The sequence below is a fragment of the Mesoplodon mirus genome (assembly GCF_964341445.2).
Source record: "Mesoplodon mirus genome assembly, chromosome: 18".
Taxonomy (NCBI): Eukaryota; Metazoa; Chordata; class Mammalia; order Artiodactyla; family Ziphiidae; genus Mesoplodon; species Mesoplodon mirus.
Window position 1 is genome coordinate 64,570,887 of NC_138994.1, and position 72,089 is coordinate 64,642,975.

The window sequence follows — 72,089 nt, forward strand, 5'->3', positions numbered from 1 at the left end:
TGAAACTGAATGAAAATGCCTCAAGAGCCCCAGTGACCCAAGCAGTGGGTCTGTCTGTGAACCTTTCTCCTTGCAGTACCAGAAACAGCACCATGTTTATTCATTCAACATATGTTTGTGCAGCTCCTACCATGTTCCTGGTAAGCCAGTGAGACATGGCCTCAGCCTTCACAGAGACAGACATTCAATAAGTAATTACACTGCAAAAGGTGCTATACAAGAGAAGAAGTGGACTTTTAAGGGAGAATAACGTTATCGGAGGGTCAAGGGAGCCCCTCCTGAGGAAGTGACATATGAGTTCAGGATGAGTGGGGCCAAGCCAGGCCAAGATGCAAGAGGATAGTTTTACACGGCGGGAGCAGCATGTGCAAAGGTCCTGAGGTCGAGAAAGCTCGATGCGCAGTGGTGGTACTTCTCACGCTTTAATGTGCACCTGGGGGTGTTAGAAAGGCAGATTCTAGGATGGGGCTGAGCCCCTGAATCTCCAGCCAGCTCCCAGGTGCTGCTGCTGCTGGCCCGAGGCTGTGGCTCTCACTTAGGGTAGCACAGTGTAAGAGGAACTGAGAGAGCTTGGGAGCTGTGACAGAGCGTGGTGAGCAAGGATGAGGGTGAGGAGATGGGGCGGGAGGAGTAGGCAGGGACCACATCCTGCAGGAGCTTGGGAGCCACCTTCTAGGTGTAAGCAGGAGAGCCACACACTCTGATTCGGCTCACCTGCCTGAGCCTCAGTTTCCACGTCTGTAAAATGGCGATGCATAAACCTCCCTGGCAGGGCTCTTGGGAAGATTGGAGATAATATATGATAGGCACCACCATTCAGCAAATGGCATGTTTTTCCTGATTCCTATTCCAAAGTCCTGAATTTAGGAAAAGCTTGCAACATGCTACCTTCTGCACAAAGTTCAAGGACCTGAGACTGTCAGTACCTCTTTTATCTTGATATGCCACTCCGCTTGGAGAAGGCTCCCTTGTCTTAAGTAAGCCAGTAGGATCTGGGGTTAGACTGGCAAATGTAAGCCAAAAAAAAAAAAAAAGTGAATATTTTCTTTTTGAAAGAAAATATTGAAAAAAATGAGCTGGATTCGTCTGCTAGGGTCTGTGCTGACCTTTCCTCCCTGTCTGTCTGTCTGTCTCTGTTGTTTCTACTCAACAACAGGATGTCCTCTGTCTCCCCCTCCTCTGGCTGCAAACAACCCCGGAGCCGCTCTGTCTGCAGCGCTGTGTTCTGTTTAAAGGAACAGACACCCACTTCTCACAGAAGAACCGTTAGGTAAACAATAATATATTTTTTTAAGCCCAGAAAGTGGTTCAACATACTGAGCGTGGAGTGACTGTCTCTAGCATTCCCCAGCTAGTTTCAGGACGAAGGTCTCCAGAGGAAGGATGCTTCTTTTCTTTTCTTTTCTTTTCTTTTCTTTCTTTTCTTTTCTTCTCTTCTCTTCTCCTCTCTCCTTCTTCTTTCCTTCCTTTCTCTTCCCTTCCCTTCTCTTGGCTTCTCTTTTGAGTAAGAGGGGACAACAGGTTGGGAGGGGCAGGGAGGCCCGAGACCTGCAGATAGGAGCCTTGTCTTGGCCTAAAGAACCGAGGAGGCTGCTCTTGGGCACCCCTGGCCTGCGTGGCAGGAGAGAGTGGCTTTTGCCCTGATGCATCTTGTTCCCTCAACACCCCTCCCACTTGCTGAGCACTTCCAGCCCTGTGTGGAGGCCTTCTAGGCGTGACCTCACTGCACGCTCCTCAGGACACCTGGAGGTATGCATTATCACCCCCACTTCACAGATGAGGAAAATGAGGGCCAGAGGATGAAGTAATTTGCCCAAGGTCATGCAGAGCAAAGTTCAGGTCAGGACTCAAAGCCAAGACTCCAAAGTTCGTTTCTGAACCAACCCCTAACTTTGACTTCCTGGGTCCCAGCTTTCTGAATGACTTGAACTCATCCCATAGCCTTGCAAGAGTGGAAAAAACCCGTTTTCTAGATTTGGAGGGCAGGATCTGGAGGAATGAGCTGCTCCAGCCTTTGGGGGTGGTGGTGGTCAGGAATAAGGCTGAGGTTCCCGGGGTCCTGACTCCAATACCCAACACTGGTAGTTTCAGTGAAAGAAAAGTCCAAAGAACAAGATGTGGTCAGCATCTCCATTTCCTCACGTGGATGCTCCAGAGACACAGCGAACTCTTCCCTCCTGCCACCCTCCACCTTTCAGCACTGTCTCCACAGCTGAGATCCCTGGAAGCCTACATCTGCACACCTAGGTTCCCATCTGCCTGTAACAAGAGAGAAATAATTACTGGAAAAATAAAGCCACAGAACGCGTTCTCAAACCAAGCAGAAAGAAAATGTTTTTGGCTTCTTCAAAATATAGTGACTATTCCCTGATGGGGACAAGTCAACTGGGAGGGCCGGTTTGGACAGGCAGGGGACATGGAGGGCCACTGGCTTTGGGCAAAGGCAGACCTGGATTTGAGATGAACTCACTGGTGTGGGTCCCTGAGAAATTCCTTCCTGGTTATTACGATCCTGTTTGTTTATCTGCCACACCTGCACCACAGGGTTGACCTGGGGCAGAAGAGGTTATGGAAGGCTTCTCTGTGCCCAGTCCTTTCCTTCTATTCCCACAGCAACCCGCAGCTGGGCAGCGTGATTATTTTTGCAATGCAGAAAGGGAGGCCCAGAGAAGTCCACCAGGTTGCCTGGGGTTGGCTGGCTTCAAAGGGAACGTGTTTAACCAAACCGCTAAGCTATACGGGGTATGTGAGTAGAATCAATCTGGACTCCGTTGATTTGATTCATTTCCTTGATTGCTTGACCCCGAGGGGCAAAGAGTACATTAAAGATGGAAGCCCTGACTGCCCCCCTTTGGGAGGTCATAGCCAAGGATTCTAGCGCTTTGGTGAAGTCAGGGAGGTTTGGTGCTTTGCCACACCCCTGTGCTGTGAGACCTGAGGTGAAATTTGGTCATCAGAATGGGGCTGAAAGTTGTCATTTTTATCAATTAATTCCTCCCTAAGAGGACAGGGGACAACCAGGTCTTCCCCTGGTATGGACGAAGGGGGGACCAAAGAACAGAGCAGGGGGCAGTGTTCACGCCAGAACAGCTGGTGAGCAGGTGAGCAGGGGGTGCTGACTACGGGCGGGAGGTGTGCCCGGCGTTCCCCAGCCCTTTGTTTCTTCCAGCGGAACCACGATGCTGCCGAGGGTGTGATGACCGCTTCCCCTCCGGGTCCTCTCTTTGCCCTTCTCTCTAGGCCTGGGAGGCTGGGCTCCTACAGGCAGCATTGCCTGGGCTTGTTTGGGATACTAGCAGGACATCAGAGGCCGGGAAGAGAGAGGCCGCGGTATTTCCTCCCCTCCCCTCCCCGCTGCAGCTCAGTGTCCCTCAGTGGCTCCCAGTGGGGGCCCCTTCTGTGTCTCCAGCTCTTACCCTGGGCCTCAGCCCCAGGAGAGGTAGCAGCCTCCTTCCTTCTTCCTTCACTAAGGTGTCTTCACATCTCCCTACCGAGTGTGCCTCCTGCCCCCTGCAGCCCCCGGAGTGGATGCTGCCAAGGGCCTCTTTGCCCATTTCGCAGAGAAGGAGCCTGAGGCCCAGGATAACAGGTCTTGCCAAGGCCACAGGGCTTGTGAGCGGCAGAGGGAGGATCTGAACGCGAGTCTTCCCAAATCCACCGCCCCAGAGAGGAGGCCAAGCAGGAGGGACTTGGCGGGACCTGCATGGGGATCCCCTGTGTTTGAACCGACACCAAGTCCTGCTGCCTGACACCGTTGCGGTCGATGCTCGTGGCACTAAACGCTTTTCACATTTGCAAAGGGTTTTCCTCTTGCTACTCTGCCCCCCGACCCTCTCTCTCTCTTCCTGGTGGACGACCTGGGAGATGGCTGGGTCCTACTCCCCCCACCCACTTTCCAGATGGGGACACTGAGGCTCTGGGAAATGCAGGTCTGTCCTGGGGGGGGGCAGCAAGTGACTTGGGGGTGTTGCTGTTCTGGGGCCTTCGCTCCAATGGGGCCAGTAACATCTGTTCCATGAGCCACCAGCCAAGATGAACAATGATACAGGCAAGGAAGACCGAAAAGCTTTGACAGGGACAAGGAGGTGGGAAAGAGGGAGGAGTGGGAAAATCAGCATTTTGGGGAACAAATGTAATGATAATATAGCAGACCCTCGGTTGCCTCACTGCATCTGCTTGACCCGTGTATACCATCACGCCCATTGTCCAGATGAGAAAACAGATGCTTGAAGGGGTCAAGTCCCTTGGGACTGGCATATAGTCAGTGCTGAATAAACATGTGTCGACTGACTAGATTAGGTAACTTTACCCAGCTAATCAGTAGTGGAGCTGGAATGGAATTTGTCTGTCTGACCCCAAAGCCCTGTGTATGTGCCAGCAACACTGTCTATGCCAGACAGAAATAAAAAAAGATATGGGATGGAAGACAGAAAAGCCAGAGGGAGCCACAAGCTGCTAGACCAGAGGCTCTAGGGAAGGTGCTAGAGCACTGCCAGTTAAGATTGGGGGTTTCAGGTCCGGGCTGTCTGTGGGTTCAAATCTCCACCTCTCTACTTACTTGTTCTGTGATATTGGGCAAGTTGCTTCCGTTTTCTGTGCCTTGTTTCTCCACGTGTAAATGAAGATAAAAGTAGTACCTATGCTTGCCTTGTTATCCACTCTGCACCTTTCCCCTGCTCTGCGTCCAGGAGTGGCCACCCTTGCAGGCTGTGTTTGCAGGGCTCCTGCGACATCTGCTTTCCAGCTGGGTTCCACCAGTGGGAGGCACTGGCAGGAGGTCGGTGGGCGGGGTTGGAGAGAAGCTAGAGTATTTCTTCCCCTCTCTCTGCCTGGAGTCTTGTCTCTGCAAGCACCTCTTTCTCCTTCATGGCTTTTGCTCCTGCTGGAAAGAGCCACTGTGCTTCCAGCTTCTGAATGACCCCAGAAGCCACAACATCCGCTCTCTTTGTCTGCCCAGCTCTGGCTGGGGATGGAGCAGTGGGTGCAGCAACAGACTACACCTAGCCCTCCCTGGCAGAAGAGATTTCCACATTGGTTTGTAAATGTTCCTGCATGATTTGACTCTTCTATAAATAAACAGTGAGCACATACACTTTTATTAACAGAAAGAAAAACCCTAAAAGATTTCCACTTTTAAAATGCATGAGTGAAAAATAAGAAATTATGGACAAGCCTGCTTTCAGGTTTCTCAGCCAGGACAGTAGGGGGGGAAATACGTTGCTACTAAAGGCAAGGGCAAAGTTGAAGACTTTCTTTTTTTTCCAGAAAGGAGAGTCCTAATCAAGCGTTTGTGCTGAGCCCGGAGTGCCCACTGCGGGAGAAAGGACACACAGAGAGACGGGGCGCTTCTTGGTGGGACAGGGACTTAGGGAGGCGGGGGTGGGTAGAATCTTGGCATGGGGGGTGGGATTAGTCCTGAACAGGTGGCGAGCGCCCCTTCCATCCTGCAGGAATGGCAGCGCACATGTACAAAGCCTGTAGGTGGGGCGGCAGGAAGGCGAGGGCGTCCTTTCCTGACGGCCTCTATTTTTTCTACAAATTAGGAGGCGAGGTCAGCTTCCCAGGCCGGGGGCTGCAGGGGCCTGGGAGAGGTTTGGGAAGCACCATGGAGGATCAGAGAAGGGCCGGTGGGGAGAAGTGGAGCGATGGTTGATCTCTGCTGTGGCCTTTGCTTGGGCGCCTGCCCACGCAGCTGGAGGTTTTCTCTAGTGGAATTCTGGTGTCCAGAGCTGGGGATGGAGGCTCCGCTACAAAGCTGTGAGGCTTTCTGGGTTCAGTGTGACTGAGGAGCAAGGTGGCGAGGGGTTGGCCGTGACAGCCAGAGAGTGGGTTAAACAAGGACTCATGGCCTCAGGTAGGAAGGGATGGAAATCAGCGCGGGAGGGAGAGGTCTTAATGAGAATCAAAAGTGGGCATCAGGCTTCCCTGGTGGCGCAGTGGTTGAGAGTCTGCCTGCCGATGCAGGGGACACGGGTTCGTGCCCCGGTCCGGGAAGATCCCACATGCCGCGGAGCGGCTGGGCCCGTGAGCCGTGGCCGCTAAGCCTGCGCGTCCGGAGCCTGTGCTCCGCAGTGGGAGAGGCCACAACAGTGAGAGGCCCGCCTACCGCAAACAAACAAACAAACAAAGTGGGCATCGTAGGAGTGAATGAACAAGAGGAAGGAGTCTGCCATGGCCGGGGATGAGATGTTGATGGTGGGACTGCAGGGGTGGGCACTGGAGTGGCCACTGGGTTGAGGTCAGGGTGGTAGGTGGGTCTCCCCATGGTGGGTGCAACTTGGGATGGAGAGGGAAGGGTGGGAGCTGGGAGCACTCGGTGAACCAGTGTGGAGGAGGGCCTGGGTGGTGGGGAGATCGAAGCAGCAAGGAGAGATGGGGGGCTCAGGACAGCAAGGAGGAGACTTTTTTGTTCAAGTCAGGAAGAGCAAGAAAAAATGAAGTCTGGAAAGTGAATTTATAGGAAAAAGAGCCGTCCTGGGTCCCGGGATGTCAGAGGTGAGCCTGGAGACCATTAGGTACAATTCATGGTGGGGGAAATTGAGGCTGGGAGAGGTGACCTGAGATGCTCTGGCTAATCAGCAGCAGGAAAGACGTTGCCCTAACACTAGGCAAGTGCTTCTTCACTGTACTGAGATTATGGACCCACGAGCCTTTAGTGCTAAAAGCCATCTTAGAAATCATCTTTCATTTAAAGCTGAGTAGGCGGAAAACTGGGAAAATTAAGGGAAGTTTAGTAGAGCTGAGACCAAACCCAGGTTTCCTGACTCTTGGGTTATTGCATGGGATAGAAAAGAAAGTGTGTTAGAGAGGGAACAAGAAGGGTAGAGTGTGTGGATGTGTGTGTGTGTGTGTGTGTGTGTGTGCTTGGGGGGTGTGTACAAGCGTGTGTGCACGCGTGAAGTCACATTCACATGTCTGTATTCATAAGAAAGATGAACCAAGATAGTGTTTCTCTTTCAGAAGAAAAGCATGCTGCTGCTCTTGTAAAGGGTGACAGTCAATGCTTTTCTTTGCCAGGAGGGGAGATGGGAGAAATAAGTCACCGGTTCTGTATCTCCTGATTCCAGTGGATGCACACTGGGCAGGCAGTGACCTGGGCTCCCAGTGCGCTTTGTGCCCTCGCTGTGCACTGGAGCTGCCTGGACTGGGGCCATCCTGCTCTAACCAGTAAGCTTGCAGGCCCAGACTCTCCGTTGCTCATATTAGCACCAACATACCTACACTGGGCATATTTGATGAGTCAGGGCTAGTATGAGTTTGCTCAGGCAGCCCTAATAAAATACCACAGATTGGAGGGTTTATAAAATAGAAATTTATTTTTCCCCAGTTCTGGAGGCTAGAAGTTCAAGAACATTGTGTTGGAAGGGTCAGTTTCTTCTGAAGCCTCATCTCTCTCTGGCTTGTAGACAGCCATCTTCTCCCTGTGTTTCCCCGTGGTCTTTCCTCTGTGTGTTTCTGTGTCCTAATCTCTTCTTATAAAGAGACAAGTCACGTTGGATTAGGACCCATTTTAAAGACCTCATTTTAACATAATCTCCTCTTTTTAAAGACCCTATCTCCAAATACAGTCATATTCTGAGGTACTAGGGGTTAGGACTTCAACATTCAATTTTGAGGGACAGGGACTTCCCTGATGGCGCAGTGGTTAAGAATCGACCTGCCAATGCAGGGGACATGGGTTTGCGCCCTGGTTCAGAAAGATCCCACATGCTGCAGAGAAACTAAGCCCGTGTGCCACAACGACTGAGCCTGCAGGCCACAACTACTGAGCCCGCTTGCCTAGAGCCCGTGCTCTGCAACAAGAGAAGCCATCGCAATGAGAAGCCCGCACAACACAATGAAGAGTAGCCCCCGCTCGCCGCAACTAGAGAAAGCCTGCACCCAGCAGTGAAGTCCCAATGCAGTCACAAATAAATAAATAAATTTATAAAAAAAAATTTTTTTTGAGGGACAAAATTCAGCTCAAAACGGAACTATTTTGGTTGCAAGGCCTAGAACCCTACTCAAGTGAACCATGTAAAAAGAGGGTTTATTGATAAGGATTAGGCTATCTCATGAGAATTGTAAACTGGAAAGCAACTCCTCCCATCTCTTCCCTCTCTGGGGTGGTGGTTTTAAACCATGGTCACAAATTCTTTGACTCCCCCCCACCTCCCATAGAGTGGTGGGTCTATATCCCCGCCCCTTGAACCTGGGTGGGCTTATGACTGCTTCAACCAATAGAGTATGACAGAAATGTTGCTATGTGACTTTAAGGCTGGGTCCTAAAAGGCCACACAGCTTCTGGCTTGTTCACTGAAACACTCACTAGAGGAGACCTGACTCTCTTGTAAGAAGTTTAATGACTCTGAAACGCCATGCTGGAGAGACCACAGGTAGGCACTCTGGTTTATAGCCCCAGCTGAGCCTGGCTTCCAGCTGTCCCTGCCAAGGTGCCAGACACAGGAGTGAAACCATCTCTGATACGCCTACGCCAGCCCAAGTGCTAGCAGATTACCGCACAGCAACTTCTGCCTATATCAGGCAGAACGGAAGAATCACCCAGCTGAGCACTGCCTGAATTTCTAATCCACAAATTCATGCTATATAATAAAATGGTTGTCATTTTGAGCCACCAAATTTTGCAGTAGTTTGACATGCAGAAATAAGTAAGTAGAAACACCAGAAGTCTGCTTCTTTCTTCTTTTTCCCTTCCTGTTGGTTTTTCCTGTCTACTCATATTTCCTGCTCCTGCATAAATTTAACCTGCACGTGGCCGTGACTTGCTGTGGTCCCAAGTTATCCAAGCAAGTTCCTGCCTTAGCCCCCGCATCTCTCTGATTAGAGTCTCCGTATTTGTCAAAATACTTGAGAATCTTATCAGCCAATGCTAGGGGCAGGGCCATGTGTTATGGGGAATGGGTCATGTCTCCTGGAAGTTGGGGCCCAGCAGACCCAGAACCTTATCTATGCAGTGTCCACTTCAATGGAAAAGGGTCCTGTGATCATCCAGTTTATTCTCCTATCCCACCAGGAATTCTTTTGTTGATATCAGAAAGATAAAATCCCCATAGCCTCTTTTTAATACCTCCTGGATCAGTTCATCATGTGAGGTAGCCCACTTGCCATGGATCACTTCTGCTTGTTTAAGATTTCTACAGGTGGAGCTGAAATATGTTTTCCCCTGTCTTTTAGTCTCTGGTTTTCATCCTGTCCTCAGCAGACATGTAGAGTAGTGAATTTCTCTTTTAGCAGACAATATTTGAAATTCTTGAACCCCTCATTTTAAGGCTTAATCTCTTCACAGCAAACCTGGGACTCAGGTGTAATGACCAGAATGGGTGATCAGAGAGGGGGGAGGGGGAGGGGAGCTGATTTTTCTCAACTGCAAGTTCTTTTTGATCCTATATTTTGTTCGTTACTGATTTTCACAAGAGAGCATGTCTGGCTTGGCCTTCCCTTTCTGTATTAGTTTTGTAGGGCTGCCATAGCAAATTACCACAAGCTGGATGGCTTAAAACAACAGAAATGTATTCTCTAATAGTTCTGGAGGTCAGAAGTCCAAAATCAAGGTGTTGTCAGGGTAGGTTCCTTCTGGATGCTCAGAGGGAGAATCTGGTCCACGCTTCTCTCCTAGCTTATGGTGGTCTCCAGCAATCCTTGGTGTTTTTTGGCTTGTAGATGCATCACTCAATCTCTACCCCTGTCTTCACATGATGTTCTTTCTTGTGTCTTCTCTGTCTACATCCAAATTTCCCTTTTCTTTTAAGGGTAGCAGTCATTGAATTAGTGTCTACCCTAATCCAGTATGACCTCATCTTAACTAATTACATATGAAAAGAACTTTTTTTCCCCCAAATAAGGTCATATTATGCGATTCCAGATGAACGTGAATTTTGGTGGCCACTATTCGACCCTGTACTCTTTCCTCCCTCCCTTCTTCCATTTCTCTCTCCTTCCTTCTTTTTTCTCCTCCATACATATCTCCCCGCTGGAAGCATAAAGATGAGTGCCCAGTGTTGTCGGAGGGGTCATTGTTTTTGCACTGTGCTTGGTGCAGCACCATGTGTAATTCAGGTGGAGGTCAGAAAACCTTCAGAAGGCAGGGACCATGTGACTGCTTGTAGATGAGTTGAAAATCATTCAGTGTTAATATCTGGATTAGATGTTTTAGCAGCTGTTGCTCAAGAAGAAGGAAAGAAAGAAGAGGGGGAGGATAAGAAAAAGAAAAATACAGTTTGTGAACTGCAATAATTTTTGCACCTTGCCTGCCTGACTTTGGGGAGCTCAACTTGAGATGAGAGTTTTTCCTCTTCAGGAATAAAGATGAGTCAAGCAGCAATCATGCTTCCTTTTGTCTGAGATTCTCTCAATACCACACTCAGTGTCAAAGCCATTGTTGGATCCTTCTAGACTTTTGCTGGCCAATTACGTAGCCACTAGCCACAGTGAAATGAGAATGTGCTCCAAGTACAAAATACACACCGGATTTCTAGTACTTAGTGTGAAAACAAAAAATGTAAAATATCCCATTAATAATTTTTACCTTGATTATATGTTGAAATGATAATATTTTGGATATGTTGGGTTACATAAAGTACAGGCATACCTCAGAGATATTGTGGGTTCAGTTCCAGACCACTGCAATAAAACTAATATTGCAAAAAAGCAAGTCACATGAAGTTTTTGGTTTCCCAGTGCACGTAAAAGTTATGTTTACACTATACTATAATCTATTAAGTGTGCAAAAGCATTATGTCTAAAAAGACAATGTACACTTCCAAAACTATGTTGAATAATAGTGGTGAGAGTGGGCAACGTTGTCTTGTTCCTGATCTTAGAGGAAATGGTTTCAGTTTTTCACCATTGAGAACGATGTTGGCTGTGGGTTTGTCATATATGGCCTTTATTATATTGAGGTAAGTTCCTTCTAAGCCTACTTTCTGGAGAGTTTTTATCATAAATGGGTGTTGAATTTTGTCAAAAGCTTTCTCTGCATCTATTGAGATGGTCATATGGTTTTTCTTCTTCAATTTGTTAATATGGTGTATCACGTCGATTGATTTGCATATATTGAAGAATCCTTGCATTCCTGGAATAAACCCCACTTGATCATGGTGTATGATCCTTTTAATGTGCTGTTGGATTCTGTTTGCTAGTATTTTGTTGAGGATTTTTGCATCTATGTTCATCAGTGATATTGACCTGTAGTTTTCTTTTTTTTTGTGACATCTTTGTCTGATTTTGGTATCAGGGTGATGGTGGCCTCATAGAATGAGTTTGGGAGTGTTCCTCCCTCTGCTACATTTTGGAAGAGTTTGAGAGGATAGGTGTTAGCTTTTCTCTAAATGTTTGATAGAATTCACCTGTGAAGCCATCTGGTCCTGAGCTCTTGTTTGTTGGAAGATTATTTTTTTTGGCTGTGTTGGGGCTTCGTTGCTGTGAGGCGAGCAGGGGCTACTCTTCATTGCTGTGTGCAGGCTTCTCATTGCGGTGGCTTTTCTTGTTGCAGAGCATGGGCTCTAGGCACGCAGGCTTTGGTAGTTGCAGCATGCAGGCTCAGTAGTTGTGGCTCACAGCCTCAGTAGCTGTGGCATGTGAGCTCAGTAGTTGTGGTGCATGGGCTTAGTTGCTCTGCAGCATGTGGGATCTTCTTGGACCAGGGATCAAACCTGTGTTCCCTGCATTGGCAGGCAGATTCTTAACCACTGTGCAACCAGGGAAGCCCTGTTGGAAGATTTTTAATCACAGTTTCAATTTCAGTGCTTCTGATTGGTCTGTTCATATTTTCTATTTCTTCTTGGTTCAGTGTCGGCAGGTTGTGCATTTCTAAGCATTTGTCCATTTCTTCCAGGTTGTCCATTTTATTGCATATAGTTGCTTGTAGTAATCTCTCATGATCCTTTATATTTCTGCAGTGTCAGTTGTTACTTCTCCTTCTTCATTTCTAATTCTGTTGATTTGAGTCATCTCCCTTTTTTTCTTGATGAGTCTGACTAATGGTTTATCAATTTTGTTTATCTTCTCAAGAAACCAGCTTTTAATATTACTGATCTTTGCTATTGTTTCCTTCATTTCTTTTTCATTTATTTCTGATCTGACCTTTTGATTCCTTTTCTTCTGCTAACTTTGGGGTTTTTTTGTTTTTCTTTCTCTAATTGCTTTAGGTGTAAGGTTAGGTTGTTTATTTGAGATTTTTCTTGTTTCTTGAGGTAGGATTGTATTGCTATAAACTTCCCTCTTAGAACTGCTTTGTTGCATCCAATAGGTTTTAGGTCATCGTGTTTTCATTGTCATTTGTTTCTAGGTATTTTTTGATTTCCTCTTTGATTACTTCAGTTTTAGCCATGGCAATCACAGAAGAAAAAGAAATAAAAGGAATCCAAACCAGAAGAGAAGAAGTAAAACTGTCACTGTTTGTAGATGACATGATACTGTGCATAGAGAATTCTAAAGAGGATACCAGAAAACTAATAGAGCTAATCAATGAATTTGGTAAAGTAGCAGGATACATAATTAATCAGAAATCTCTTGTATTCCTATAGAGTAATGATGAAAAATCTGAAACAGAAATTAAGGAAACTCTCCCATTTACCATTGCAACAAAAAGAATAAAATACGTAGGAATAAACCTACCTAGGGAGACAAAAGACCTGTATGCAGAAAACTATAAGACACTGATGAAAGAAATTAAATACGTTACAAACAGATGGAGAGATATACCATGTTCTTGTACTGGAAGAATCAACATTGTGAAAATGACTATACTACCCAAAGCAATCTACAGATTCAATGCAATCCCTATCAAACTACCAATGGCATTTTTCACAGAGCTAGAACAAAAAATTTCACAATTTGTATGGAAATACAAAAGACCCCAAATAGCCAAAGCAATCTTGAGAACAAAAAACGGAGATGGAGGAATCAGGCTCCCTGACTTCAGACTATACTACAAAGCTACAGTAATCAAGACAGTATGGTACCGGCACAAAAACAGAAATATACATCAATGGAACAGGATAGAAAGCCCAGAGATAAACCCATGCACATATGGTCACCTTATCTTTGATAAAGGAGGCAAGGATATACAATGGAGAAAAGACAGTCTTTTCAATAAGTGGTGCTGGGAACACTGGACAGCTACATGTAAAAGAATGAAATTAGAACACTCCCTAACACCATACACAAAAATAAACTCAAAATGGATTAAAGACCTAAATGTAAGGCCAGGCACTATAAACTTAGAGGAAAACATAGGCAGAACACTCTATGACATAAATCACAGCAAGATCCTTTTTGACCCACCTCCTAGAGAAAGGGAAATAAAAACAAAAATAAACAAATGGGACCAATGAAACTTAAAATTTTTTCACAGCAAAGGAAACCATAAACAAGATGAAAAGACAACCCTCAGAATGGGAGAAAATATTTGCAAATGAATCAATGGACAAAGGATTAATCTCCAAAATATACAAGCAGCCCATGCAGCTCAATATCAAAAAAAAACAAACAACCCAATCCAAAAATGGGCAGAAGACCTAAATAGACATTTCTCCAAAGAAGATATACAGGTTGCCAACAAACACATGAAAGGATGCTCAACATCACTAATCATTAGAGAAATGCAAATCAAAACTACAACGAGGTGTCACCTCATACCGGTGTGGATGCTGTGTTAGCAAGCATGAAAACAACATTAGTCTCATTGTTCATCCTCATCAGAACTTTTGGATGACAAGGTGCATTGTTAGTGAGCAGTAATATTTTGAAAGAAATCTTTTTTATTTTTTTCCCTGAACAGTAGGTCTCAACAGTGGGCTTAAAATATTCAGTAACCCATGTTGTAAACAGATGTGCTGTCATCCAAGCTTTGTTATTCCATTTATAGAACACAGGCAGAATAGATTTAACATAATTTTTAGGGCCCTAGGACTTTCAGAATGGTAAATGAGCATTGGCTTTAACGTATAGTCACCAGCTTGCATTAGCCACTAACAAGAATCAGCCTGTCCTTTGAAGCTTTGAAGCCAGGCACTGACTTCTCCTCTCTAGCTATAAAAGTCCTCGATGGTATCTTATTCTAATCAAAGGTTGTTTCATTTACATGGAAAATCTGTTGTTTAGCATAGCCACCTTCATTAATGATCTTAGCTAAATCTTCTGGATAACTTGCTGCAGCTTCTACATCAGCACTGGCTTCTTCACCTTGCACTTTAATGTTATGAAGATAGCTTCTTTCCTTAAACCTCATGAACAATCCTCTGCTAGCTTCAAACTTTTCTGTATTTTCCTCACCTCTCTCAGACTGCACAGAATTGAAGAGAGTTAGGGCCTTGCTCTGGATTAGGCTTTGGCTTAAGGAAATCTTGTGGCTGGTTTGATCTTCTCTCCAGACCACTAAAACTTTTTCCGTATCAGCAATACAGTTGTTTTGCTTTCTTATCATTCATGTGTTTACTGGAATAGCACTTTTAATTTTCTTCAAGAACTTTTCCTTTGCATTCACAACTTGGCTAACTGTTTAGTGCAAGAGGTCTAGCTTTTGGCCTATCTTGGCTTTCAACTTGCCTTTCTCACTAAACATAAGCCTTTATAGCTTTTGATTTTAAATGAGAGATGTGCGACTCTTCCTTTCACTTGAACACTTAGAGGCCATTGTGGGGTTATTAATTGGCCTAATTTCAATATTGTTGTGTCTCAGGGAATAGGGAGGTCTAAGGAGAGGGAGAGAGACATGGGTCAGTGGAGCAGTCAGAACAGACATAACTTTTATCGATTAAGTTCGTCATCTTATCTGGGTGCTGTTCATGGTGCCCCAAAACAATTACAGTAGTAACATCAAAGATCACTGATCACAGATCACCATAAAAATATAATAATAGTGAAAAAGTTTGAAATATTGTGAGAATTACCAAAATGTGACCTGAGACACGAAGTGAGCAAACACTGTTGAAAAATGGCACTGATGGACTTGTTCAATGCAGGGTAGCCACAGACCTTCAATTTGTAAAATATGCAATATGTACAAAGTGCAATAAAGTGAAATGCAATAAAATGAAGCCTGCCTATATTAAAATCAATTTCATCTGTTTCTTTTTACTTTTAAAAAAATGTGGCCGCTGGGAAATTTTGAGCTATGTGACATGATGATCTTTCTACTGGGCAGCGCTGTTGTAGTCTGAAGCAATGTGATAAAAAAGCTTATCTGCAGGATTTGAATCTTAGCTTTGCCACTGACAAATTGGGCAAGACACTGTCTCTCTGGGCTTTATGTTCCTCCTCTATGAAAGAGAGGAGGTGTGATGTGATAATGATTCCTACCCCACCTCCCTCTGGGAATCACTACCAGCCTCAAAGGTTTGTGACTGTGAAATGCAGCACAAATGTTCTTTGATCAGCATCAGCTGCAGCAGTAACAGACAGCATCACTGTCACCACCACCACCGCCATCACTGTCACCACCACCATCACCATCATCACCACCATCATCATCTCCACCACCACCACCATCACCATCATCACCATCACCATCACCACCACCATCACCATCACCATCACCATCATCACCATCATCACCATCACCACCACCATCATCATCACCATCACCATCATCACCACCACCATCATCATCATCATCACCATCACCATCATCATCACCATCACCATCACCATCATCACCATCATCACCATCATCACCATCACCATCATCACCACCACCACCACCATCATCACCACCATCACCATCACCATCACCACCATCATCACCATCACCATCACCATCATCACCATCATCACCATCATCACCATCACCACCACCATCATCATCACCATCATCATCACCACCATCACCACCACCATCATCACCACCATCACCATCACCACCATCATCACCATCACCACCATCACCTCCATCACCATCACCACCACCATCACCATCATCACCACCATCACCATCGTCACCACCATCACCACCTCTGCGATCATCACCACCATCACCATCACCATCGTCACCACCATCAGCATTGGTTCCTCTTTTAGCCAAGAGAATTAGGCCACCAGGGCAGGAGCATAATACCAGACCCAGGGTAGAGTACAGCCCACAAGAATTTCTCCTTACAGCTCTTCCCAAACCCTGTGGCTGGGTTATAAGTGACTTACCCTCTGCCAGCTGCCAACAGTGCTTTTGTCTGCTTTGAGGGGATGGGGTGCAGGCAAGTCTCCGAGAACAATGTGCCTTCCACCGAGTACTTTCAATCAATACGGCATTTATGCATGCTTTTGGATTAGAATAAGACAGCCAGGTTTTATTTTTTTTTCAGAAAAGCATTTCTGTTGCATCAGACCACCAAAGCATTTCCCCTCTCTTTTTTTGGCCACCAAATATTTTTATGATTTTCCACATAAACAGCTAGGGAAAATGCTAGCAGCCACTCAGGCGGCAGTGGCAGGCACACTATGTCTCCCATGAGAGTAAGGGATTAAAAAAAACAAAACAACAAAAAAACCCAAGACCAATGCCCAGGGGGCGGGGGTTGTGAGTGGTAATTAGTCTAAGATACAAGGATTTCTATGAATTCTTCTTGGGAATTCTGGGATAATAAACTAGAATTCACGCTGTGGCTTCAGGCTGTGAGTGCTCACTTTTGAAACATTCAAACATTTGCAGATGGAATTAGGCATCGGTGAGGTTAGGAGGTGGGTGGGGAGCGACCCCACCCATCTGAGGGCTAACCCTGGGTTCAGCAGATCTGCCCCTTTCTGCCCCTCCCCCTCTCCTCATGAAGTGAGAATCAAGATAAAGTTGGGGACCTGCCTGCTGAAGGATACTGTGTGGGGAAGGCCAAGAGCTCGTGGTAACTATTGATTATTTGATCCTTTTTTCCTTTCTTATTCCATCCCTGGCAAAGTTTTCCCAGAGACATAGTGGGGCCTCTCATAGCCAGCCAGCTGCTCTGTGCTGAGAGATTTAAAATCCTCCAATTGGTTCTGACTGTGTCCAGAACAATAGGCGTCTGAATCTGATTTATTAATCTTCTGGGGAGTGAGGGAGGCGGGCTTCGCATCCAGGCTGTTTACTGCGGTGACAACGGGCAGGGTTTGGGCTCGTATTTGAGCCGGGTTTACTATGGGCGGAGGCAGGGGAGCAGCAGACAGAGGACACGTCTAACCTGAGTGAAGCAGCAAGGACCTGCGGCACAGGACGAGGGGAGACGTGTTCACGGAGCAGTAGGAGGGGTGGGGACTGCAAGTGACATCACGGAGGCGGCGGGCGTGGTACCTAATAGTTACTCTGCACAGCTGATTCCGTTATCTCTGCTTTGTTGTCGAATCTCTCAGGTCTCTGAGACACGGAAGCCCGATAGGCAGGGCTAATGCCTTCGTTCTCAAAGCAGGGAGCTGGATGACATGATCTTTGAGGAGGTTGATGGGCATGTGGAAAAAGACCTCTACTGGGAAGTCCAGGGCAGGAAGATCTGGCCTCACTGTAGCACGGGGAACCAGACTGAGTGTCGGGATGCTTGGCAGGCCTATGGCCACAAAGCCGAAGCACCTTGCTCCGTGTAGACGTGGAGAACCCTTTAGTATTTGGAGGTCTGCAAATGGAAGACAGAGAGAAAGGAATGCATCCCAGTGGTTAAGAGAACTGGCTTTTGAATCAGATTACGAATCAAATCCTAATTGTGCCACCTGTTGGCTGTGAAATGTGGGACAAGTTACTGAATGCCTCCAAGTCTCAGTTTCTCAGTATCTGAAGTTGGGATAGTCAAAGAACCCATTCTGTGAGGTTGCTATCCTCATAAATGAAGTAATGGCTGCCAAGTTCTTAGTACAAAATAAGAACTGAATCATACTAGCCGTCATCATTGGCGTCCCCAGGAGCAGCCTCATGTTCGTTTCCTTATCCGGGTATTCTGCATGGCCCCGGAGGGCAGAAGAGGGAGCAAATGTGTGGAAGCTACAAGGGAGGCTGAGAGTGGCTCAACTCAAGAAAGGACAGTCTGGCTGTTCGAATGGTAGCGAAAGGGCACAGGAAGAGGGGATGGGGGAGAAAAGGGGAAGGAAGGAGATCGGGAGGGAGGGAGGAAGGCGCTTTGGCGGACAAGTCTGCGGAGGACAGCGATGTGCCTGGTGAAGGTGGGAGATGAGCGCGGCCCCAGTGCAGGATTAACCCCAGCCTGTGTCAGGGTCTCAGAGGAAACAGAGACTAGAGGAGCTTCCGTAGGCCCCCGGTCATTGAGAACAAGAGAAGTCTCACTGTCTCCTTCCCCCACCCTCTCCCCATGGTGGTTGGACCCCAGCCCAGGGCTGGCGTGAAAATTCAGTGAAGAAATGAGGGCTTGGCATTCTTGAATGGTGGTCTCGGGATGCTCCCGTCTGGCCCGTGTCTTCGAGGAGGGCTTCCAGGGCCCTTAGGGACGCGAGCCTGGCACGCCCGCAGCCTGCGAGGGCAGGGTCTGTCTTCCTCCTCACGGCCTCCCGAACGGCCTCTGCCCCCCTCACTTGGAAAAGGACTGACTGGCCGCTTTATCAGTCACCCTTCCTCTGTTTGCCTTTGGTTTGGAGCCCTCATATCTTTCCATTGTTTCTCCCTCACCTCTTCAGCGCCACCCGTTGATTCTCACCCTATGCCAACCACCCCCTTCTCCCACTTGTGCCATCACTGCCCTCGGCCTGGCTTTATCTTCTCTCCTCCGTGCACACTGGCCCTTCCGGCCTGATGCGTGCGGCTCTGCGACTCCTCGTGTGCCCGGAGCCCCAGACACCTGTGCTGTCCTTGAGCTCGTCAGCCTACATCTGTCCGCTGCTTCCGTGCAGATTCAGCGAGATCACGGGAAGGAAGCGCCTAGTCCAGGAATCGGAATTGCGATGACAGTGTCACGATTATTGTCAGATGCGGGGGGGCGATGGAGCCCGGCCCCTCGTGCAGGCTCGAGGCTACGTCCTCGGCCGTGAATGAGACACCGCAAACGCGGGGTGAGACCGGGCAGCGGAGGAGGGACGGAGGGGGGCAGCGGAGGGCCGATGTCAGTGAATTTCATGCTAAAGATACTCGGCGCAGCGAGGCCACAGGCCTGTGGCAGGGCGCCAGGCCCAACCACGAGCCTCATTTCCATATGCGGGTCAGCCTGTGGCATGTTTATAGCTCGCCTCTCCACAGCGCTTTACCAGGAAGGCCCGGCCCCCCAGGTCCCTGGGAGGGAGGCAGGCGCTGGCTGTGGGAGGTGAGCTGCGTGCCTTTGGCTGGGAGAGCGCGGTCCCCATGGCGGCCCGGCCCCCCGACGTGAGGTCAGGAAGCAGGCCCCAGGCACCGCGGGGACGTGTGAGATGATGTAGGTGAGATCTATATGTAGGGCTGTCCACACATGGCTGTGTGGTTATAAATGTACCCAGGCTCGCTCGCCGAGCGCTGTGGGCGCCCAACTAGCTCTGCACGCAGCTATACACGAGATGTAAACACACAGACGCGGACCTGCGGCGCAGGGGCCGGGAGCCGGGGGCTGGGCCGACCCGCTCAGGTGATCTTAGGCGAGCGCTTGCTTCCTCCAGCTGCACGGGGCTCCCCCTGGGGTTGCCGACCCAGGACTTTCGGGAGAGGCACGCAGAGGAAGTGAGGGACCAAGCCTTGGGTTCCAAGCGCTGCTTCTTTACCAAGAGATGATTCTCTGGTTTGGAGGCGTTTCTTCCTTGTCACTCTCCCTCATCTCGCCAAAGCTACCTGGTTGGGGTGATTCTATTCCAGCCATTCCCCCGCCCCACCCCACCCCCTTTCCTCCTTATGCCGTCACCATCCCCCTAGACCTGGCCCATTTCCTTCCCCCGCGCTCAGTGGGGTGCTGGTAAAAGTTTAACAACTGATTCTCTGGGTGGGGCGGGAGGGGCGGGGGAGCCATGATTTGTGGCTTTTGTCCATTTCTGTGGTGTAAATGTTCCCACCAAGGGCCACTTTTAAGCTACCAGTGTGAGGTCACGGAGTGTAGCGCTGGGCAGAGATGCTCAGTAGCGTGTCATTAACGTAGCATTCCCACCGTACGGATGCACAGGTGTAAATAATCTCAAGAGCAAAGATAATAGTACAAGGTCATAAAACAGTGAGAAAAAAAAAAACAGTGAGAAAGTGATGAGGTTTTGAGTACTGACTACTTTTGCTTTAAAGGTAATTTATTTCCTTGTAATCGTATAAAATCTAATTTAAAAATAAAGAACGTGTTCAACAGTTGGCTTACAAAAATTCTTGAATATTTAGCAATCAGCTTTTGCAGGCGTATGAGCAGGATCCAGAACAATCCTGCCTGCACAAAGGCCACTATCTCTCAGCCATCCTGCTCATCCCCCATCTCTCTTCATTCCTGAGTTACGGTCCTAAACTACAAACCTGATCATGTCCTTACACAATTCAAAGCTTATGTGAATTTTGTAATTTGAAAAGCCCTTCCTCATCTGACGCCACTGACCTCTCCACTTTCAATCCAGACCCCAGACCCCAGTCCCCACTCTCATACCAAACCTCTTTCCATTCACCAAATAGACAATATCTTTATGTGTTTTGAAGACTTTGCAAAGGCTGTTAATTCTGCAGGGTCACTTTGACTCTCATCCCTAACCCATTCCTCCATTTTCACCTGGAGGAGGACAATTCATCCTCGAAGATGGGGGTAGGCAAACTACAGCCTACGGGCAGATCTGGCTTGCCACCTGCTATTCTACAGCCCACGAGCCCAGCATGGTTTTTACATTTTTACATAGTTGAAAAAAATAACAGGACCTTGCAAAGAGGTGGTTGGGCCCATCCTGCAGAACCTTCCAGGCCATGGTGGAGACTTTAGACTTTATTCTCAGGAAGGCTTTGAGCCAAAGAGTAGTATAGCCTGAGGTATATTAAGAGGATCACTCTGTAAGAAACAGACCTTGCTGGGAGGAGACCAGAATGGAAGCGGGAAGAAGAGTTAGGACACAGGTGCAAGAATTCCAGCAAGAGATGTGGTGCTTTGCACGAGGTGCGGCATTGGAGGTGATGGGAAATGTCCAGATTCTGGAAACATTTTGATGGCAGAGCCAATTGTTTTTTCTGATAATGATCCCAACAAGATGAGGCAGAATGGTACTAAAATATAGGCAGCCAAGTGAAGAGGCGATGAAGTCTGATCAGGGGATTAGGGAAGACTTCTCAGAGGAGGTCACTTGCGAGCAGAGCCCTGGAGACTGAGGGAAACATCAAAGGACTGGGAAGTGGAGAGAGAATTTGGGATTGGATAATAATGTGAGAAGAGTCATGGCAGTAAAAATGTGCCAGGTAAACACAGGGAGTGGAGAGTGGTCCCCTGCAGTCGGTGGGGTGAAGGCAGGGAGGCCACCGGGGGTGAGTCTGGGTCGTGGAGGGTCTTGCTGGCGAAGCTGAAGCTTTTCCCGTAGGCAGTAGGGAGGCATCAGAAGTCTTTGGTAATGAATGACTCTTTGGTAATGAATGACATTGTCTCTGATGAGTGCATAGGAGGTTGGCCTGGAGGGTGTGGAGGCCACAGACAGCAATAGGTAGGAGGCTGCTGTCATGGCCCAGGTGCCAGAGGAGGCAGATACAGGCCAGAGACCGGCTGTGTGGTAGAAAGGAAGGCGTGGAGCCTGGCAAATTTTCCAGAGCAGAATTTGCAGTGTAACTGATTAGTTGTTGTAAATCTCGACTGCGGGGAACTAGAGGCATCAGCACAGCTTCTAGAGTCTGTCTCTGGATAAATGGTGACGCAGAGGGGGTCAGACAGGTTTCGGGATAGGTGTGAGGCATCCGGTTTAGGGGATGCTGAGTGTGAATGTGTGGCGAACATAAAGTTGTTAGATGAATGAAAGAATGAATTAAGGTCAGACTCTGAGTTTTATGGTGAAAGAATGAAATATCCCATGAGGGCCATTCCTGGCCTGACCCAATCTCTCACTGACTTGGATTAAACTGGACAATTTATAGCAACAGCTGCCAGGATGCTCCCCGCCCAGCAAGACAGGGTCTGTGAAGAACCCAGAGGGTGTGGGGGGAGGACATTTGATTTCTTTTTGGTAACTTAAAAAAATAAACTTGTAATCAAAGTGCAGAAAACTGCACACACACCAAACATACAGCCTGAAAATTTTTCACAAGGTGATCACACCTTTGAAAAGCAGCACCTGGACCAAGAACAGGACATTGCCAGCATCCTGGAGCCCGGCTCTTTGGTGGAGGTGGTGGACACCTGGTGACCTCCTCTCTTGCCCTGGCTGAAGGCTTAAAGCCTCTGCCTTCCTTCCTCTGGGGGGCCGAGGTTCTCTGCTAATAGTCTCATTCTCGGTAAGCCTGGCCTGGGGCAAAGCCCAAACTCCCGTCCCAGGGACCTGGGCAGGGTCAGCAGTCATGAATGGGAGTAGGCACCCTCGCGTGCACCACGCCTGTCCTCCTCTGTACCCGCCCATCTCCCATGACTCTTGGAGCCTGGGCCTGCCGGCCGAAAACCCTCCTCTGCTCGTGTCAGGGACTCTGGCCTCAGCCATGGAGTTTAGTGACAATGCATTGAGTGGCCTGTGGATGTCAAGCCAGGTCTCTGCAACACTGAGTCCTGCTTGAGAGAGATAAATCAGAGCCCTGAGAAAGTCTCTTTTAATCTCTATGATGTTTGAAGCACAGTAATTATAAACTAAATTTTGATAAAAATAATAATAATTGCTGGTACTTATTGAACACTTACTCCAAGCCAGGAGAAGTGCTGGGCCTGCATCAACGTCTCGAACCCTCCCATCCACCCTCTGGGGTTGCTGCTTGTGTGTTTTCAGTGGGGGGGTATAAGTTTCCTCACACTTTAGTCACATATGCAGTGAAATCAAAGTTCAAAGACAATTCTCCATGATGGATTTTGTTTTCCTTACGAGCTTTCTCTTCTTCAGGAAGGTGGAAAGGAAAAACACCTCTTAAATTTCGATTCAGTCAGTCAGGTGACCTTAGTAGCTAACGGTCTCTCTGGGAACTAACCTTTAGCTTGAGTTATTCAGTCAGGTGCCTGATGCATCTTTCAGGATGCCTCATCCCTCCTTTTCCTTTTTTTTTTTTTGGCCACTGCGTTTCACGTGGGATCTTAGTTCCCCAGCCAGGGATCTTCAAACCCGTGCCCTCTGCAGTGGAAGTGCAGAGTCCTAACCACTGGACCACCAGAGAATCCCCTCCTTGTTCCTCTCTAAGATGGCGCTGGGTGAGGAGGATCTTGCTGGGGAGGTAAAGGGCGTGGTATTGATGTCTTTGCAGGAGCAGGGGCCTGGTGTGCTTATCACAGAGATGGGCTGCAGGCCACACTTGATGGACGTGCTTCCAGAGCGGGACCTTTACCTCCACGTCTGCCCCATAAAATGCACTCTCTTCTCTGGAACCAATAGCCAGAGGTGGGGTCCAGGAGAGGGCAGTATTGAGAGGGGGCACGGGTTCCCCAGGTGAAGGGCTCTGGGCAGAGAGGCCAGTAGCTGCAGGGTAAAGTGAGCCGCAAGTGACAGACCCCATCAGCCTCTGGACATAACTTCCCACACTCTGTGGGGAACCGGCTGCTCACAAGCTGCCCTCCCCCGCCAGCTGTGCCTGTCCTCAGTGTCAGTCTGCATGACCTGACCTTCAGGCAGGTGGAGAGCTGGTCCCCTCCTACTGAATCTATAATTGCTAATTAGCATCCAACCACCAGGAGCCCTGCTGAAATGTGGGCCTTTCCTTCCTGAAATTGAGGGTTGGATGTAGAAAAAAAGACACAGGCCAGTTGATACCCCACATCCTATACACAGCCTCATCATCTTCGCCAGGCTGGGGAGAGGAGTCATGTCAACCTTTGTACCTTCCCCACGAGGTATGAAACTAGGAAGATGACATACGTTACCCCCTGTGAACCTGGGCCTGAGGTCTTCTTGGTACCACTGCATCTGTGAGGGGAAGGGTCAGGTTCTCCAAGGCATCACTGGGTAACGTTTGTGGGGCTGGCAATGGACCTGGCAGGACCTGTGATGGCGTTGGTGGTGCGTGAGTGTGCTGGGCTGGCCACCCTGACCTTGGGGAAGCCAGCTGCACCTGGCTTGATTGCACCTGGAGGGCTGCTATGGGCCCCCCAGGAAGCTGGAGCAGGCTGTGGCTCCTGTACTCTGCTGGAGGCTGGGCTCTCTCTTCACCTCTAGCCACTACCAAGGGAGGGCGACAGAGTCTCAGGCTGGGCTTGCTCCTGGCCCTGAGAAGGCGGAGCACAGAGCACTGAAGGCTGTGCATGAAACAACCTCAGTGCATGGCTGGAGTCTGGCCATGGAATGCCAAGATACACAGGAGCCACTGTTCCAGCCCAGGTCTCCAGGGACTGGGGCTCCAGGGAATGAATGCCTGCATATTACCTCCTCCCCAACAACCTGAAAGCACTGTGCACAGACTGGGGTTGTGGAGGGGATCACTGAGAACTGGGATGGAGTTGGCCCATGGGCTGTGGAGTGTGGCTCCAAAAGGCACTGTTCTGAGGCAAAACCAGAGTCAAGAACTACCAGATAGTGGAACAATACATTACTGTGAAGGGGCTGGCTGAGCAGAGGGGCCACAGGAGATACCTGGCAAGATGGGCCACAGGTTCTGGAAATGTAAAGAGGAGGCAAAGGCTGCAGTGCTTCCTGAGGTGTTGAAATGAGACCCGTATGGGGGTGTGGTGGGACTTTTATAGAGAACTGACCATTTTGGACCAGCCATCATCCGTCCATCCGTCCATCCATCCACCCATCCATCCATGCTCCATCCATCACCCAACCATCCACGAAATCATTCATTCATCCAGCAGCACTTGCAATATGCATGGAAATGGGCTGAGAGCAGTGCGGGATGTAAAGTAAACTAAGGTCAGCCCCTCTGAGAGTCTCCATCCCCGAAATATAGACAGTCTGGGGCTCAAGGAATGGCCCACAATGGCATCACATCTCGCATTACAACATACTGCCTGCCCCTTGTAACCATTTGGGTGAGAACAACAGTTGCCGTGTTTTTGAATATCTACCATAGCTGCTGCACTGGGTGCTTTGAATCCACGGTCTCATTTAGTGTTCATGCAACCCTGTGAGGGAAGCAACGTCTGGAAAGTTTAAGGAATTTGCTGAAGCAACTCGCTGAGTCAGTGAGAGACAGAATTGGGATGGGAACTGAGATCAGATTCTGGAATGAAGGCTCCCTCTACCCTGCCCCATTGCCTCTCCACTCATAGGACCCCGCTGGTGGCTTTCAAGGTCCTAGGGGGGATGGATGGGTGTCTGCAAAGGAGAGTCTTCTTATTTCCAACCCTGAAAGTCTACAGTCAGCCCTGTAGGGACCAAGCAGATCTACCCTGTCATCAACAAAAGGAACTGTACTTTTATCTGGTTCATATACTGCATTTTCAAGCAAATCACTTCGTATTTTGTAAGTTTGCTTATCTCTAGTAAGTACCCAACTTATAGGGTTCCTGTGAGAATTAAGTGAATTGATTCATGTGAAACACTTAGACCTGTGCCTGGTATGTGTGTGAGCCTTTAGCACTGCCCACGAGTTTGTATCCACAAGGTTTTCCATGGCCAACGTATCTGCAAAACCCATGGTGCAGCCTGTTCCTCTTAGAGATGAAGACGCCCATCGGAGAAGCAGACCCGCCCAGGGTTGCTCAGTGAGCTTTGCGACCATGAGCTTCACCAGTCTGCAAGGTCAGAAGTGTCTCTGGGGAGGAAGCCAGGCTTGCTGGGCACATGATGGCCTCGGGTACCTGCACCCATGAATGGTGCTGAGTTACTACCAGAGCTCCCTGCTTCCTTTCACCTCTCCTTGGAGTGCACCAGGAACCACAGCCAGCTCCCTTTACCCGAGAGCAAGTGTCCACTTGGTGGCTTCTCTGTGGTCCCCATTCCCTTCCCCTCTTCACCGGGCCCAGGCTGAGCTGCTGCAGAGCAAAGATGGTGTCTCAACATCTCTGAATCCATGAGGCCTGGCACCTAGTAGGTACCCAGTAAGTCTTCGGGGAATAGGGAGGGGTTGCTCTGACACTAAGGAAGCAACTGTTTGGCCTGTACACGTGTGATGCCAATGTATGGTCAAACCAACGGGGACCAAGTGGGTGCATCTAATACTTGGGCTTCTCCTTCAACAGAGAATAGCAAGCGTGAGTTCACAGAAGGAATCAATGTGCTCAATAACTGACTGAGGGCCAGTGGGACAAGGGTGTGGAGACCCCACAAAGACCCCAAGACCATTCCATTGAATTGTTTGTTTCTGTTGCTCTCTCTTTCTTTAAATTTTGGGCTTCTTGAGGTCAGGGAGCATCATCAATTTGTCTGTGTGTCCTAGCACCTTAGCCCAGGGCACTAGATGAGCAAAGCTGTGTGTATCTACACTCTGGAAAACTGCCTCTGTGCATCTGCAGGCCCCAAGCCAGTGGGGAGCCCCTTGTTCTCCCAGTGCTGCTGCTTCGGATCCCACCAGACAGACCTCTTTTTTTTCTAAGCCCCTCCCTGGCCGGCCACTTCATTATCTTTCATGTTTCCTCCCCCTCGTCTCCCTCCCCTCCCCCACCCCTGCAACCCCCTAATAGAAGCACAGAGAGTCAGGGTTCTGAAGAGAGTGGCCTGCCCAGATTTGATCAAGACACAAGTGAGAGGCAATGATTTGTGAAGAAATCCTGGTCCCGTCTAATGGAATTTTCCCAAAATAAATTCATGTAAACAACTTCCCACAAAGAGGCAGTCAGGGGAGCTGGGTGTGTAAACAGCGTGAACAGTCCCGAGTACTATGGGCTCCAGGGGTGCCGGGTCGTCTGGAGAGGGGGCTGTGGGGAGACTCCCTTTAGCAAAACACCTTTGGCTCCAGTCCTTCTGACATCATAATGTCAGCCAATTCATTAAGTGAAAAAAAAAAGTCCTTCTTTTACTATCATCTCCAAAACATAGCAACACCACTTTGTAGCTAAAAAGACCGCAGAATGGATATTGTTTACATTTCTCATCCCATTTGAAAAACCAGTCAAATCGGGAGATCATCTTCCAGCCTGGAGAAGGTGGGGGTAGGAATGGGTGGGCGGAGGGATTGGAGGGGGGAGGGTGGCTGGAGGAAAAATCCCTGGAGACAGAGAACCATGTCTCCTTGGTGCTCAGGGATGGGTATGAATAAACTCATACAGTTCCTAGAATTAAGATGAAAAATCTGCTCTCCCAGGCACTCAGAAGGACACTGAATTCTTGTGGCCTGGATGTCTCTGGCCACGTCCAAATGGAGGGCCGCTACGAGCCGGGCTGTGTGTATGGCTGTGCAGACCAAGCTTCCGGAGGGAAGTGTGTGCAGGGAATCTGTGCGGGACACACCTTTCCCCCAGCCATTTTTTCCAACCGAGTCTGTCTTTCCCAAGGTTGAGCTGTTTTCAAGATCTGGGCTTGATTATTTTCCCTCCCTCCCATTACCAGGGCCCGGAGAGAGAAGACCTGGGTTCAAGTTCCAGCCGGGCCACTGTTATGCTACCAGGAGACTGTTTAGCAAATTGCATAACTTCTCTGAGCCTCAGTTTCCTCATCTGTGCAGTGGGAACCTGGATAACATTCCCAGCCCTGTGTACTTCAGGGAGATGTCAGGTTCAGGTCAGGAAGTGGCTGCAAAGTTGAGGGATTTTATTCATTATAATGAATTTTGATTTTTGTTTCAGCTCTATCTTGGCTCAGTTGGATTTTGCCAAGAACCTGACTGTCTTTGCAAAAGTCAGAGCCGTGGAAACAGGAGAGTTTAGAGGTGGGCGCAGGTGTACGAGGAAGAGCCAAAATGCCACCGGGAGGTAGGAAACGGCAGAAGAGAAGAGGAGGCCACCAGCAGTCTGCTGGGCTGATGAGCCCCATGCAGGGTTCCAGAGGACCTCAGGACTGCTCTCTGCCAGCTTGTTCTTTTAACCAAGGCAGATGCCTGCTGGTAATGGCGATATAGATGCTGATTGTGGCCAACGGGCTGTGGGTCTTAAATTTCACCCCCTGGAAAGAGGTTGTACATCCCCACTCTTTGCTACGTGACTTTGTAGTGCCCTCCCACTGTGGGTGTAGGTCGCTTCCTCACTACACTGATGTTGGCTTGGCCATCTGACTTGAAATACTAAAGAAGTGTTCAGGGCTTCCCTGGTGGCGCAGTGGTTGAGGGTCCGCCTGCCGATGCAGGGGACACGGGTTCGTGCCCCAGTCCGGGAGGATCCAACATGCCGCGGAGCGGCTGGGCCCGTGAGCCATGGCCGCTGAGCCTGTGCATCCGGAGCCTGTGCTCCGCAACAGGAGAGGCCACAATAGTGAGAGGCACGTGTACCGCAAAAAAAAAAAAAAAAAAAAAAAAAAAAAAAAGAAGTGTTCAGAGGTTTTAAACATGCTTGCACAATTTGGTTTCTTGTGCCCCTAAGGTCTGCCATGAGAAAAGCATGCCGCAGTAGCTGCTGGTTCAAGAAAATGTGTGGCCCTATGGACAGGCCTGCACACATCCCTGAGCCTGGAGCCAAGCATAGCTGAGCTACAGCCTGACACAGAGCTGCCCCAGCCAACTCATAGACCCTAGAGTGACAGAAACAAATGCACTGAGTTTAGGGAGGTTTGTTACCCATCATTGTTGCAGTCTGATACACTGATAAGGGCAATGAGGATAATGCATGGATCCCTGGCCCCTGAGATTTGCAAAGGTGAGGACACAGTTCTGATATCCATGAAGTTCAGTTAAAATGGTACTAAGCAAAGTGAAGATGGCCTGAGATCACTTATAATGACACATTTCCATTTTCAAAGCATCAGCTTACCTACACGTGTGGAACACAGATGCCTATGATGTCATAAACAGTAAACAGGATGCTGTATACCTTGATGCGTAAGAGCCTGGCCTCTGAATTCAGATGGTCTTAGATTTGAATTCTGACTTTGTCACATTCAAGCTTTGTGACCTAGGAGAGTTTACTGAGACCCTTTAGCCTTAAGTGCTTCATCTTTGAAATGAAAATAATAATTTTTGTGAGAGGGACATGAAATAGGGTAGTAAAATGTTTAGTACAGTGCCTGCCACCTGGTGAATGCTCACTAAATATGCTAATTATTATTAGCTATTATTCTGGATGGGAAATAATATTTGTTAGTGTCCATAAAGCAATGTCTCCATTAGAGGCCGAGCATAGTGGAGGATGTAAGTGGCTGTGGGGAGTGGGTGGCGCTTCCTCCGAGGAGAAGGTCATCTTGTCCCTACATGGGGACAACCGGAGGGCATGGGCTCCAGGCAGCCTGGGCTCAACTGTGTCACCTGGGTGAGGTGATGACACTCTTCTGCATTCTTGAGTTCTATCCTTTCATCAAAAGCCTCCCTCTCACTTGTCATCTGCTGTGCAGTGAGCGCCTTTGCCACCGACAGGCCTCTAGGAAACAGGACTCCTTTTGCTTGAACGAGGGGATGAGGGTCAAGGGACAGAGAAGGAGCCATTTCTTCATGTTTAGGGCCTATGTGTTGGGGACCCAGAGGGCTGGGGTTTCGGACCTCGGCCATGGAGGGGATGCTCCTCTCTTTCCCTGGGGCTGCCAGAAAAGCATGGGCTTTCCTGCAAAGAGCTCCCCGAGTGGATGCTGGAGGATCTTTCCCCATCAACTTTGCCTGAAGCTAAATGATGAAGATGACGATGACAACAGAGATAAGTTGCACTTCGGGGCAGCGGACAGTTCTCTATGAGGAACGTTATTAGATTTTGGTTCTCATAGCTCTCTGAGGAAGGCAGGACGGCGTTTTCAATGCCATTATTGGAGAAGCAGCAAGTAAAAATCTCAGTCCACAAACTCAGATGTGCACATTTCTATTTCAAGCTCCCATTGTGTTGGAAGGACACAATTTAAGCCTTGGTCGATTCTGTTCCCTGTGGGCCTTGCCTTGCTCTGTGGCATTTCTCTTGGGGTTTTGTCTCGGTTCCGAGGGGCAGACGGGTCTTTGCAGGTCTCCACTGAGATGCCCCTTGTTCTCTCTGGCTCTTGGTCACTGTGGTCACCCTTGTGTCTGCCACTCCTTATGCTCAATTGCAAGAGACCTGGCTGTTTCCCAGCTGACGTCTGGGCCTTTCTCAGCGACACAGCGAAGACTCCCCTGCTTCCTTGGACTCTGGTGATTTCCAGCCCATCGAGGCTCTGTTGGATCCTCCTTTTCTGGACACGCCGCACAGTCACTCCGCTGTGGGTTTGCCACCACCTCCTCCATGGTTCCATTTAGGAAACGAGGCACAGGTCTCTTCTCGCCCCAGATCCCGCATACCTGGATAGAAAGAGCCTCTTATTTCCCCACCCCAACCCCAAAACCAAGCTGGTTCATCATTAGCTTCTTCTGCAGTCGTGTTGATGAGGCAGCATTAGATGCTGATTCCACAAAGGTACGATAGTTCAAACACTGTAAAAGCTTCTTTATCATGAAACCTAAAATGGATGTTCCTCATCAGTAGGTGGCTCTCCTGGCCCCATCCATCCGCAACCCTGTCATCCTCAACACGTGACTTCCAAAGTTGCTGGCGTGCTGGCCTCAGGCCGGGGGACAGGGCAGGAGCGTCGGAAAACTGAGCTTGGTAGGTGTTTCTGGGAGAGGCCCGGAAGTGTTCTGTATCGCGGCTGATCACATGCTGTGTGCTAGGATGCAGTTACCTGGCTCTGCTTACCTGCAGAGGTGCCTGGCAGATGTAGCCTACCTGCATGCCCAGGAACAAGGGGAATGGGCTTGGTAAACAGCTAGCCTGTCTTGTCACACCATTACTTCTTTTTTTCCTTGTAATTTTTTTTAATTGAAGTATAGTCTATTTACAGTGTTGTATTAATCTCTGCTGTACAGCAAAGTGACTCAGTTATACATATATATACATTCTTTTCAATATTCTTTTCCGTTATGATTCTCCCAGGACATTGAATATAGTTCCCTGTGTTATACAGTAGGACCTTGTTGTCCACCCATTCTATATGTAATACTTTGCATCTACCAACCCCAAACTCCCAGTCCATATCTGCTTCCCCTCCTTGGCAACCACAAGTCTCTTCTCTATGTCAGTGAGTCTGTTTCTGCTTCAGAGATAGGTTCATTTGTGCCCTATTTTAAATTCCACATATAAGTGATATCATATTGTATTTGTCTCTTTCCAACTTGCTTCACTTAGTATGATAATCTCTAGCTGTGTCCATGTTGCTGCAAATGGCATTATTTCATTCTTTTTTATGGCTGAGTAGTATTTCATTGTATATATGTACCACATCTTCTTTATCCATTCATCTGTCGATGGACATTTAGGTTGCTTCCACATCTTGGCTATTATGAATAATGCTGCCATGAACATGGGGGTGCATGTATCTTTTTGAATTATAGTTTTGTCTGAGCATATGCCCAGGAGTGGGATTCTTGGATCATATGGCAACTCTATTTTTAGTTTTTTGAGGAACCTCCATGCTGTTCTCCATAGTGGCTGCACCAATTTACATTCCCACCAACAGTGTAGGAGGGTTCCCTTTCCTCCACACCCTCTCCAGCATTTACTGTTTGTAGACTTTTTTTTTTTTTTTCCGTTATGTGGGCCTCTCACTGTTGTGGCCTCTCCCGTTGCGGAGCACAGGCTCCGGATGCACAGGCTCAGCGGCCATGGCTCACGGGCCCAGCTACTCCGCGGCATGTGGGATCTTCCCAGACTGGGGCACGAACCCGTGTCCCCTGCATCGGCAGGCGGACTCTCAACCACTGTGCCACCAGGGAAGCCCTGTTTGTAGACTTTTTAATGATGGCCATTCTGACCAGTGTAAGGTGCACACCATTAATTCTTTATATGAGGGGTCTTTTAATGAATCTTGGATCAAGCGACCTAATTCTGATTTATCACATAATTGCTGTGTCCTGAGAAGCCCCCAGGGTCTATCTATGTTTGAAACTCAAAAGCTGTTTCTTTGTTTCTGATGTAGGTTTCCTTCCTCAAAGAAATAGATGCTGCCGAGTCCAGTTGCCTAATGGGACAAGAGAACTAGAAACAGGAAATACCAGAGGAAAGCACATCAATAAATATTTCACAGTCTTAGAGGTAAAATGACTTGTTGACAACTGTGTAGCTAGTAAGTGATGGAGCTAGGACTTGATCTAGAACTTAGAGCCTCAACCTCTTTGTTGGGGACCCCCAATCCATGACATCCAGCAAGCCAAGAATCCAGAAAACTCCAGTTCATCCATATTCTGGTGTGTGGTATCTGGACCGAAGACATGGGGGCACACTCATGGATGTAGCAGGGATGAGACAGGCGAGCTCTAAGAGCCATATGTGGGAAACTGCATCAAAGTGGAGTTACACTGATCTTTCTTCCTTTTTCTTTCCTACCTGCCCTTCCACCCCCATTTCATCTTAGGTCTACCTTCTCCCTTCTAAGCATCCCCCTCTTTATCAACCCCTCCTGCTCTCCAGGGCTCCATGCTCTGCTGCTACTAAGAGATTCAAATCAGAAAAGCTGTGTGGGTGGTCAACTGATGCTTACAACCAACACTTCAACTAACAGTTACTGAGCACTCCCTCTGTAATGAGGGTTGTTTTGTGAGCTTTTCAGCATGACAGGTTGAAGAGAACAGTCTTCGAGTTGGACAAATTAGAGTATGAATCTGGCTTGGCAGCCCAAGAACAGGATGCTGGGCCAAGTGACTTAACTTTCCTGGGTTTCATCCCCCTCATTACTGCAGTGGGGGCAATAAAACCAACATCCCAGGATTTGTGCTCTGGATTGAATGTGGAAGGGCCTTGCAGAGCTTTGTCTTCACTCCCCTACAGTTCAATTTACACACCCTCCCCCATCTGTCCCCATCTTCTCCTTGGCCTTAAAGGCTCATCCTCCCACAGATGCTCTGGACCCTAGTCCCCTTTCACCTATCAAAGCCCTGTCTCTATCTTTATCCTCTCTCTTGACTGTATTGTCCTTTTGCTCTCCCTACTGGATCATTCCAATCAGTGCTCTCACAGCTGCTCAATTTTTTCAATTTTTTAAAGGGATAAAAAAACATCCCTTGAAGGGACTTCCCTGGTGGCATAGTGCATAAGAATCCACCTGCCAATGCAGGGAACATGGGTTTGATCCCTGGTCCGGGAAGATCCCACATGCAGTGGAGCAACTAAGCCCCCGTGCCACAATTACTGAGCCCATGTGCCACAACTACTGAGCCCACGCACCACAACTACTGAGCCTGCGCACCAGGCTCCACAACAAGAGAAGCCACTGCAAGGAGAAGCCCACACACTGCAACAAAAACCCCCGCTCACCACAACTAGAGAAAGCCTGTGCAGCAATGAAGACCTAACACAGCCAAAAAAAAAAAAAAAAAATTAAAATCCCCCAAAATAACAACAAAAAACCCCCCATCCCTTGGGAATTCCCTGGCCATCCAGTGGTTAGGACTTGGAGCTTTCACTGACGAGGGCACAGGTTCAATCCCTGGCTGGGGAACTAAGATCCCACAAGCTGTGTGGTGCAGCCCACCCTCCAGAAAAATCCCTTGACCCCACCACCCATTCTGCTCCAGCTACTGCCCTCCTTTTACTCCCCACCCCACCCATCCCAGATTTAAGCTGATAGAAAGAACTGCCCACACATGCTGCCGCTGAACTCACCCGGTCCAATATGGCAGCTACCTCACTACTCCATGAGGCTGCCCTTGCCGAGGTCACCAAATGACGGCCATGATGCCATACACAGTGGCTCCTCTGTCTTCATCTTATTTAGTACTGAAGTAGCTATAGACCCTGTGGACCACTTTTTCCTTTTTTTTTTTTTTTTTTTTTTGCGGTACGCGGGCCTCTCACTGTTGTGGCCTCTCCTGTTGCGGAGCACAGGCTCCGGACGCGCAGGCTCAGTGACTATGGCTCACGGGCCCAGCTGCTCCGCGGCATGTGGGATCTTTCCAGACCGGGGCACGAACCCGTGTCCCCTGCATCGGCAGGCGGACTCTCAACCACTGCGCCACCAGGGATGCCCCACTTTTTCCTTTTTAAAACATTAGTTTCTCCTGGTTTTCCTCCTATCTCTTGGGCTGCTCCTTCTCAGTCTCTGGCTAGCTCTTGTTTCTCTACTTGTCTTCTAAGTTTTGGGGTCCCTGGCCCTAAGCCCTCATCTCTTCTCCCTCTAAATATCTCCCCAAGTGATTTATTCATCCTCATGACTTGATGTGACAACTCTATGTTCTCACTCCCAAATGTATAGCTCCTGAGTGTATATTTCTTTGGAATTCTAGATTTCCATCAGGAACTGCCTGCGTGACATTGCCAAAGAGGACTCTTTATTTTGCTGCTTATTAACATCTGTTCCTTCCTCAGTCTCTTCCCATCTCAGTTAAATGTCATCCTCACCCTTCCTCTCCCTCACCTCCCACATCCATTCCATCACCAAGTCCTGTTGATGACATTTGTGGGTGTATCTCTGATGTCCCCACACTAGCCCCAGCCCCTTTCCAATTTGTAATCACTTCCTTTCTGATGTCCTCAGTTCTACTCTTAAGGTTATCAGCAGAGTCATCTTTTTTTTAAAAACATCTTTATTGGAGTATAATTGCTTTACAATGGTGCATTAGTTTCTGCTTTATAACAAAGTGAATCAGTTATACATATACATATGTCCCCATATCTCTTCCCTCTTGCATCTCCCTCCCTCCCACCCTCCCTATCCCACCCCTCTAGGTGGTCACAAAGCACCGAGCTGATCTCCCTGTTCTATGCGGCTCCTTCCCACTATCTATCTACCTTACGTTTGGTAGTGTATATATGTCCATGCCTCTCTCTCGCTTTGTCACAGCTTACACTTCCCCCTCCCCATATCCTCAAGTCCATTCTCTATGTCTGTGTCTATATTCCCATCTTACCCCTAGGTTCTTCATGACATTTTTTTTCTTAGATTCCATATATATGTGTTAGCATATGGTATTTGTCTTTCTCTTTCTGACTGACTTCACTCTATATGACAGACTCTAGGTCCATCCACCTCACTACAAATAACTCAATTTCATTTCTTTTTATGGCTGAGAAGTATTCCATTGTATATATGTGCCACATCTTCTTTATCCATTCATCTGTTGATGGACACTTAGGTTGCTTCCATGTCCTGGCTATTGTAAATAGAGCTGCAATGAACATTTTGGTACATGACTCTTTTTGAATTATGGCTTTCTCAGGGTATATGCCCAGTAGAGTCATCTTTTGAAAATGTCAATTAAACAATGTCTGAACAATATACCCACACCGAAAACACCTGGCTTCCCACCGACACGGCAAAAGGCTCAGTTTCTTGCCTGGCCCATGGGGCCCAGCAGGCGCTGGCTTCTGCTCGCTCTCCAGCCTCAGTGCAGAGCCTTGCCCTCGTGCTCACTGCACTGCAGCTACCCTGGGCCTCTCCTTCCAGTTCCTGCGGGCACAGCGTCCTTGGTCACCTCGGAGCCTTGCCTCGCGGTTCTCAGCTCATCACCTCATTCCCGCACATCCTTTGGGTCTCAGCTGAAATGTCACCACCCCCAATCTCATTCCAATGCCTCCTCCTATTTCTTCTCTTCTCTCCATTCATACTATCCATTTTCTTCAGAGCACTCATCACAGTTGGTGATTATATAATTATTTATGTCTTTCCTCAGGATTAACAGTTTGTCTCCCCAGTGGACTGTATACACTGCAAGGCCAGGACCAGGTCTGCCTGGTCCACAGCTGCAGCTCCAACCCTGCCACCAAGTCGAAGCTCAGCACATAGTTATTGTTGAATAAGAGCTAATAGGTAATAAGCTCTTACTATGTGTCAGGCCTTCTTTTAAGCACCTTGCTGTCTTCTTTTATTTAATCCTCACAGCAGCCCCATGAGGTAGGTACTATTCTCCACTTTAGCAATAAAGAAATAATGGCCCAGAGAGTTTAAGGAACTTGTCTAAAGCCGCCCAGCTGGGAAGTGGCAGAACTAGATGTGTGCTCCAGCCCCAAGCTTGTTGTTGCCCTGCTCGGCCGCCACTGAAGGGTGAGTGAACGCAGCGGGCACTCAGGAAATGGTGCTGTCTGGGTGGTGGGTTCCACTTACGGCTCTTGGGACTGGAGGGCAGGGGAACTCGGAGCCTGAAGGCATTGCCCTCCCTGACCTGCAGCATCCCTGTGGTACCTCCCAACCAGCCTCCGCCAGTTGGTTGGTCAGAGGGACCCTGGAGCCTCAGGCAAGTTGGCAGTAGGGAGAGGCCCACGGCTTCAAGACACCAGGGAAGGTGGGCCAGGCCACTGCTGGGCAGGTCGCCTTGGAGAGGATCCTCAGTGCTAACGCAGAGCAAGTGGGGAGGGGGCTTGCTGGGATGTTCTGGGCGATATGGTATAATGCTTGCCTACCTGGGACCTTTGGAGAAGGGACCAGAGTGGTCGATAAGCAAACTTTAAAAATGGCATCCAATGAAACCTGATGTATGCACTTCCTGAATCCCACAGCAGGGAAAGTAGCTCAGAGGCGGATGCAGTAGTTGGGGGTGGAGAAGCCACCAGCTGATCCTGTTCTGTCCCACCTTTAAGCCTTTCTTTGCTCAGGCAGTTCCTTTGCTTCAAGTTCCCTGGACCCACACCCGGCAGTCCCAAACTACATGTCATGGCCTCGCCGCATCCTTCACTGACCCCTGTCCATCACAACCTCTTTCGGGTGAGGGCTGAGATTTATCCAACCTTGTATCCCTAAGTCCTCACTGTGTGCTTGGCACTTAGTGGGTAACTGTTGAATCCATCCAACTCCTCTAGGTCCAGACACTTTCTCTCTGTGTTACCTTCCTAAATAGTACATACCTCTGTCACAGTATCTGGTCCTTTGCACTTAAGTATTTCTTTATTCGTCTGCCTCCCCAGTTAGAAAGCAAGTTCCTTGGAGCCAGGAGCCATGTCAGAATAATCTCTGTATCACCAATACTCAGCACTTTTTTTTTCTTTTCTCGGCACTTTTGTTAAATGAGTGAATGAACTAATGAACAATCTTCCTTCTCCAGTCTCCAAGAGGCCCAGCTTCTGGAGGGTGCTTCTCAAGCAGGTCAGGCTTTGAGGTAGTGCCCCCTGGAGGTGGGGAGGTGAAAACGCAAGTGGAGAGCAGAATCTGGCCCAGGAGAGGGCTTGCTGCTGGTTTTCTCTTCTTGGAAACCTCCAAGAAGGTTTCCACATATCCCACTTGCCCAAAGACCAGGTACAGGTTTAGGGGATCAGACACATGCAGTTGCTTCCTAAATATTAAGAATTGCCTTGAGTGTCTACTAGATGTCAGTCACTGGGTCTCTATTAATTTCATTTTTGATACCTATTGTTTTCATTATACAGACAAGGGTACAGAGGCTCAGAAAAGTGCAGTGTCTTGCCTGCCTTGTTTTATAAGGTGGACTGAACCCAGTGTCTGCCTTCTTGACTATGCCCAGTTTTTATTCCTTCCGGGAAGAATTATAAATAGATATGTTCCCTTCCTGACTATAGGCCTCTTTTAACCAGGCTCCTTTTTGAAGGCAAGTCTTTTTTTGTGATGTGAGCACATCTCTGTCCAAGTTGAGAAAGTCCAAAGAGAGAGGCCAGGTTTGACAGTTCTTAGAACTGACCACCAGGTGGTGCTGTTGGCCCAGCATATAGCCTTACAATGTTGGCCTTTGGGGGAGTGCTAAAGTTCTCAAGGAAAAGCTTCTGCTGTTGTAATGAGACCTATCAGTCCTTGAATTCTGCCATTTGCCTAAACTTTGTTTCCATAAGTCACCTCATCTGGGCCCCAAAACTACCCAGCAAAGTTGCCATCTCCATTCACTGGAGCCTCAGAAAATTTGAGTAGTTGAAGTTCCCAAAGTTATAAATCAAAGAGCCAGGACTTGAAACCAGATCTGTTTGATTCCAAATCTTCAGATTCCTGGGGACCAGAGGGATCGAGTCCTGACCTGTGAGTTGCACAGGAACCATTCAGCTTCCATCATTTTACTGGCATGGCTTGAGATAGATTGTCTGGGAAAGTTCTGTGCAGTGTCAGGCCCCTGGGCCAAGTTGTAAAGAACCAGGATTTGCCAGGGAAGCTTCTGGGGATGCGGGCATCTCTGCACCACCACAGAGCACTGCCCCATTTCTTTCCTGAGAAGTGATGCTGTTTACTGCCCTTTCACCACCTCAGTGGATTCTCTTGCTGGAAACAGCAAGCTCACCTTAGGGTTATGGGATAACTCTTGTAACCTCTGGAAAACACCATTTGCACCCTCTTGTTTCTGAATGTACAAGTCAGCTCTTCTTTTGATTTTCCTCATTGTTCAAGGAGACACGTGTCGCTCTATATTGAAAGTTGTAATTGCATACACAGAAATAAATTCAATGAAGAACAAGGCTGCATAGGACAAGGGGAGATACAGGGGAGGCACATACCATTTATCAGAATAAGAATATTAATACCTCATTAACTAAATGATTGCTCAGCCATCAATGTCTTGGGAGCCTGACGAGAACCTGGCCCTGAAACAGTCACATTGGCCATGATGAAGCTTCTGTGAACAGTCTAGGATATAAAACAGCCTGTGAGAAAGGTATCACTGTCTTCATTTTGTAGCTGAGACGGGAACACACAGGTTCATGGTTCAGAGTACGGGCTCCAGAGTCAGGTACCTAGATTTAAACCTGCCTCTTCCACTTACGGGCCCAGGTTGGCCTGACACATCCATGCACTGTTAGGTGCCCCTTCTGCCTCCTACCCTGAGGAGGTACTTAGCAGGGGAGGCCCTGCTGTGGGGCAGGCCTGGAAAATATCAGACTTGAGCCAAGTGTTTCAGGGCGCCATTAAAATCTGAAACATTTGGCTGCCTGTTTTGTATCCTTTACATTTCCCATCTCTTGGGACTCTTGAATCCTTACCCTTCCAACGTCTTTCGCCCAAACCGATAATCCTCACTCCTTTCTCCAGCCCCCTGGATTCCCTGCGGCTCCTTGCTCTTTATACCCTTCTCTGGTGCCTCAAAAAAGTCCCTTTGGGCTTCCCGGGTGACGCAGTGGTTGAGAGTCCGCCTGCCGATTCAGGGGACACGGGTTCATGCCCCGGTCTGGGAAGATCCCACATGCCGCGGAGCGGCTGGGCCCGTGAGCCATGGCCGCTGAGCCTGCGCGTCCAGAGCCTGTGCTCCGTAACGGGAGGGACCACAACAGTGAGAGGTCCGTGTACCACAAAAAAAAAAAAAAAAAATTCCCTTCCCATCATCGTGCCCATCCCATGGCCTCCTAGCAGACCTGAACTTTCTGCTGGGACTTCCTCCTATTCATAAAGATGTGCTTTGTCCTCCTCCATCCATTTCCCCATATTCTTTTCCAAATAATCAAATAGAAAATATCTGAAAAGAATTCAATGTTTTCTTGGTCTTCCAGAAGAAAGTGGACCCCAAATTTCTTCAAAGTGTGAGAACTGAGCTGGATGCTCCAGGCCCTTAGACCAAGACAAATATCACCTCCTAGTTAGGAATATTTCTGGGGTTCTCACTCCCCATGGGGCTGGCTCCTCCTCCTCAGAACTCCAGGCATCCTGTCTTCTCCACAAGTGAGGGGACCAATCTGCTTCAGGATCTGAGCAAAAGAGAGGCCTGTGCTGGGCTCTGTGGTCCTCGCTGGAGCCCAGCAGGAATTGATTATTCCCTCTGTTGTTAAGCAGGAGCTAAACATTTTCTGGTTATTATTTTGATCCTCACAACCACCCTATAAAGTAGATATTTGTGGCCCCATTTTACAGATGCGTTAACAGAGTGCCCAGTTTACTCCAGTACCAACTGGCAGAATCAGAATCAGAATCCAGACTTGAAAGGCCTTATTCTTTTTACTACTCCATGAGTAAGAGCCCAGGGTGGCTGAGGGCACGGAAGCATCATGGAATGGACGGCGTATTAGTTTCCAGTAGCTGCCGTACAAATTACCACAAACGAAGTGGCTGAAAACAGCAGTCTATTCTCCCACACTGTTCTGGAGGCCAGAAGTCTGAAATCAAGGTGTCAGCAGGGCTGCACTCCAGAGGCTCTAGGGGAGAATCTTTCCTTGTCTCTTCCAGCTGTTAATGGCTCCCTGCGTTCTTTGGCTTGAAACAGCCGAGCTCCGTTCTCTGCCTCTGTCTTCACATGACCTACTCTTCTCCATGTCTCTCCTTTGTGTGTTTCTTATAAGGACACCTGTTATTGGATTTGGGGTCCACTTGGATAATCCGAGATGATGTCATCCGGAGATCTTTAACTTCATTACATCTGCAGAGACCCTTTCCTCAACTATGGTAGAATTCACATGTTCCAGGAGGTGGAAGTGTCTTTTGGGGACCACCAGTCAACCCACTAGGGACAGCCATATGCCTACAGGGACAGTATGAGTTCTCCTGTTCTCTGTAGCTCCAACAGCTAAGGTTGGGGCCAAGGAGAATGGAAGCTTAAAGGACGCAAGTTTTTACTCATTATAAATAGGAACTTTCTTGTAAGCCAGAGTTAACCAAGGTGGCCTGTGTCCTCTGTGGAAGCAGCGAGTTCCCGTCATTAAAGGTGAGTCATGAGAGGCTGAATTTAGGGCTGATTTATGCTTTGGCATGGTGAGCACAGGGCATATACTATTGTTGGGAGCCCTTGAACATGTTTTCATTTCTTTTAAAACCAGAAAAAAAGAGCTTTTAGGTTGAATAAAATGTTTTATTATACAATATTCATATATTCAACTGTACACCAGTGTAGTGGTAAAATAAGGCTTTAAATATTTGGTTGATGGAGGAAGAGGTTTACAAAAGCAAAAATGACTACAGCCCATGAATGTCATCATGTGGTCCCGACTAGACTATAACTTAGTGGCAAAAGGATGGGGAGAAGGGACGCTGGTGCTGGAAGGGGTTTGTCACCATCACCAAGACCTTTGTTCATGCCCTGACACTGCCCAAGTATCTCACCCCCCTGCCACGAGTGCCCTCCGCCTCAGAGAACAAAGTCCTCTTGCTGGGACACCTGTCCTGGATCGCTTGGAGCTGGCACTTGAGAATGGGACCCCCTGGCAGCCTGTCACTGATGACATCTGAATAGTGCTCACCTTTTGTGGGCATTTGTTAGAAGCTGAACCACAATGATAACGCATAGATCCCTTGGGAGAGAGGGGAAGGGAATCTACTTTCTTCTGGGCACTTTACAGAGTTGTTACTTTATTTCCACATTTTACAGATAAGGAAAGTGAGGCTCTGAGAGGTTAAGAAGCTTGCTCATTTCCTGGTTAATAAGCAGTAGACACAGGTCCATCAGAAGCCATTTTTGTCTGCCTTCCAAGCTGGGTATCTTTCCATTGCACAGTGCAGCGTCCATCTTCCTGGATGGAAAAACAGCACAGGATGGGAGTGGGTGGTTGGGAAGGTGGGACTAGAGTTTGGGGTGAAGCTTCTCGTCCTGGATTTTCAGACTCTGGGGCCCAAGTGTGGTTGGATTGAAAGGAAACCAACATGCCCAAAGCCTTCATTCAGGCCATCCTACTGGCCTGGGAGAAGTCACTTCTGCACTCCCGGCTGTGGCATTCTCGAGGGTGGAACCAGAGGAGGTGGACGTGATCCCTAAATTCTGGGGTGAGATCCATCTGTTCTTTGGCCCTTCTATAGCACGTCATCCCAGCTAGCTTGGAGGCCCCTCAAGAGCAGGGAATAAGTCTATTATTTTATGTCCCAAAATTTAGTATTTCAGCATCATCTTCATGATTTTTGCCTCAGTAGTACCACTTGTATTCCTATTTACATAACATGGTCTTCTAAATGAACTTACTTTTGAAAACCGTTACTCCTGTTCTCAACAATAATATTCATGAAATCATGGGCTCAATTCATTTGTTCACTCCTTCAACAAATCTTTGTTGAATGCCTATGGGCTAACAGGCTCTTCGAGATGCCAGGGACACAGCAAAGAAAAATACAGTCAAGTCTTTACCTTATGGAGATTACATTCCCGGAGAGGAGATGGAGCACAGATACATATATAAGAGAATTACAGATGGTGATAACAACTCTGGAGAAAATTCCTCAGGGTGATGTATTAGATCAAAATTTTTGATGCATAGTAAGTGATTTTACAATGCAGCCCAATAAATGTACAAACATACACAGAACAGAACAAAAGGGTTGTGACAGTAAAGTGAGCCTTTACTACACATGATGTGCTCTCATATTTCCTCTTCTTTTCTATTATAGTTTAAAAATACACTGGTTAGGGCTTCCCTGGTGGAGCAGTGGTTGAGAGTCCGCCTGCCGATGCAGGGGACATGGGTTCGTGCCCCAGTCCGGGAAGATCGCACATGCCGCGGAGCGGCTGGGCCCGTGAGCCATGGCCGCTGAGCCTGCGCGTCCAGAGTCTGTGCTCCTCAAAGGGAGAGGCCATAATGGTGAGAGGTCCGTGTACCGCAAAAAACAAAAAAAACCAAAAAAACACCACTGGTTATAAGCCACTAAGACTGACCTTATGATCCACCAGTGGATTGCAGCCTGCAGTTTGAAAAACACTGGACCATCAGCGGGACTGGTGGTGGGACGCAAGACACTATTTAAAAAAATTTTTTTTATTGAAGTATAGTTGACTTACAATATCATGTAAGTTTCAGGTATACAGCACTGCGATTCAGTTATATATATGTGTAAATATATAGATACATATAAATTCTTTTTCAGATTCTTTTCCCTTATAGATCATTACATAATATTGAATATAGTTCCCTGTGCTATACAGTAGATCCTTATTGGTTATCTTTTTTTTTTTTTTTTTTTTTTTTTGCAGTACACAGGCCTCTCACTGTTGTGGCCTCTCCCGCTGGGGAGCACAGGCTCTGGACGCACAGGCTCAGCGGCCATGGCTCACAGGCCCAGCCGCTCCGTGGCATGTGGGGTCTTCCAGGACTGGGGCACGAACCCTTGTCCCCTGCATCGGCAGGCGGACTCTCAACCACTGCGCCACCAGGGAAGCCCTGGTTACCTATTTTATACATAGTAGTATGCATATGTTGATCCCAGCCTCCTAATTTATCCCTCCCCACCACCCCCTTTTCCCCTTTGGTAACCATAATTTTGTTTTCTGTGTCTGTGAGTGTCTTTCTGTTTTGGACATAAGTTCATTTGTGTCTTTTTTTCTTTTAGATTCCACATATAAGCGATATCATATGATATTTGTCTTTCTCTGGCATGACACTATTTTAGAAAGGGCAGCCAGAGAAGGAGCCTCTGAGGAAATGAAACTTGAGCAGAGATAACAGAGCTGAGAAGGAGGGAGCTATGTAAAGACTTAGGGGGAGAGCATTCCTGGCAGAGGGAGTAGCATGTACAATTCCTTGAGGTGGGATTGAGTTTGGAGAAGATGTGTTTGTACGTGTGTGTGTGTGTGTGTGTATCTTAACATGATCCAGTTATTGTAATACAGATAAAAATAATTGTATAGGAATCAACGTAGAAGCTTTCTCCGGGAACAATGTTTATTAGTTTTCTTTTGCTTCTCTAATGAATCACTGCGAACTTAGTAGCTTAAAACAACACAGGTTTATTTTCTTACAGTTCTGGAGGTCAGAAGTCCAAAATGGGTTGGCTGGACTGTGCACCTTCTGGAGGGTCTAGGGGATAATCCATTTCCTTGCCTTTTCCAGCTTCTAGAGGCTGTCCACCTTCTTTGCCTCATGGCGTCACACCACTCCAACCTCTGCTTTCATCATCACATCTTCTTCTCTGGCCCTGACCTCCTGCCTCTCTCTTATAAGGTTCCCTGTGATCCCATTGGGCCCGCGTGGATAATCCAGGACAACAGATTACGAATTTAATCACATCCACAAAGTCCCTTTTGCCATGTAAAGTAGCAAAGTCACAGGTTTGGGGGATTAGGCTGTGGACATCTTGTGGAGGGCATTATTCAACCTCCCACACTGTGTAGAACCTTGTGGGTTGTTGGTGAAGTCTTCCCTGTTGGGAACATTCTCTTGCATCTGTGTTCGATGGGGTCCACGCACTGAGAGTGCGATACATACTTGCTCGATGGTTAAATAAATAGAAGAGCCTCCCTTTCTCACTTTCTCCTGCTGCCCTACCACGTCCTCTCTATTCTTCTAAACATATATCTGCTCACAGGAGCCACTCGGGTCAGAGACAAACGGGCCGGCATTTGCTGGTTTGCACAGGACTAGAAAACTCCCATCCTACGCTCCTCCTCAGGAAACTTCTTGCACATCTGAGCTGGAAGGGACTTTGGAGATCACAAGTTCACCCCTCTCAATGTGCTGAGGAGAAAAACCTTCCCAACCCCTTCACTTCTATGGCTTCATTTGGTGTTTTTAATTATGACTCACTTTTATAGGTTTGTCTCACCTTCAAAATACACGATCCCCCCCGCCCCGCCTTTCTCATTTTATCCTCATTCTAAAGGTAAAGGGCAGGCATCAATCTTCCCATTTTACAGATGAGGAAAGCTAGGCCCTTAAAGTCAGGGAGTAAAACTGGGCCTGGGACACAAGTGTCCTGAATTCTCCTCCCCCCAAAATCCTTCCATGAGACTCTCCAACTTCTCTTTTATTTTTCAGAGTTCAAAATCTGGAGAGTTTCTAGAAGGGCTTGGAAAGGAAAGCGTGTTTTTTATAGTGCCAAGAAGCAGGAGTAAAAGACTTTAATTCTGAGAGACAAAATTTAGTTCAACATGTGGGGCAACATTCTAGGAATCAGTATTGTCCAAACTAATATGATTGGTTGCCTACGGAGAAAGAGAGGACCAGTTCCTTGTCACTGGATGGTCCTTAGCAGAGGCTGGGCTTGGAAATTGTTAACCTTGCTTAGATAATCTTTGTGTTAAAGGTTTAGCCGTAGGCTTTTGAGACCCTGGGGGGGCAGGACACCCTCCCCGCCCCCCCCCCCCGGCCCCCCATGGAACTCCGAGGTCCTGTCCTCATCTGTCTCAGGCATCTAACCTAGGGCCTTGGAGGAGGGGACGGGGAAGGGGACGGGGAAGGGGGGTACAGAAAATGGGTCTTACAATGGGGGTGGGGGACTGATGTAAAAGAAAACCTCAAACAGGGAGCCCACCCCCCTAGGAGATAACAATCGAATTATATACATTTTAAATGGCATTCTCGGGGTCTGAGTGATTTTCATATGAAAACTCAGCTTGGAGTCCTTGGCATCTGTTTCTCCTAAAAGGATAGAAACCAAGAGACTATTTACATATTCTTTGGGCCCTATCACCAATTAAATCTTTTCAGAACCTCAGTCCCCCCTGTCCTCAGGCCCCCACCCCCTACCAACTCTCTCCACATTTAGGATTGAATTTCTTGGCAGACGGTGGCTGCTGCTCTCTTTGGTGATTTATTTATTCAGTTGGATTATTTTTCATCTCTAGGCTGGGCATTTCAGGCCTCGGCGTCCACCTTCTGATCGTGGGGAAGTGACCCTGCTCGGGGACCCTCCCCAAACTGGGCTGTGGGGCTGAGCCGGGGACGCATTCCTTCAGGCGCCGAGAGGGGCCTGTCTCCGTGTCATCCCCTCCGCAGCCCCGCCCAGCCCTCCCGCTTCCCGACTGTGACAGAGCTTCCTCCGGGAGATGAGGGCGCACAGCTGGGTGACGTCACCAGGAATGCACAGGGGCCCGCGCAGGGGCCCGGAAGGAGCAGAGATGAGATGTCACTGGGAGCAACTGGACGGTTCGTTTCATCATTTGCTTTAGAGACAATCTGGTCCTACAGGGACTAAGGAATCTGCTGACATATCTAAGGAAATGGTGTCGGATAGAATGCGCCTCCCAGCTCCTCCCTCCTCCCTGCCCTCCCTGCTCAGTCATCTGTCTCCAGGACTTCTGTTCCCAAGAGGGGGCTAGAAGAAGGCTTGGAGGAGAGGGCTTGGAGTACAGCCCTTTGAGCCAGCCTTGACTCCCTACTGCCCCTGCTACTTACCAGCTGTGTGACCTTGGGCATGGCACACAACCTCTCTGAGTCTCCCCTGAGGCACCTAAAAAATGGGGCAAACAATGGGTCCTGCCTCCTGGGGTATGGAGAATGAATGAATCGGTGCCTGTGGAGCTCCCAGGACCATTCCTGGCATGTAGTAGGGACCTAATAGCTGAGGGTCATTAGTAGTAAGCTGTAATCTTAGAATCAAAGGTTGAGCCCTGCAAATGAGACACTCAGTTGAATTCAACAGGTCCCTGAGTCATGACTGTATCTTGACTATGTACTGGGGAGGTGGAGGCAAGAGGGTGACCTTGGACTTTAACCTCACAGAGCCCCGTGGATAAATCAGATGATTTATCTACAAGGTGAAGATGATACACATCTCAATGTGGTTGTTGAATTGTGGAGAAGATAATGTATGAAAAATCAAACCATAAAGAGAATACTCCATACATGAGAGCCATTATTAACTATTTCTATCAATATACTAATCTACTAATAACACCCATAATAATAAAAATAATACTCATAATACTAAAACACTTATAGTAATAAGACCCAGTTCCTGCACTCAAGGAGCTCAGTGTTACGTGGGTGAGATGGGCCAGTAAGTGGAGAAAGAGAAGGAAGGGAAAGGTGGTCTCCAGCACAGTGGACCTGGGCCAGACAGCCAGGGTTCATGCCCTCTCATGTGATCTTGGGTGAGTTACTTCCTGTCTCCCTGTCTCTGCTTTCTCATCTGTAAAATGTGGGTGATAATAATACCCACTTTGAAAGGCTGGGGGGAAGATGAAATGACTTAGGCTGTGTAAAAAACCATGATAAGGTATGGTGCCTACCCTGTGGTTAGCACTATCGAAGCATCAGCTTCAACTGTCATCAGGAAGCAATTAATACTGTGTGGGCATAAAGGGAGTCTTCCCAGGAGGGGTGACATTGATGTTGGGCTTTAAAGGTTAAGAAGAAAATGTCCACGTATGGGTAGGAGGCATTCAGGTTGAGCTAGGCATTCCAGGCAAAGGGAATGGTCTGAACTGGAAATTCGAAAGAGGTGGTTTATTTAGAACATGAAGATCTGTGCCAGTGAAGAGAGTGTAAGGGATAGTAAAAGAAGATGAAGCAAGAGAGGGAGGCCTGACAGTGTTTAAGAATCTGCCTGCCAATGCAGGGGACACGGGTTCGAGCCCTGGTCCAGGAAGATCCCACATGCTGCAGAGCAACTAGCCCCCGAGCCACAACTACAGTAAGGTCCCTTATGAATAAGCTGAGTTCCAGCTGAAGAGAGGGAGGCCTGGGTGGGCTGGTGACGGAGCTTGTACCCTAAGGGAAGGAGGTGATATCTCCCCTCGGAGATGGCAGCAGATCTGGGTTCTGGAGAGAACAGCCGGGATGCAGTGAAAAGAACGGTCTGAGGCGTGGACTCTCCATCCTGCCTGCTCATCTGTGCTTCCTGGGAGGGAGGGGTGGCTTAAAAAAACCAATGTCAAGGTTCTGCTCCTGACCAAGTAAATAAGATGGGATGGGACCCGGGCAGCATCTAGTTGTTCAGCCCAAGTTGGGGGACCCCTGGATTGGAGGGAACACAGTGGAGGACATAACAATACCTTAATACAATTAGGAGGTGATATGGCCTGAACCAGAATAGCAGGGTAGTGACAGAGACAGAGATAGAGGGGATGATGGTGGTGGCTGGGAGCCCACTGGTCTTCCCCTTGGGAGCCACTGGCCTCTTCTGTGGCGCTTGGATCCCATTCTGATACAGAAGTCAAGAGGTTGGCTGTCAAGACCCAGTATTTCTAGGCATGTGCATTTTGACAAGCCATTGGGAACGTGAGCTAAGCCAAGAAGGATTCCCCAATTCTCCCCAGTTGGTGAGGTTGTAATTCCATCCTCCTCCTCATTAGATAGTGCTAATTCACCAGACTCTTTGCCCAGGGCCGGCTCTGATGTCATGGGTTACTTGTCTTGGTGGGGTTGGCTGGGCCTGGGTCGGTGTGGGCTCAGAGGCAAGCTTGTCAGCCTTTGAAATCAGAACTGGTAGTTTTTATTTTATTTCAGCACTGTTTTTAAAAAAAATATATTTATTTATTTATTTTTTTGGTTGTGCCGGGTCTTAATTGCAGCAGGCAGGCTCCTTAGTTCCGGCTTGCGGGTTCCTTAGTTGTGGCATGTGAACTCCTAGTTGCAGCATGCATGTGGGATCTAGTCCCCTGAGCAGGGATCGAGCCCAGGCCCCCTGCATTGGGAGCATGGAGTCTTAACCACTGAGCCGCCAGGGAAGTCCCTATTTTATTATTATTATTTTTAAAATTTTTATTGGAGTATAGTTGCTTTACAATGTTGTATTAGTTTCCACTGTACAGCAAAGTGAATCAACTATATGTATATATACATATATCTCCCCTCTGTTTTGGATTTCCTTCCCATTTAGGTCACCACAGAGCATTGAGTAGAGTTCCCTGTGCTATACAGTAGGTTCTCATTAGTTATCTATTTTATAGATAGTATCAGTAGTGAAATCAGAGCTGACAGTTTTTAATAACATCAAATTTTAAGATTCATTTCTCATGTAGATGCTCTGGCAAACATTTCTCAGGCAGGGCAGGTGGTATGCTTTTGGGCCCTCAAGGCCCCACAGCCCAGCCTCAGAACACTGACCTAATCCCCTTTCACTTTTAAGGCCCACAGGCACCGCCATTCACATGATGTCATGGCTCGGAGGCTCCCTTCTCCAGTGCCTCCCGAGTCAGTCTTATTATGGCTGAGCCAGGGCTTGGCTCTGCCGGGGGCCACGCTGGGGCCTGCTGGTTCCCGCTCTCCCCCTGGCTCTGGGCGTGCTGTCCTTTCCCCTCCAGTCTGCCTCAAGGCCCTTGCCATTCATTTTTCACACAGATGATTCTGGGAGCACAGGCGTGTGTGTGCTTGATGACTAGGAGGAAGGGAACCCCCCAAACTGAGGGCGAATAAAGTGTGGCCTGAGCACTGGACTGGACATCAGGAAAGACAGGGTCTTGTTTCTGGGTTGGTCACTCTTTCACTTGCGTCTTTCGCCTCTTTTTTTTAATATTTTTTTTCGATATGCGGGCCTCTCCCTGTTGTGGCCTCTCCCGTTGCGGAGCACAGGCTCCGGACGCGCAGGCTCAGCGGCCATGGCTCACGGGCCCAGCCGCTCCGCGGCATGTGGGATCTTCCCGGACCGGGGCACGAACCCGTGTCCCCTGCATCGGCAGGCGGACTCTCAACCACTGCGCCACCAGGGAAGCCCTTTCGCCTCTTTTCTTTGGGCCTCAGTCTCCCCCATGAGGTTAGCTGGCCTCCAAAGAGTCCAGTCTGCCTTACCACTGTATGGCTTCTCAGGGATGAGCTTTTAGCCAGTGATTGGATCTAGACCCTAAGGGCTGAACCATCTGTATGATCTTTAAGGGGTATGGAAGAGGGTGGAGACTGGCTTCCTAGGGAAAAGCTCAAGGAACACCCACCCATAAAGGGTGAGGGAGAGAAGGAGAACAAGCAAGTCTTGCTGAGATCTCTACGCCCCCGGCATGCTGGCTCCTATGCCAGCCCTGGGAGGGAGGCGCTAGAAGCCCCTTGGCAGAAACTGAGGCTTGGAGAGTTAAGAAACTTTCATAAGTGAAAGAAATGGGACCTGAGCCAATTCTATCCAACTCGATAGTAATAACGGCGGTAGCAATGGTAACAACTGTGGGTCTGGGTGCTTATTGTGTGTCAGGCTCTGTTCTAATTGTCTTATTTACTCTACATCACAACCCAGTGAAGTGGGTGCTCTTAGGACCACCATTTACAGAAAAGGAATCTGAGGGTCCAAGAGGCTGCTTGCTCGAAATAGAGCAGCTGGTCAGTGGTAGGACCGGGTTTCAGGTCCCAGTTTTTCTAACTCTAGAGCCTGTGGGCAAAGAATAATTGCAGTCTGAGACCACAGGAGGAAACTAACTGGAAAATGTCAGAGTGTCCCCACATGTCAAGCACTTGGCCTTCTGGAAGCAGGAGCTACCAGATGGAGAAGAGGCATACAGAACTGCAGGAGAGGGTAGACCAGCTGAGAGCAGGGGAACAGCACACGCAGGATGGGCTGGGGCCCTGGGAAACGACACGCCCATGAGAGACAAACGGGCATGGCTGTCAAAGGAAGACAGTGCCCGGGCTTTATAATGGTTTCCCGCTGCCAGTTGCCATGAGGTCAGAGTCTCACATCACAAACAAGAGCCCTTCCCACCCCCCACCCTGCCCTGTTGTCCTTATAACACCCACTCCTACCACATGCAGCCATTGCATTCCTGATATTTGACCCCGAAGTCAAAGAAGCTTGACTGAAATGCAGGTCAGCCTGCTGCAGAGTCTGGGAAGGACAAGTCAGAATCCCCATCTCAGTAGTGTCCTTGTTAAACTTTCTTGACCTCTTCTGCTTCAGGTTGTTGAGGTGGGTTACACCTCCCTCCCGCAAAAAACTCAAGCACATATACATATATAGCATGTGCCTGGCACATAATAGGTGCTCAATAAATAATATATAATCATATAAACCTCTATATCTCTTTTGTTTTATTTCCACAACTGCCATTTGAAGCAAGGTGGCACTTAATCTCGTTTTACAGATGAAGAAATTGAGGCTCACAGAGTTTAAATGACTTGCTCAAGGTCCCATGGCTTGACAGAAAGATGCAGAATTAGCTCTGGGCATTTTTAGTGGCTGGTGCAAAAATGAAGACACGATCTGTCCCATGTTCACGTCACCCTGGGCCCCAGGAATGGTGCCGTGACAAGTCTCTTGGACCTTATCTTGGTGGTGGCGGTAGGGGGGCACTCTTCCCATGAGTTCACGGAGAGTGGAGTTTGTGGTGTGGGTGGTAGCCCCCTCCTTCCCTCCCTCCCTTCCTCCTTCCTTTCTTCCTGAGGACAAATTAAAGAAGAAAATAACCACCCTTTGTTTTCCGTTTAAAACAAAATAGCTGAATCAAGTTCCATGAAGGATAAAAAGTGAATTCTCTGGACTTAGATCACTTACTTAAGAGGAGGATGCTAATGAGTGAAAAAAGCACTAATCTTAGCAATGAAATCGTTACTCTCAGCATTTTTGAGAAGAAGCACTCATTTATGATGGGCTTTTCCTATTTATTCTGAAATTCAATTGTGGGTCAATGAAAATCAAATAGGTGGGCCACGGGGGTGGCTTAGGGTGGGCTGCTCGGCACAGCTTTATGTATTTGGAATCGAATTCACTTAGTGACTTGGCGCTGAAATCCTGGGAGCACCCACCCAACCCAGCTGCTTGGAAAGTGGGAATTAAGACGATCTGTCTACAGACTGATGCCTGCCACATTCTCTCTTCCAACCAAAGGAGCAGATTCTGACTTTTAAGTGCACCCCACCCCTCCCGGAGGCCACCGCATTGCCAGGAGCGCCGGCCTCCTGCCGATGCTGCCAAGGGCCCAGGTTCTGGCCTGGGACGCTTCCCCGGCTCCTCCGACTTGTGCTCGAGTCTGAGCCCTGCCCCTGGGCTCCGGTCTCCGTCTGCCCCCTTCTCCTCTGGCTGGCAGCCCGTTCCTCCCCTTCTGGCTCCCCGATTGGCGCCTGGCCCTGAGCACTGTCTTGATCTTCCTGTCACTTGTGGCTTCTGATAAGAGACGTGCTCCCGCCAGATACAGGCCCAGCCAGGGAGTCACCGGCGCAGGGATTCAGGACGTGGGCTTCAGAGTCAGGGTGATGCCAACCTACGATGTGTTAGCTCTGTGACCTCGGGCAAGCCACGTCCCTTTCTGGGCCTCAGGTTCCTTGTCTATGAAAGAGGGGTGATGAGATCTACTTCACTGAGGTGCTGAGAGGGTTAAATCTTGGTTTTGTTATTCTGATGTGAGATTTCCAGCTCACCTGTACACGGGGTGCTGGGAGTCAGACAGGAAAATCAAGTGTCCAGAGCGCTTGCATTCTCAACGCTGTTTTCAGAGGTACAGCCTCATCATCGTCATTCTGAGGCCTTACCGTACTCTCGGTCTACACATGAGGAAACTGAAGCTTCGAGGGAGAGTGAGGACACCTAAGAGTCACAGCCAGCAAGTGGGGAGGGCTGGACTCGAACCCACGCCTCCTGACTCCTGGTCGGGAACGCAGCACAGGCGGCCGCTTTGATTCCCCGAAGAAGCTGCTGTCCAACAATGTGCCGCTGGGAAGGGAAGACAGGACCGGAGAGCAGCGGCTCCGGGCCCCCTCCCCCGCTCCCGATGCCGGCTGGCGGGGCGGGAGGAATCCGTGCGGCTGGCTTGTGCTCATGCTTGAGGAATGTCTTGAGAAGTCGTGCCTAAGCCCTCTGTATCTGACTCATCATCTCCCCGTCTCCAGGAGTGTCAGAGAAGAGCTCCCTTAATCCCTCCTGTCCTCGGTCCCAGGCTTTCATTTGTCAAACTAAAAATATTCCCTCCGGGAACCTCCTTTTGCCAGAGGCTGAAGGAGGTATAAGGGGAATGGCGTTTTAGTGTCACTTCCTGACAGTGCCTCGCATTGTTCCCCACCAGGGCAGCAGGGCTGGGCAGCGGGAACCAGGGGCCCCTGTCATTCTTGGGCCGGGGCCAGCCGCTCACCTTTCTCCTGCGAGCCGGCTTCCTTTCCCCCCTCTCAAGGCTCCAGACAATAGCCCACCAGCCTGACACCCAGCCTTGGCCCAGTCCCCTCGGGGCTGTGTGGAGATGCGTGCCAGGTGAGGACCATAGAATGCCAAGTTCATTTCCTTGGCAGCCTGAGGGGAGGGTTGACTGGCACGGTTTGTGCTTGTCTGCAAGGCTGGTTTACCTATAAAGGGATGTCAAGCTTGAAGGTAAAGGAAAAGACTAGTCCTGACGCCCTAGGAAAAACAAACGGACTTGGAGCTCCCTGAGCCAGACGATGGCAGCGTTGGGAAGCCATCAAGGTTTGTCTCCAGTTTCTCTCTTTCCTCTCATTTCTTCATTTTGTCACCCCTGGCAGCCCTTTGGTCTTCTGGGCTGATCCTGAGTGTCCATGACCTTGACTTGGTTCCAAACCTTGGCTCATAGCCATAGAGCTACCTCCCTGGGCCCCACGAGGGTGCCCACTTGCTCAATGGAAGTAGAACACAGTGAAACCAAAAGAGCATGGACTTTGGATCCAATCTTGGATTTAAACTCTGCCGCCCCCCCCACCAACTAGCTGTGTGTGCTTGAGTAAGGTACCTCACCTCCGAGCCTCAGTTTCCTCATTTGTATTAGTGGACAGTCATACCCATTATACTGGGCTATTGTGAAGATTAATAAGATGGGGTATGTAAAGTGAATTATACAATGCCTATCACGTAGTAGGGGCTCCAAACATCGCCATCACCATCATCATTCCTTTAAAGCCCAGCAACGTATGCCACTACACCACTGGAATCAGAAGACCTGGTTCTAATCTCAGCTCTGCCATTAATTAGTTATGTGGCTCTGGGCAAGTCCCCTAATATCTCAGCGTCATATGCACTCATTTGTAAAATGAGGAGTTTGGACTTGATTTCCTCAAAGATTCTTCTCAGATCTAAGATTCCGGGGTCTTGGAAGAGAAAGACAAATACTGTATGATATCACTTATATGTCTAAAAAAAATAAGATAAACTAGTGAATATAACAAAAATGAAGCAAATTCACAGATACAGAGAACAAACTAGTGGTTACCAGTGGGGAGGGGGGTGGCATATAGGAGTGTAGGAGTGGGAGGTACAGACTACTGACTGTAAGATAGACTCAAGGATGTATTGTACAACACGGGGAATATAGCCAATGTTTTGTAATAACTGTCAATGGAAAGTAACCTTTAAAAATTGTATAAAGGGGCTTCCCTGGTGGCACAGCGGTTGAGAGTCTGCCTGCCTATGTAGGGGACACGGGTTCGTGCCCCGGTCCGGGAAGATCCCACATGCCGCGGAGCAACTAGGCTCATGAGCCACAACTACTGAGCCTGCGCGTCTGGAGCCCGTGCTCCGCAACAAGAGAGGCCGCGATAGTGAGAAGCCTGCGCACCGTGATGAAGAGTGGCCCCCACTCTCCGCAACTAGAGAAAGCCCTTGCACAGAAACGAAGATGCAACACAGCAAAAATAAATTAATTAATTAATAAACTCCTACCCCCAACATCTTCTTTAAAAAAAAAAAAGAATTACTTTGCTGTACACCTGAAGCTAACACAGCATTGTAAATCAACTATACTTCAGTTAAAGAACAAAAAGAATACGAGAATAATGTAACTGCTTGCTATGGACTGACTTGTGCCCCTGCCCCATTCATGTTGTGGAGGCCCTAACCCTGCAGTGTGACCATAATTGGAGATAGGGTCTTTAGGAGGTAATTAAGGTCATATGAGGTCATAAGGGTGGGGCCTTAATCTGACAGAACTGTGGTGTTATAAGAAGAGGAAGAGAGAGATCTCTCTTCTCTCTGTCTCTTCCCCGCCCTCTCTCTCTCTCTCTCTCTCTGCCTGTCGTGTGAGGACGCACGGAGAAGGTAGCCATCTGCAGGCCAGGAAGAGAGTTCTCACTAGAAACCCAGCCCCGCTGGCAACTTGGTTTTGGACTTCCCAGCCTCCAGAAGGGTGAGAAAATACATTTCTGCTGTTGAAGCCACCAGTCTGTGGTATTTTGTTACGACAGCCAGAGCTGACCAGGAGGAGCACTGGGAGAGGAGCGCCGAGGCAGGACTGCATCCACAGCCAACCCCTGACAAAGCTTACTGAGCCGGAGTGATGGAGTCTCTGCAGGAAGGGGAGAAGCCACACCCACCCAGCAAACTGTGCAGTCAGGAACCAGCTGGAACGCTGCCGTTAGAAGGAACTCCACCTTCTATCACCGATCATGGTTGACTCAGGCTCTGGAGTCAGCCAAGCTGAGTTTGAACCTGAGCTCTGCTACATGCCAGCTGTGTGACTGTGGAAAAGTGAATTGACCTCTCTGGTCTCATTTTCTCATCTGTCAAATGAATCACATGATCACATTTACTCTACGCTAGCTGTGTGTGTATACATTGTGCATAGACCAGTGCTTCTCATAGAGTAGGCACTTGATATGCTGGCTCCTGCTAATAATAATGTCATGTTATCCATAATAATTTCACTCATAGGACTTGCTTTACCTGCTTAAGTTAAAAATAAGGCCATCTTTCTCTTGTTATTTAGGTGGAAACTGACTGTAGCCCTTGTTTCCCCATCAGAGGAATGCCTTCCCTCCTTCCTAGTGTCCACTGTCCCAAGGTAAGCTGCAGTTCCCCAAATGCTTCTTTGTATCAGACCCAGCCTTGCTGGGGGTTCTATTAGATGCAGGCATGACACCCAGAGGCTGCTGGAGGGCCAGACCGCCCTGAGCCACATAAGATGCAGGAGAAACTTGTCCTCCTGTGCCAGTCTCAGCTCTGGCTCTGGTTGGGGTAACAGCCCTCCTGTCCCCTCCCACTGGAGAGCTCCAACTTGGGAGATCCTTCTGTTCTTTCTGCTCAGGTGACCTCACTGAACAATCTCAATTCTTCAGATATTTGGATAACCCTGAATCCAAGAAAGCATCATCCTCCGTCTGGATCTGCTAGTCCCCTATTCTTATCTGTCCATCACTGCACTAGAAGACTTTGAGTTCCACAAGCAAGGGATAATTAGGCAGAGTGGCCTTCGACACGCTTCCAAAACGCCTTCCTTGGTGACAATGAGGTGCGTTCTTGTTTCATATATCTTATGCCTATGGGACTACTCAAGTGGTCCTTTTCACCACAAGGAGATCTGCTCCAATAATAATTTCACATATCTTTGAATATAAGATGCTATAGACTGTAAAATAAATCATTAGTCAATGCAACATCAAGAAAGAAAAAAAATGATGCTTCCAATTATCTGTGATATGCCATCCTCTGAAAGGCACATCATGATTTCAGAGATGCTAAAACTGTGAAATCATGTACGTCTCAGAATCAGTGAAATTATTAACAGTATTAGCTAATATCGCTCAAGGATTTATTCTGTGCTAGGTACTTGTTTTAAGAGTTTTGAATGAATGAATTAAAGGCTTATGAAGTAGAGGCTATTATAATAACCCCCACTATACAGGTGAGAAAAGTGAGGCACATGTAGGTTATGTAACTTAATGTCACATGCTTAGGGAGTAGTTAGATTCCAGCCCAGGCAGTTGAATGCCCCTCTTACTAGACATGAAGCAATGGAAGCTTTTAAATAGGAACTGCCTTCTCATACATTCTCTCTCTCTCTCATACACACACACACACGCACACACACACGCACACACTCACACACACACACACACACACACACACTGGATTTTAAATCTTTTTTTTTTTTTTTTATTTTTTATTTTTTATTTTTTTTAATTTTATTTTATTTTATTTTTTTGCTTTATAACAAATTTAATCAGTTATACATATACATATGTTTCCATATCCCCTCCCTTTTGCGTCTCCCTCCCACCCTCCCTATCCCACCCCTCCAGGCGGTCACAAAGTACCAAGCTGATCTCCCTGTGCTATGCGGCTGCTTCCCACTAGCTATTTACCTCACGTTTGGTAGTGTATATATGTCCATGCCGCTCTTTCACTTTGTCACAGCTTACCCTTCCCCCTCCCCATATCCTCAAGTCCATTCTCTAGTAGGTCTGTGTCTTTATTCCTGTCTTACCCCTATGTTCTTCATGACATTTTTTTTTCTTAAATTCCATATATATGTGTTAGCATACAGTATTTGTCTTTCTCTTTCTGACTTACTTCACTCTGTATGACAGACTCTAGGTCTATCCACCTCATTACAAATAGCTCAATTTCATTTCTTTTTATGGCTGAGTAATATTCCATTGTATATATGTGCCACATCTTCTTTATCCATTCATCCGATGATGGACACTTAGGTTGTTTCCATCTCCGGGCTATTGTAAATAGGGCTGCTATGAACATTTTGGTACATGTCTCTTTTTGAATTATGGTTTTCTCAGGGTATATGCCCAGTAGTGGGATTGCTGGGTCATATGGTAGTTCTATTTGTAGTTTTTTAAGGAACCTCCATACCGTTCTCCATAGTGGCTGTACCAATTCACATTCCCACCAGCAGTGCAAGAGTGTTCCCTTTTTTCCACACCCTCTCCAGCATTTATTGTTTCTAGATTTCTTGATGATGGCCATTCTGACTGGTGTGAGATGATATCTCATTGTAGTTTTGATTTGCATTTCTCTAATGAGTAAAGATGTTGAGCATCCTTTCATGTGTTTGTTGGCAGTCTGTATATCTTCTGTGGAGAAATGTCTATTTAGGTCTTCTGCCCATTTTTGGATTGGGTTGTTTGTTTTTTTGTTATTGAGCTGCATGAGCTGCTTATAAATTTTGGAGATTAATCCTTTGTCAGTTGCTTCATTGGCAAATATTTTCTCCCATTCTGAGGGTTGTCTTTTGGTCTTGTTTATGATTTCCTTTGCTGTGCAAAAGCTTTTAAGTTTCATTAGGTCCCATGTGTTTATTTTTGTCTTTATTTCCATTTCTCTAGGAGGTGGGTCAAAAAGGATCTTGCTGTGATTTATGTCATAGAGTGTTCTGCCTATGTTTTCCTCTAAGAGTTTGATAGTGTCTGGCCTTACATTTAGGTCTTTAATCCATTTTGAGCTTATTTTTGTGTATGGTGTTAGGGAATGATCTAATCTCATAGTTTTACATGTCCCTATCCAGTTTTCCTAGCACCACTTATTGAAGAAACTGTCCTTTCTCCACTGTACATTCCTGCCTCCTTTATCAAAGATAAGGTGACCATATGTCCGTGGGTTTAACTCTGGGCTTTCTATCCTGTTCCATTGATCTATCTTTCTGTTTTTGTGCCAGTACCATACTGTCTTGATTACTGTAGCTTTGTAGTATAGTCTGAAGTCAGGGAGCCTGATTCCTCCAGCTCCATTTTTCGTTCTCAAGATTGCTTTGGCTATTCGGGGTCTTTTGTGTTTCCATACAAATTGTGAAATTTTTTGTTCTAGTTCTGTGAAAAATGCCAGTGGTAGTTTGATAGGGATTGCATTAAACCTGTAGATTGCTTTGGGTAGTAAAGTCATTTTCACAATGTTGATTCTTCCAATCCAAGAACATGGTACATCTCTCCATCTATTTGTATCATCTTTAATTTCTTTCATCAGTGTCTTATAATTTTCTGCATACAGGTCTTTTTTCTCCTTAGGTAGGTTTATTCCTAGATATTTTATTCTTTTTGTTGCAATGGTAAATGGGAGTGTTTCCTTGATTTCTCTTTCAGATTTTTCATCATCAGTATATAGGAATGCCAGAGATTTCTGTGCATTAATTTTGTATCCTGCAACTTTACCAAATTCATTGATTAACTCTAGTAGTTTTCTGGTAGCATCTTTAGGATTCTCTATGTATAGTATCATGTCATCTGCAAACAGTGACAGCTTTACTTCTTCTTTTCCAATTTGGATTCCTTTTATTTCCTTTTCTTCTCTGATTGCTGTGGCTAAAACTTCCAAAACTAGGTTGAATAAGAGTGGTGAAAGTGGGCAACCTTGTCTAGTTCCTGATCTTAGTGGAAATGGTTTCAGTTTTTCACCATTGAGGACGATGCTGGCTGTGGGTTTGTCATATATGGCCTTTATTATGTTGAGGAAAGTTCCCTCTATGCCTACTTTCTGCAGGGTTTTTATCATAAATGGGTGTTGAATTTTGTCGAAAGCTTTCTCTGCATCTATTGAGATGATCATATGGTTTTTCTCCTTCAGTTTGTTAATATGGTGTATCACGTTGATTGATTTGCGTATATTGAAGAATCCTTGCATTCCTGGAATAAACCCCACTTGATCATGGTGTATGATCCTTTTAATGTGCTGTTGGATTCTGTTTGCTAGGATTTTGTTGAGGATTTTTGCATCTATGTTCATCAGTGATATTGGCCTGTAGTTTTCTTTCTTTGTGACATCCTTGCCTGGTTTTGGTATCAAGGTGATGGTGGCCTCGTAGAATGAGTTTGGGAGTGTTCCTCCCTCTGCTATATTTTGGAAGAGTTTCAGAAGGACAGGTGTTAGCTCTTCTCTAAATGCTTGATAGAATTCGCCTGTGAAGCCATCTGGTCCTGGGCTTTTGTTTGTTGGAAGATTTTTTATCACAGTTTCAATTTCAGTGCTTGTGATTGGTCTGTTCATATTTTCTATTTCTTCCTGATTCAGTCTCGGCAGGTTGTGCATTTCTAAGAATTTGTCCATTTCTTCCAGGTTGTCCATTTTATTGGCATAGAGTTGCTTATAGTAATCTCTCATGATCTTTTTTATTTCTGTAGTGTCAGTTGTTACTTCTCCTTTTTCATTTCTAATTCTATTGATTTGAGTCTTCTCCCTTTTTTTCTTGATGAGTCTGGCTAATGGTTTATCAATTTTGTTTATCTTCTCAAAGAACCAGCTTTTAGTTTTATTGATCTTTGCTATCGTTTCCTTCATTTCTTTTTCATTTATTTCTGATCTGATTTTTATGATTTCTTTCCTTCTGCTAACTTTGGGATGTTTTTGTTCTTCTTTCTCTAATTGCTTTAGGTGCAAGGTTAGGTTGTTTATTCGAGATGTTTCCTGTTTCTTAAGGTGGGATTGTATTGCTATAAACTTCCCTCTTAGAACTGCTTTTGCTGCATCCCATAGGTTTTGGGTCGTCGTGTCTCCATTGTCATTTGTTTCTAGGTATTTTTTAATTTCCTCTTTGATTTCTTCAGTGATCACTTCGTTATTAAGTAGTGTATTGTTTAGCCTCCATGTGTTTGTATTTTTTACAGCTCTTTTCCTGTAATTGATATCTAGTCTCATAGCATTGTGGTCGGAAAAGATACTTGATACAATTTCAATTTTCTTAAATTTACCAAGGCTTGATTTGTGACCCAAGATATGATCTATCCTGGAGAATGTTCCATGAGCACTTGAGAAAAATGTGTATTCTGTTGTTTTTGGATGGAATGTCCTATAAATATCAATTAAGTCCATCTTGTTTAATGTATCATTTAAAGCTTGTGTTTCCTTATTTATTTTCATTTTGGATGATCTGTCCATTGGTGAAAGTGGGGTGTTAAAGTCCCCTACTATGATTGTGTTACTGTCGATTTCTCCTTTTATGGCTGTTAGTACTTGCCTTATGTATTGAGGTGCTCCTATGTTGGGTGCATAAATATTTACAATTGTTATATCTTCTTCTTGGATCGATCCCTTGATCATTATGTAGTGTCCTTCTTTGTCTCTTCTAGTAGTCCTTATTTTAAAGTCTATTTTGTCTGATATGAGAATTGCTACTCCAGCTTTCTTTTGGTTTCCATTTGCATGGAATAACTTTTTCCATCCCCTTACTTTCAGTCTGTATGTGTCTCTAGGTCTGAAGTGGGTCTCTTGTAGACAGCATATAGATGGGTCTTGTTTTTGTATCCATTCAGCCACTCTGTGTCTTTTGGTGGGAGCATTTAGTCCATTTACATTTAAGGTAATTATCGATATGTATGTTCCTATTCCCATTTTCTTAATTGTTTTGGGTTCATTATTGTAGGTCTTTTACTTCTGTTGTGTTTCTTGCCTAGAGAAGTTCCTTTAGCATTTGTTGTAAAGCTGGTTTGGTGGTGCTGAACTCTCTCAGCTTTTGCTTGTCTGTAAACGTTTTAATTTCTCCATCAAATCTGAATGAGATCCTTGCTGGGTAGAGTAATCTTGGTTGCAGGTTTTTCTCCTTCATCACTTTAAGTATGTCCTGCCACTCCCTTCTGGCTTGTAGAGTTTCTGCTGAGAGATCAGCTGTTATCCTGATGGGGATTCCCTTGTGTGTTATTTGTTGTTTTTGCCTTGCTGCTTTTAATATGATTTCTTTGTGTTTAATTTTTGACAGTTTGATTAATATGTGTCTTGGCGTATTTCTCCTTGGATTTATTCTGTATGGGACTCTCTGTGCCTCCTGGACTTGATTAACTATTTCCTTTCCCATATTAGGGAAGTTTTCAACTATAATCTCTTCAAATATTTTCTCAGTCCCTTTCTTTTTCTCTTCTTCTTCTGGAACCCCTATAATTCGAATGTTGGTGCGTTTAATGTTGTCCCAGAGGTCTCTGAGACTGTCCTCTGTTCTTTTCATTCTTTTTTCTTTATTTTGCTCTGCAGCAGTTATTTCCACTATTTTATCTTCCACCTCACTTATCCGTTCTTCTGCCTCAGTTATTCTGCTATTGATCCCATCTAGAGTATTTTTTATTTCATGTATTGTGTTTTTAATCGATGCTTGATTCATCTTTAGTTCTTCTAGGTCCTTGTTAACTGTTTCTTGCATTTTGTCTATTCTATTTCCAAGATTATGTATCTGGGAAATAGAATCTTGGATCATCTTTACCATCATTATTCTGAATTCTTTTTCAGGTAGAGTGCCTATTACCTCTTCATTTGTTAGGTCTGGTGGGTTTTTATCTTGCTCCTTCTCCTGCTGTGTGTTTTTCTGTCTTCTCATTTTGCTTATGTTACTGTGTTTGGGGTCTCCTTTTTGCAGGCTGCAGGTTCGTAGTTCCTGTTGTTTTTGGTGTCTGTCCCCAGTGGCTAAAGGTTGGTTTAGTGGGTTGTGTAGGCTTCCTGGTGGAGGGGACTAGTGCCTGTGTTCTGGTGGATGAGGCTGGATCTTGTCTTTCTGGTGGGCAGGTCCACGTCTGGTGGTGTGTTTTGGGGTGTCTGTGGACTTTTTATGATTTTAGGCCACCTCTCTGCTAATGGGTGGCGTTGTGTTCCTGTCTTGCTAGTTGTTTGGCTTAGGGTGTCCAGCACTGTAGCCTGCTGGTCGTTGAGTGAAGCTGGGTGCTGGTGTTGAGATGGAGATCTCTGGAAGATTTTCGCCGTTTGATATTATGTGGAGCTGGGAGGTCTCTTGTGGACCAGTGTCCTGAAGTTGGCTCTCCCACCTCAGAGGCACAGCACTGACTCCTGGCTCCTCAATTTGGGATGATGTGTTGTCTATTCATGTATTCCACAGATGCAGGGTACATCAAGTTGATTGTGGAGCTTTAATCCGCTGCTTCTGAGGCTGCTGGGAGAGGTTTCCCTTTCTCTTCTTTGTTCTCACAGCTCCTAGGTCTCAGCTTTGGATTTGGCCCCGCCTCTGCGTGTAGGTCGCCGGAGGGCGTCTGTTCTTCGCTCAGATAGGACAGGGTTAAAGGAGCAGCCTCTTCGGGGACTCTGGCTCACTCAGGCCGGGAGGGAGGGAGGGGCACGGAGTGCGGGGCAAGCCTGAAGCGGCAGAGGTCGGCGTGACGTTGCACCAGCCCGAGGCGCGCCGTGCGTTCTCCCAGGGAAGCCGCCCCTGGATCCCGGGACCCCGGCAGTGGCGGGCTGCACAGGCTCCCGGAAGGGCGGTGTGGGCAGTGACCTGCGCTCGCACACAGGCTTCTTGGCGGCGGCAGCAGCAGCCCCAGCGTCCCACGCCTGTCACTGGGCTCCGCGCTTTCAGTCGCGACTCGCGCCCGTCCGTGGAGCCCCTTTAAGCAGCGCTCTTAATCCCCTCTCCTCGCGCACCAGGAAACCAAGAGGGAAGAAAAAGTCTCTTGCCTCTTCGGCAGCTCTAGAGTTTTCCCGGACTCCCTCCCGGCTAGCTGTGGCACATTAGCCCCCTTCAGGCTGAGTTCTCGCCACCAGCCCCAGTCCTCTCCCTGCGCTCTGACCGAAGCCCGAGCCTCAGCTTCCAGCGCTGCGCGCCCCGGCGGGCGAGCAGACAAGCCTCTCGGGCTGGTGAGTGCCGCTCGGCACCGATCCTCTGTGCGGGAATCTCTCCGCTTTGCCCTACCCAGGTATGTGGGGAGTTTCTTGCCTTTTGGGAGGTCTGGGGTCTTCTGCCAGCGTTCAGTAGGTGTTCTGTAGGAGTTGTTCCACGTGTAGCTGTATTTCTGGTGTATCCGTGGGGAGGAAGGTGATCTCCGCGTCTTACTCTTCCGCCATCTTACCCGGAAGTCTGGATTTTAAATCTTACCTTCATGGCTCCTCCAAATGCTATTAGAGTACCAACTTACATTAATGGGCAAGAAATGAGTGTTGGAATGATCTAGTAAGTCTTCAGAAAGGAGTTTTGGTGCTGAAGCCCTTCCAGGGAGGAAAGGCTGTCCCCATGTACATAACTCCCAGCACATGACAGTGTACAGGCTGCCCAGGAGCCACTTTGTTTAAGTGAGAAGTTAGTTGGTTCCTCACTCCCTGGCTCTGGCTCTTTACAATGACCTTCCCGGGACTGGGATGCACACCAGGGCTTTCCCATGATGATACTGATAACATCTTCTCTAGGACCTTTCTGGAATGCCTTCAGCTGCTAGTGACACAAAACCCAATTACAAGCATCTTCAACAAATAGGACTTTTTTTTTTTTTTGCTGTTTGTTTCTTGTTTGTTCTCACCTGATGAGTGTCCTGAGGAAGGCGGTTCAACTCTGGGGCGATGCCAACTGCTCACGTTCTTTTCGTCCTGTCATCTTAGCTTGTTGACATGTTGCCTTAGGATTTTACAATGGTGTCTATACCTCCAGGCATTTGGTCATGTCCCAGGAAGAAAGGGGAAGGGCAGGAGGGCTTTGTCTTTTTATCTGGGAAAAAGGAAGCCTTCCCAGGAGAGTTCTTGCACTTCGTTAGCCAGAACTGGGTCACACGTCTATAAGCTGAGGCCAAGGGTAATGAGATGGTCATGACTGGTTTAGACCTGTAGGTATTTCCCATCCCCAAGATCAGGGAGTCCCTGACTACTACCTGAGTGATGACAGAGGCAGGAAGCATGGATGGCGTCTGCCGCGTAGCTCCTTGCTCTCCTCCAGCAATCTCTTCCCTAATCACACCTCCACCCTGCTTCTCTGCTTAGGCTTGGGACAAGAGGGTGTGTGATCTGCATTCCCATCAGTGATATAGCTGCTGGAATGTAAGCACTGCGGGAGGGAGGGACCACCTCTGCTGGGCTCCCCACGTTATCCCCAGAGCTTATCACATGCCTGATGCATTGTAAGTACTCAGTAAACACTGGAGTGAATGGATGAGCGAATACTGGCCAGGAGCCCGTGTGCTGGCCACTGTCTCAGGAATCAACACGAGGATCGGGCCTCCCACTGCCGCCGGTCTGTGCGGAAGGTACGTGTGTGCGCACAGGTGTGTGAGTCTGTGTGGGCGTGCACACCTGCAGCTCCTCCCAGCCTCAGATTGAATTACTTATAAACAGGGCTATGCTGACCTGGCAGAGTCTGAGTTTCAGCATAACCATTTCCATCATTTCCCAAATTCTTTTGATTTGACAAAATCCAAAAACAAAACAAAGCTCCCCACCATCTTCCGCTCAGCCCACGGAAGAGCTCCGCTCTTTGGAGCCCGGTGCCCTGCTCGACTATGGGTTCTGGATGTTTGGGACTCCAGAGCCTACTAGTCTGCCTTTTCTTCCTCCACATGCTCTTGCCCTGGACACGGCTTCCTCCTGGCCTCTCCCTGGAGGTGTGCAGGGTCAGCTCCCAGGGCCCTCTGGGCCCCTCCCCCGAATGGGCTTTCTCCCATTCTGCATTCTGGGTTTCTCTATCCAGGGCATCTGTTGATGTCATTCTCTTGACAAAGGAATTGAGAGCATTTTCCCTCTGTCTTCAAGAATCCCATTGACCCCGAGATGGATGCTACTGCAGTATCTCCAGCCTCTGGACCCTAGGAAACAGTGTGTGGTTGGCCATTTTCAGTTAACTTGAGCCTTAGACCCCAGGATGTACGAACCACCTTTCACTATTATCTCACGTGTGTCTAGGATCTTGCACACATGAATTTGTGAGCTTCTTATAAATCAAATAGGAGGTTAGATTAGACTCTCTTTGAGGTTTCTTCTAACACTGACTAGGTAGTTATTACAATTGTTATTATTATTATTATTTTTGCTGTACGCGGGCCTCTCACTGTTGTGGCCTCTCCCGTTGCAGAGCACAGGCTCCGGGCGCACAGGCTCAGCGGCCATGGCTCACGGGCCCAGCCGCTCCGTGGCATGTGGGATCCTCCCGGACCGGGGCACGAACCCGTGTCCCCTGCATCGGCAGGCAGACTCTCAACCACTGTGCCACCAGGGAAGCCCTGTTATTATTTTTAATATAACTGAGGAAGCTGAGCCACAGAGAGGTTAAGGGAGAGGCTCAAGGTCACACAGCAAATCAGTAGCAGAATTGAGAAATGAACTGAATCTCAGTCCAATGAGCTTTCCATTACACCATCCTGTCTTTCCAGTTAGTTTCCCCATGAATCCCCAGTGGATTGAGGCACAGAACCCAGTCTTTATCCATGAGGTTTCCACCTCTCTCCCAGCCCCTAAGATGTTAGCCCACAAGCGGGGTATGTTCTCCAACCAAGGCTGCAGTGACGAATGTTGTGTGGATGGGCCCCAAGACAAAGAGCATCTGGAACTTGGAGCCTGGCACAGACAGTGGCCTGGAACTTCCTTACCCCTTACCTCCCACCACAGCCCATGCCTCCTCTGTGCTAATGAAAGCGATCCCTTTCTCAATTCCTGTTTTTTTTTTTTTCCTCAAATGCATGGACAAACACCAAGTACAGTACTCTACTGCTAGGAAGGAAATAGCAGAAGGCTAGGACTTCAGAGAACAGGGCTCGAGGCTTGACATGGCCACTCACGAGATGGGAGTTTTCTCACATGTGTTAATCTTTCAGGATCTCAGTGTTCTCTTCTGTGAAATGGGTGTAGGGAGGTGTTAGACTAGATGGCCTCTAGGATCCCTTCTGTCCCGAAAGTGCTATAGTATGCCTTGGCAATGGTATTTAATGTAACAATGGCACAGACCTATACATGAGATCAGGAACAGAATATTATGAATGCTGTGTGTTTCCATATGGTTTGGAAACCTGGAAACCCGGGAGTCTGTTAGGTGGAAACTGTATGTATGAACTGCAGCAGCATCATTGGGAGAGAGAGTGGACAGTAAGGATTGGGTGCTGGGCATGTCACACGCCTTTGTCTTAGTTAATCCTCGTGTGGTGGAGCTTGAGGCTGGCCCTCTCTAACTCCTCACTTCGTGTTCTTTCTACGGAGCTACGCTGCATCTAATGACATCTCCTATTTGGTGAGCGTTTATGATGTGTCAGGTACCACTCCAAGTAACTTAAATATGCAATTTAATTGAATCCTCACAATAATCCTAAGGAAGTTCATCATGGATCCCCACCGTATGGATGTGGCAATGGAGGCACAGAGAAAGACAGTAACTTGCCCAGGGTCACACAGATAATGAGCGGCAGAGCTTGAATTCTCACCCAATTCTGTTCGATTGCAACACCCATGCTCTTAACCACTAGGCTGTGTTGCCTCGACTTTGCCTTATTGATAGCTACTGTCCCTCAGCAGGTTGTCTACTATGTACTTGCCCAGAGTTTTTCAAAGTGTGGTCTGAAGACCAATTGCATCAGAATCTCCTGGTGCTCTTGTTAAAATGGCCAATTCCTAAACCTCTCTCCAGACCTCCCAAAGCTGGCTTTCTGGGAGTGGGACCCAGGACTGTTTAATATCAAACTCCCCAGGAAGTCTTATGCCCACTAAAATTTGAGAACCACTCAACTTGGGAATGAATAGGCCTTATTCTCATTAAGCAGACTTTCCATGAGCATGGGAGATCCAAACCGTGGAGAAAATTTCCAGCAGAGAGCCAAGCATCATTATTACCTTACTGAGACACCTGTGGAATATAGGTACTTTGCAGTAGTTTTCTGAATATGGGCTTTCTTTGTGCTTTAACATGAGGTAAAGCCTAGTGTTTCAGTTAGCCAAGACTAGGTTAGGCTGCTGTTACAAGCAATCTTCAAATATCAGTTGTTTAAAACAATAAATATTTGGACAGCTACATGCAAAAGAATAAAATTAGAACATTTTCTCACACCATATACAAAAAGAAATTCCAGGGCCTCCCTGGTGGCGCAGTGGTTGAGAGTCCGCCTGCCGATGCAGGGGATACGGGTTCGTGCCCCGGTCTGGGAGGATCCCATATGCCGCGGAGCGGCTGGGCCCGTGAGCCATGGCCGCTGAGCCTGTGCGTCCGGAGCCTGTGCTCCGCAACGGGAGAGGCCACAACGGTGAGAGGCCCGCGTACAGCAAAAAAAAAAAAAAAAAGAAATTCCAAATGGATTAAAGACTGAAATGTAAGACTGGAAACCATAAAACTCCTAGAAGAAAACATAGGCAGAACACTCTTTGACATAAGTCATAGCGATAATTTTTGGATCTCTCTCGTAAGGCAAAGGAAACAAAAGCAAAAATAAACAAATGGGACCTAATTAAACTTAAAAGCTTTTGCACGGCAAAGACAACCATTGACAAAATGAAAAGAAAACCTACTGAATGGGGGAAAACATTTGCATATGATATGACTGATAAGGGGGTAATGTCCAAAATATAGAAACAGCTCATACAACTCCATATCAAAAAAACAAAGAACTTGAGTAAAATGGGCAGAAGGCATGCGTAGACATTTTTCCAAAGAAGACATACAGATGGCCAACAGGCACGTGACAACAATAAAAATTTATTTCTCTCTCATACTACATGTCCAGTGTAGGTCTGCAGGGTGGAAGATGAGGGGCTGTACCCGTACTTTATTATCTCACAGTTTCTGCAGGTGAGGAATTCAGGAGAGACTTAGCTGGGGAATTCTGGCCCAGGGTCTCTCATGAAGTTGCAGTCAGGATATCAAGAGGAGGTGCAGGCTGGACTAGGGCTGGAGTATGTGCTTCCAGAATTGCCCGCTCACATGGGGGTTGGCAGGAGGCCTTAGTTCCTTATCACGTGGGCATCTCCACAGGTTGCCTGAGTGTCTTCATGACACAGAATCTGGCTTCCCTCAGAGCAAAGAATCTAAAGGAGCATGAGCAAGCAGGAAGCTGTGGTGCCTTTCATGACCTAGTATTTAAAGTTGTACACCCTCACGTCCGCTTCATTCTATTCATTACAACTGAGTCACTAAGTCTAGCTCACACCCAAGGGGAGGGAAATTTATTTTCAGTTATTGAAGGGAAGAGTATACAAAAATCTGTGGACATTTAAAAACCAGTCAACCCACTGTTCATGACCTATTTATATTCTTCTCCCATGCAAAATAGACTCACTCCCACCCGAGGCCTCCAAGGTATCATTCCATCAGAGCATCAGTCTGAATTCTGGAATTTTTGTCATCTAAATAAGGAGCTGATGAGGTTTCTCAGGTGCAATTCCTTAAATTCAACTTCTTAAATATAGTTCCTCTCAAATACAAAGACCTGTGAATTCACACACCCAACATATAATGATGGGACAGGCATAGGATAACCACCATAGACATTTTTGTTCAAAAATGGAAGGCAAAAAGAACTCTGGTCCATGGCAAGTCTGAAATATAGCTGGACATGTGTTGGTTTTACTCTTGACTGGGAGTAATTCTTCATGGCTCTTTGCCCTGCCCTCTAGTGTCTTGGTTCTAACTCTGAGTCATCCTTACTTTTCCATGATATGTAGTCTTGTTTGCAGATGTATAGTTTTCTCAGCCTGTTTCCTGCCAGAATTTGTGAGGAGAGGTTTAAAGATCATTTTCATTTTGTACTGTTCTGTTCCTTTCAGTCCAAATTGGCTGTGTTTTTGCAAATATAATTTTTAAAAAAACTTTGTGAGTCTCCTGTGAACAATATTGGGTTTATTACAGTAGAAAAAGGCTACACCCAGAAATCTCTTTGAGATAAGTCAGTGGGCTTATGCGGAAATGGCTGAGGGACAATATTCTTAAACCTCTTAGAGACTCTATTGTTTATTGAGAGTATCTGTGAGCACATACTTAAATTTTTTAGAGGGATTTCTCTTCTGACTGAACAGCTTTCTGAGATATTACCTTGGAGGCTTTCTGAGGTCTCAATAAAGGACTTTACTGTCACACCCTTGGCTCCATCTTCTACATGTTTCCCTTGCAGGGCCCTGGAATTAATCACTGTGTGGAAGACATTTCTTAATTTTAGCATTGTTTGCCATCTTGGGAGGTTGAAAATTTTCAGTACTATCAAGTTCTGGCTCCTTCATGCTTAACAGTCCTTTTTTTTTTTTTTTTTTAACCTATCCGTCTCCTTTCACATTTTATTTTAAGCAACAGGAAGAACCCAGGTATCATCTTTAACACATAACTTAGAAATTTCCTTAGGTAGACCCACTTCATTAGGTACGTTTTTTTCCTGCATAACTGCAGGTGACAGTGTTGCTAAACTTTCTACCAGTATATAAGAAGGATCCCTTTTCCTCTCCACTTTCCAATAAGATTTTTCTCAGTCTCTTTTATGCCCTCATCTGCAGACTCTTCAAAGGTCATCATGCATCTGCAAACAGATTTGTCAAAGCACTTCAAGCTTTCACTAGCATTCTCCTCAAAATCTTTCCACCTTCTGCTTAATTCTAAAACCTCTCCTACATTTTTAGATATTTATTATGACAGTACCTCACTTCTAGTACCAAAATCTGTGGTAGTTATCAATTGCTGTGTAACAAGTTACCCCAAAACTTCACAGTTTAAAACAATGTTTTAATCCCACCAGTTACTGAGGACCAGGAATCCAGAAATGGCTTAGCTGGATGGATCTGGCTCAGGGTATTTCGTGACGTTGCAGTCTCTCAGATCAGGGCTGGAGGAATCACTTCCAAGATGGTTCATTCACATGACTCTCGTTTGCAGGTCTCAGCTTCTCACCATATGGACTCTTCTATAGCGCTTCAAAAGTGTCCGTATAGCATGACACCTGGCTTCCCCCAGAGCGAGTGATTTAGAGAGAGAACAAGGAGGACGCTTCAGTGGTTTTTAGCCTTGGAAGTGATGTGCCATAACTTCTGCCATATTCCATTTGTCACACAGACCAATCCTGATACAATATGGGAGGGGACTATTCAGAAGTGTGAATACCAAGAGATGCGGGATCATTAGGAACCATCTTGAAGTTGACTACCGTATGCCTCCATTGAATCATCTCTATGGGTTGCATACTACCGCTGTGCGTTGCACTATGATAAGGAAAGGGAGGTCTATTTTTGTTATGCTTTATGGTAGTAGCCTTGATTTGATACAGAATTTCAGCAACCTTAATTCTTTTTATTTTTAGTCATAGTGACTCATTTTCTAGGATCTGGGCATGAGACTGTGAGGGAGGCTGGCCAGGAGACAAAACACAGAAGCAGATGCTTTGCTACTGTCAGAACCACCTTTCCCCTGAGTAAGAGGATTTGTTTAGGCTGTGACCCTCTGCCCCGCTCTCTGTTCTCTTAGGGTGAGGCATTTCTTAGGAGTCCCCCTCAACTGTTTGTGCGAATAAATAAACTTCTGGTGAGACTCCAGAACATCCTAGAGTCATATCTTAGTCTCTAGCTACAGACATAGCTTAGGCTCAAGCTGGGACTTTGCAAAAAGGTCAAGAACTAAGAGGATATAATAAGGTGACTTAGGGGAGAAAGAGAAGTAGAAACTGTCCTGGAAATGCTCTCCATAGGCCCATGGTCCCTCAGCTGATACGGGCTCTGGGGTACATCCTCTGGGTACGGAAGACTTGACATCTGTGGTTAGCCAATAAGAATCCATTCTGGCAATACCAAAGAGTTCGATAAGACTCTCTGGGCTGCCCCAGTTGGAGCCCCTGCACCCGTGTCCAATCCTTGGATCCTCCTCCTCCAGACTTAAGATTTCCGATTTCTTTCCAAACCCCACTGTGTCTCTCTGGAATGACCTGAAGTACTCCTTGTGAATGAATACACCTATTAGTGACGCTGTGGCCCACCACTGGTGCTGTGTTTTGGATCTTGGCCCAAATATTACTATGTACCATGGTGAAATCTGATTACACTCTCAGTTCAGCTTCAGATTGCCTCTTTACAAGGGCCTTTTAAACCAGGTATAGCATCAAAGGGGGTAATTCTAGATGTTCTGAAAAATTCCCAACTCAAAACTCACCCACTGGCACACTAACAGGTATAAGCAAGTGGAAGGGGTGTACTCACTCTTCCAAGGAGAGACAGATGCATCACAGTGATGAGCACTGTTCCCCTAAGACATGACATGGCATTTTCTATGAGTAGAGCTCACATGACTTAATCAGAAAGTATTCTGTGTAGGACCTGGGTGTCAGGTGTGATGAAGAACCTGCCAACAACCATCAGAACCACTGTCACTACCTACTCTTACTGAGTTCCCTGAAAATCACTGATGGGATGAGTAGATGTCTGGGCCACCAAACTATTGGGATTTTTGATACTGTAGATAAGAAACTGAATTACTTGAAGATATAGGAGGCATATCCATCTCTGTGTCCCTCATCTTCTTTTCTCTCCTGAGATTAGGGTTTTCAACCAGAAGGAATCAGGGCCCTTTACAGATAGTAAAATAAAACAGGATTTGGTATCTGAGCCCATGGCTTAAGATAACAGAAGGATGATCTGGGTTTGGAATGCTGGTCATAAAAACCAAAAAGAATATATGTGAAGGAGACTTGCCTATCTGATCAAAATACTTGAAACTGAGGGAGAAAAAAGTCTCAGATAAAATGCTGTAAATTATACAAGTGAATGAAAAAATTCTTTTGTCTTGAACCAGAAGTCTTCTTAAGAAAGAAATTGTTTTATTCAGGAAAATGTCTACATAAGCAGTTTGGGATTGAAGGTAAGACCCTGTAGAAATAATATAGTATGAGTCAAGGAAAAAAAAGAATCAGCTAAAACTTTTGTATGTTGGTTAGAAGCAAGAATTTGGGGCACATGGGGGAAAGCTGGGAAGAGAGTAGAAAGTAGAGAGAAGCCAAGGTAAAGCATCATATCAAGGTAGATGAAGGAAAGATGCTCCATGTTCATTTGGAGTTGTTTCTCCACTTGTGTGACTGTTTTTTTGGATACCAAGGATAAGTACTTGGCTTTAAACTTTGGTTATGTGATGCGGCAAGGGGAAATGCAAACAAAAGGGCAAGATGGTCCATAAACTGAGCAAAAGCTCAGAGCCAGCCTCACAGGCAAAGGTAACAGGAAATAGAGGTGAAAACAGGGAAGCAGAGATGCTCAGGGATCTGGGCACCAGCACATGGAGTAGAGAAACAAGGCGAACTTGACATGTAACAGAAAGAGGCAAATATGATTTCAGAGAGTTGGACACCTGTTGGGATGGTGCTTGTCCAACAATGGGAGGATGCAACTGGTTTAAAAGAGAG